Source organism: Melanostigma gelatinosum (genome assembly GCF_949748355.1).
Source record: "Melanostigma gelatinosum genome assembly, chromosome: 1".
NCBI classification, from domain to species: domain Eukaryota; kingdom Metazoa; phylum Chordata; class Actinopteri; order Perciformes; family Zoarcidae; genus Melanostigma; species Melanostigma gelatinosum.
In genome coordinates this window covers 10,226,636-10,296,520 of record NC_136634.1, presented here as the reverse complement: position 1 = coordinate 10,296,520, position 69,885 = coordinate 10,226,636, and the positions used below count along the sequence as shown (strand labels likewise).

Genomic DNA, 69,885 nt, shown 5'->3' with positions numbered 1-69,885 from the left:
TCATTTCACGGTTTATTCAGAACGGTCATTGAGAAGAGAAGTGTGATGTCTCCACTCGTGGGTGAAAAACCAAAGCCGTCAACTGATTGTATTTATATTTCAGTAGCATCTATAGCAACATGTTCATAGCTAGTTTTTAAAACTGATCCACGTGTCCTTGAGGTCCTAAGGAGCCCCCGTAGTGAGGACCAAGAAGAGATGGTGCAGTAGTGTGTAGGAGGAAATGATGAAACTACTCGGTGCCGGCAGTTAGGCGATCGCTGCGAAGGTGTTTCTACTTCAGCACATTATCGTCGTCCCGTGGCCGCGGGGTCCCGCAGCCAGCTCGTCTCACAATGGACGTTGTTGTCACTGACCGGGGGATGCGCCACCCTGAAACAGCCACAGTGATACTGGAATGTATGCAGAGAAACCAAGAAGTTTTACAGGCCTACTGGAATCTTAAATACTTCAGCCAAGGTGGATGTGGTTTAGCTGGCTTCCTTCATAATTGCTGGTGTAGGGTTGTCAGATTGGCGGTGGCGGTAGTGGGGAGGGGGGGGGGGGGGGGGTGTGCAGAGGCCTCTGCCAACATTCAGCAATAGAGGCATTCACTAACACTCTGATTTAATGAGTGCTGAAATGTGCAGTTACAAGGAAATGTGTTTTTTAAAGTGGGCTCAAAGATAAATCAAAACTGTTGGATGAGCTTTTTTTTTTAAAGTTTTAGAGGAATGTTCTTTCAGCAGAGAGACACAATGTAGAGGGGGCGATTTTTTGCGACAGGTTGTCATATTTTGTGTCGAAAATACGACTTTCCAATCGTGCTCTGCTGAGTGCAGCGTCCTTCGCCTCCTCCATAAAGGCTCAGACAGCCTCCTCCAGGCCTGCTGACTGTCTGGAGCCAAGACTGTGTAGAGTTCAAACAGCAGAGAGGAGTGGCTCCACTCCGCCTCTGTCTCTACCTCTTCCCTACAACTGGGGGCCATTATCCTGCTCCTTTGTGTCTCTGTTATGGGAAAAGGGCCCACATCACCACTGGGGAGGATCTGGCAGACAATTATATGGGGTGGCGAGGAGCTAAGACACATAGTGGGCAGATTACACAAGCCACCACAGAGGGGGTCTAATTAGACAGGGCTGGGGAGGGGCCAAGCGACAACACACATCTACATCTACTCAAGCTGCATCTATTGAGAGGCGCCTGCTCCGCTCCAGAGCTGGAATAGTTGTGGGCAGGAGGCCTTTGACTCTGAGCAAAATGAAGGAGAGAAAAAGAAAAGCCATGTAAGCAGCTTTTGTGCGCTCCATGAGCTCAGGAATGGTATCGATTAGCTGGCTGCAGCTCTCAATCGTTTTCTGGAGACGTCTGGAGAGTTTCTCTCAGCCCCGGAAAAATAACAGCCGCCATTTTGTTCCATTTTTTTCCCCGTTTCACCGAGCTGTAGTTGCAGCGCTGCATTGATTAGGAATGGATGTCAGAGAGAAAACAAACATAGTAGCTACTTTTCACAACAACACAAACACAACGCACTCTCTTTAAAGGATACAGAAATGCTACATGTGGATGTGTCTGCATTTGTGTTTCTGTGCAGAGGAGTCTCTCTGAGCTTTGTATGTGGACAACTGCTTTTTAAAGCTCTGAGTTTCAAAACCCTGTTATTATGGCTTCTGTCCTGCCAAAGCCTCAGTACATTCCTCTGACTGTAGATTCTTGTCTGTAAGCCTCTCCTAAAGCCTGCTTCTCCGTGTTCACAGTCGGCTACAAAGGATTGAGGTCTCTCTGATAATTACAATCAAGTTACTGAACTCACCTGCAAAAGCATCCCTTGGTTCAATGTGAGAATAGATGAATTCAATAATCTCAACCAAAAGAGATTTCAGCCTCTCCTGTTAGAACGAACAGTATGAAAGAGTTGGGAGGTCATTTAAGCCGGACAGATGTGGAACTACCGCAACTCGCTACTATTCCCTCCATTTGATGACCCTGTCCTGCACATCTGGCCCCAGTAAAAAAGAGTGAGGTAATAGCACCTTTTGAAACAAAAGGAGATTACACAGAGCGACCGAAATACTTCCTGTCCCCCCCCCCCCCCCCCCCCCCCCTCTCTCATGAACACCATCCTACGGAAGTCTTCTCACCTTGGCTGAGGGTGTTAATTACGGCTCCTTGCAGCTGCCATGCTCGCCACTTATTGGGCCTGCTGACACTTGCCAGCGCACAGGGGATCCACGCTCTCAGAGGGGATTATGGGTCGGCACGCAGAGCAAGCCAGGAAAGGGAGACTTTTCCTTTTGGGTGTTTTTCCACTTTAATAGGCTGAATGTAAGACGGACGGATGAGAAGCGACGTGACTGATGTGTCTGTGCTTTGGTGTGGGTTGCATGTGTCTTTGCCTGCACAGGTGTGTGTTGTGTCTATACAGCCATCACAAGCACTTCGGTATTGCTTTGCTGTGTGGATATATCTTGCTTCCTAAGTGACATTTTTGTTTTGTATCTCCCCGAACCTGCTACTGTGCTGCAGGCCTCTAACTTAGCCTGGAACAGACCACTGAGTAAGCATTTAGGTGGTTTTTCAGAGGCCAAAAGTAGCTTGGTCCTGATGCGCCTCCTCCTGATGCTCTCCCACCCTCCCTTTGGTAATTACAGGGTGCACGGGGGCCTCTCTGACGTACGAAAAGGATTTATTTTAGTGAGTTTCCACAGAGGTTAAAATAATGCCACAGTGTGAGCACACACACACACACACACACACCCTCACCCTCAGGCTCAATTCTGACAGCATTTATCAACAGCCTATTGCTGCCTCCCCTTGTCCAACTCAAATCATGAGAGCACAGCATCCAGTGATATTAAAGATGTTTTAGGGATGTTTGAATTATCTGGATTATCTGAATTAGCAAAAAATAAATCAGTTTCTCGTTGATTTACGTAACTTTAAGAAGTTCCCTGGTAAATGTTGTCAAATTGGCATTTGTTTGCATTCTGCTTCGAAAGAGCAAAAGGCTGAAGCTCCATCTTCACTGTAGCACATTCACCCTGACTTAACAGAGGCGTCTCTTTTTTAAGTGCACCCAAGCAAGTGACAAGTGACACCGCTCAGTTTCTCAAACTAAACCAGGATGTTTTTCCCCCATAAAATTAGAATTCCTCTTTCAGTTAACCCGTACCAAGGGACGAGACTTCATTCACTGCAGAAACAGCGAGAATTACATGATTTAATATTCCTTTTTGTTGGAGAGCCCACGTTTTCTTTCTTTTCTGTCTGCATGCGTTATTTCTCTGGTGAGAAGAAAAGATGTGTTTGCTGAGTTCTGTGTGATATTGTCTGAAAAAATGTCTGTCATTTCTACAGTCCTTTAATCGAGTTGCCTTATGGGCTATAATCAAGTCCTTCCAGCTCCTTCTATCTACATTGTGAGGCAATAGCACATGAGTGCAGTGTGCTGCAGTGGTGCTAGTTGTGGTTGTGCCTGCCTGTGGTTTTTTTTTTAAGTTACCGGTACTCTTTGAGTGAACCAATCACAAATCAGTTTTACACTTTCTGCTAAGTAATACAAAATACATTCACTTAACGCTGAGTCTCACATGTTGTGAGAAGTAATCCTATATATTAAAGTATGTCATACTCATTGGTTTTGCCAAGAACTCAACCACGTTTTTCCACAGGCCCAGTTCGTCCTTTTAGAAGTCTGACAGAGTTTCCTTTTTTTTTCCCGAGGGGCTGTAAAAGAGAAGACCAAGGAACGCTGCCCCCTTTTTTTCTACAGGGCTCCTAATATGTTCCATATTGTGAGTTTAAATGGGGTGGACTCAGGAAATGCAGTCACACTGCTTTGCCTTCCAAGCTTCCAGTCTGAGGTTTGGCCTGCAGTGCCGGTGGTTCTGTGGACTGGGGCTGATTGGGCGGTTGGAGCAGCCGAGGCGGTTAGGCTTAGCCATGTGGGCTTTCTTCCTCCTCTCCTCAGGAGCCGAGATGTCCACGTCGCTGGTTCTGTTTTGTTATGTTTTACCCGCCTGCCACAGAGACCCATCTCATGCAGACTGCACATAAATGGCTCTCACACACACTTTGTTTGCCCACTGCAACTTTCTCAAAGCTGCATCATTGTAGTTTATTTTGCAGAATTGCTTCAAGGAATAAATTAGGATTTTGTAAAAAAAAAAAAAAATGTTGTTTGTGCGGTATATATGAAGCTACAACCAGTTAGCTTAGCTCAGCATAAAGACTGGAAAGACTGCCTGAAGACTGTCTGAATTAATATAATCCACCTACCAGCACCTCTAAAGCTCACAAATTGGCATGTTGTAGCTCCTGAAGTGCATTCAGTATGAGGTGTGAATTCAAGAAGTTAAAGCTTGCAGCCAAGAAATAGTCCAGCATATAACCCCTCAAAAAATCACAATTGGTTTTTCCACTTCGTTTTTTGTACAGATTGAAAAAACAAAATGTAACGTGTTAGGCAGGTCTTGTTACCTTTGGACAGAGCCAGACCAGCTGTTTACCCCCGTTTCCAGTCTTTATGCTCAGCTAAGCTAATGGCTGCTAGCTGTAGCTTCATATTTAAGACACAGACATGAAAGTGGTAATCATTTTCTCATCCAAATAGCTGTAAGAAAACAAATAAGCATCTTTCGTCAAATGTGAAACTATTCCTTTCAATTTTTCATGATACATTAAACAGGAATTGCTAATGCTGACCGATTGATGCTTATTTTGTCCCCAGTGTGTTGTGAGATCTTCATTAAGCCGGTGCCAGCACTTTAAACCAACCCTTCAGTTGTTGGAGATGACTTTATGTAGCAGTTTAAGTACTCTGCTGGGCAGTGTGAGGCCCAGCTATGAGAGCGTATCTCTGAGAAGAGTGAAGATGAGTGAGGAGGCTCAAATTCCAGCACAGCGGTCAGGTTTCGCATTCCTGGGGCACACACCACCGCCTGTCTCCACACTGACATACCTGCTGAGTGTATGAGTGCCAGCGAGGGGCCAGGAATGTGTGTGTGTGTGTGTGTGCGCACACATGCACGTGATGGACTGTTTTTTTTTCTCGTTTAAACTAAATGTGTCAAAATGAACATATTGCATTCCATTGCAGATCATCAAACGTACACACAAACGTATCAAAGCCAACAAAGGAGTGAGCTGTTTCGTTGTGTGACGATAGAGGGGGGGGGGGGCACACAGATGTAGAGAGGAGTTGGCTCACCAAATCAAACCGAGCGCTCATTACTCCACGCACGCCATTCACAATCAGCTCAGAGGGTGGGTGGGAGTACAAAAGAGCATTAAAGGGCTCCTTCTAGTCTCATTTGAACAGAGCGGATGCCCTTGAAACTCAGAGAGGGGAAACCGCTGCAGCTTTTAGCTGTTCGTGGTGCCTGCTGGGCTGCTGTCCTGCAGCATTGTATTTCAATGCAAAAGCCTTGCTAAACAAAACTGACTTGTCTTTGTATTTTTTTTTGTCATTTTGTTGTGATTTTAATGGAAAGAGGGATATGAATACCAACCCAGCCGCATACAATGGTTTTCATTAACTTAACAATCGTGTTTATTTCACAGTCTCTGAACTGGGCCCCCTGAGGGAAAGGGAATCACTAATTAGATTTCAGTCTTGCTCTCTTTTTCACAAATGTACTTTACAAGACAGCTTTGGTATAAACCTCAGAGTTCAGAGCTTGTTTCTTCATCCTCAGGCTTTAGCTGTAAGGACACATTTTTTCAATAATCAAACTCCAAAAAAAAATACACTCAAGCTTAGATAAGTCCAACCCTACGTGAAGGTTTTATGGGCTATGACATCGTCTTGGATGTTAAAAGCAGAATTTATAAGGCTATCTCAATACAAAATTTATGTCAGGCTTGGCAACCCCAGAACAGTGAAACTTTACACTCAATACTCATCTCTTTGCCAATATAGTTGCAGTAGCCGAGGCGACATCTGGCCAGGAATTGTTGGCTCCTCTCCTCCATACTATGGATCAGCAACACAATACCTCTCAGCAGTAATTCATTAGTTGTTTCATGGTAACAGTATAGTAAATTTGTAGTGCGTTTGAATTTTTAACTCATTCTTTAGTTTGTCCAGGACGAGGGTTATCGAACAACAAATTAGACTGCATCAAACGTCACAGAAATACATAAACTGGGCACAGAGGATGGATGTTCGATCCCGATAGTCGATGCTTTAGTGGGGTCCCTTGAGAACAGAAGCATCCCCAGAGGGCTTTCCAGTCATCAAGAGCAGCCAGTGTTAATAACATGTCTTATTCCTCGAGGGCTGTGCAACATGATCTCCATTTGACATTCCTGGGCTTTTGTTTGTCTCCATTTCCACTGCGGTCCAGCCACTACTGCTTCACTCGTCCCGTGCCATCCCATATGAGGCTGTCTAACATCTTAATCTGCTGCTGTCTTTCATCTGGCTCCTGTTAAAGCCTTAACAGAAAGATTGTGAACGCTAACTACTGTCAGCACCTGGCTGTAAGAGAGCAGGGGAGAGGTGGAGAGAGAGAGGAGACAGACAGGAGGCAGACGGGGAATGGAGGACTTAGGAAAGTGTGGAGAGAGTGCACACTGACTCAGTGGTAGAAGGAGTATTCAGATCATTTAATCATATAAAACAGTCAAACAACATTTGACAATACTGCGTTACAAGAGCAGGTCCTCCATTGAAACTTGTGGGAACTTTTCTGAAATTACCTGGCTATTTAAATGAAATCATCTGAGGAGTTTGGGGGGGAAATCACTCTTTGCTTGAAGTTTTAACAACGAGTCATCTGGATGGGCTCACATGGCTAGGAACCAATGGTTGAATCTATTCAATGCACTGTATCATATAAGATTGTTGTGTGTTTCTATGTAAAATCTTAATCTGAGAAGCATCGAGTAACTACAACAGCTGTCAAATAAATATATTGGGGTTAAAAGTGCCATATTTATGTCTGTAATTTAGTGGAGTAGTACAAAGTAGAATAAAACAGATATATTCGGTATAAATACCTCAAATTGTACTGTTATCATAAGTCCAGTACTGTGCTGTACACATCTTCTGTTAGTCAGTGCTGCATGAGCCCCTACATGGATGTTTATGTTCCTCCTGCTGTAATTCATCATAAAGATTCATTTTCTGACAACTCTTCCCTCTGTGCTGCCATCTCTCCGGCTGCTACCTGTTAAGATGAAGGCGTGCCTGCTTTGTTATCTCTGCTGCTCTTGTCAGCTTGTTGCTGTGCAGGATGGCGTGGTTCGCACAGATTCCTCTGCAGATTTATGTGAACGCCCATCCCCTCGCCTGTGGCAGCAGGTACGCGTGGCGGCAGCCTGTCAGAGCTGACGGGTCTGATGATGTTCTTACAACCATTAACATGGCAAAGAATTGCTAACAAAAAGAGCCCCCAGCTACAAGAGCCAGGTCACCTGCAGTACAGTAGGCCCCGCTGTATCAGACAGCCGGGGATGCTGTTGTCGTTAGGATGTCTAACATGAAGCAGCACACAGACGAATGCAGTCACTGAGCACATCTCTCTCCACTGGCTCCACTCTAATTGATCCAGTCTTTTTTTTCTTTGGCCTGTATGAACAAAATGAAGCAATCTAGGGGAATTTATTTAAATGCTGTAATAACTGCCCTCAGGGCTTCTCAAAATCAGGATAATAGCAGGCGCCTTGCAAGCAGAAAGAAAAAGAAAATCCTCGTTACACTTGTTTCTGCTTTCTTCCTGAATGGCCGACATGCTGCAACTTGTCCCTTCAGCTTGGAAAGTGTTCAGACTTATCTGCTTTGCCGTCGTTCATTCCTCCTGCGCCCCAGAACAGGCTGCTGATTGAAGGAGGCCTGAATCAGTCTGAATTGTGTGTTTGTGAGAGATGTAATGAAATTGATATTTCTTTGTAATGTGTTTCATGTCCCACAGGGCTCTGGTGTGAATGATCAGTCCTTCTCCATGAATCCAAAGCTGCCGTCTTGAAATCGCATGCCAAGCTCTCACTGTCAGGTATAGGGTAAAACTAAGGGCAAGGTAAATATGGTCCTCAGTGTTGGTTTATTTTTGCTGGCATGCGCACGTTTTTGGGCACAACCAGGCATCTGCTAGTATTTCAGGTCTTTGGCACGTCCTCAGTCGGTGAGGTACAGTATCAGGGGATTTCTTCCCTCTGGCGATGGCTCCAGTCCAGGCTAAGAGGCCTGTCCATGTCTAAAGAGAGGCCCGCTGTGTCAATGTCAATGCTGCGTGAGAATACAAGAGAATAGGCAGGTGGTTGTTATAGCGGGACAAACTAGAGACTGAGGCTGATCGCACTTACTACATGAGGAGTCAAAAAGCTGTTTTATTTTGTTTTGACTGGACAAATATTTGTGTGTCCATTATGAGGTTACACCTACAGACATGGGTTTAGGAGACAGTCGGAGTTTGTTTTCATCCTTTTCATCTTTCCCTCGTGGCTCCCCCTCTTCCCGCCCTACTCAAACTCTCCCCTCTCAGCAGAGTTTTTAATATCAAAGTGCGCTGTCTGACAGGGGTAAGTCTCAAACAAGAGTTCTTTTGTTGGGTCTCCCTCCAACCGGCCAGGAACGACAAGAACTTGTCAACCCTTGTTCAGTTAGAAAGGAAGATGAAGAGAGGGGAAAAAGCGTCGGGACAGAATTGGCTCTTCTACAATGTACAAAAGAGATTATTTCGGCGTCTGGCATTGGGTATGAAACTGAATAACTTAATTTCAGCTTATTAAGAAGCAGACATACTGTAGATATGAAAACACCATTCATTTTTCAGATTCCCCTTATATTTAATATCATCACACATACTAGGGACACAATCTCTCTTTCTGTGTCTGTGAAGACGACTGTTGTGACTTTGCCAGCAAACAGAACGAAAACCGCAACCAAGAATATAATTATTTGTATCAAGTAATCAGTTTGCCTGGTATTTACCCGAATGTCTTGTCATCTGATACTGAGGTTATATATGTTAGCAGTGGTGGAGAGAAAAGTAAATTTACTCAAGTACAATTTTGAGAAACTATTTTTGACAATCAAGGTACTATGCTTGTGTTGCAGCCTGTCAATAGCTGGTAGAGCTGAAAGGCTCAGTGCTAATTAAACCACATTACGACCTGTGCACCCCTTTGAGATGATATACTGTGATTCCTGGCTCAAGCTAGTTACAATAAAAAATACAAAGATGGGGAGAATATTGCCAATAGTTTCGCCTTCTTCTAATGTTAACCGTAGCCATTAGCTGCCATGAGCTAGCCACAGCTGTGAGCCTCGAGCCTCTGGCTGTGGTTAGCAGAAGGCTAAACTATCAGCAACAATTTCTCTCGATCTCTGAAACACTTTGCCGATATCGTCAGGAGTCCGTCTTCCTTTGCAATGTCGGCAGTTTTTGCCAATGCCAAGAGCAACTTTTCCCGCAGGATATTTTGTCGTTGAATCAGGCTTCACCATCTGCAAGGACATGCATCTGAATCGATAGAACAGCCAATAGGAACGCCTTCTCTCTGAAATAACCTGTGAATGGAAGTCTCCTGACACGGGTTGGATTTAACCCTTAAAAGAGAGCCAAGAGGAGGCGCAGAAGTCTAGCTTTCTCTCAGACCACTAGAATTACAATATGATGAAAGGTATTTATGGATTTTTTGCCCAATGATGCCAAAAATAAACTGCCTACCCCAGCTTTAAGTGAAGGATCTGTTTAATTCCACCGTACCTCGTCCTACTTGTGAATTACAACATCCTCCAAAGGATTTGGTGCACTTGCTTTGGAACAAATGAAATGCCTTCACCTCATGTGATAGCGCAGTACTTTTATGCTTCTGTTTGCGATGTGAACAACCTCGTAGCGACTTTGATGAGCCGCCTGCAGATCGTCATGCTGATTTAAGAACTGATATTTAGTTTGTTCCCACAGATGAAATCACGGCTGTGAGGGTGATCATTTGATCTGGAGGATGAACAGTCTGTGCTGAATTGATGCATTCTTTGAAGTCACTCGCTATCTGATCATTGACCTGCCACGTCACCATACCGGAATGCATTGAGTTCATGTTAGCAACATGGGTCCTGTGAGAATTGAGATGAGCTGGATATCAGTGCTATTTTTGCTTGGAAATGACCTTTAAACCAACCAGGATTTGCGCTGAGCCATGATGTTCTTCCTCCCATGTTATGTGTAAACTTTGTTTGACCTCTGTCCACAAAGAACGTCCCTATGAGTTGTGGTTCAGGTTGTAGGTATGAAAATGTACGTTTACAGTGAGCTGTAATGTACACCAGGGGGGAAGGAGGAGGGAGCGCTTGTGGCTGGTGGCCAGCTGAGGCCCCAGATGTGCGGCGTTGTTTGGGCCTTGTCCTGTGTTGTAAGTGTGTAGTGTGGAGTCGGCTACCGGACACACACGGAGGGATCTGGGCAGCAGATGAGGGCTCGCTGTTCCCAGCGTGTAAGATAAACTGTTGGCTATTAAGGATTTACAATATGAAAATGTTAACAAAAAGAAATCATTGGTTCGTGAGAAATAAAAATGTGTGCGTTAAGAAAACATACAGTAAAACGATAATGTGGGAAATGAACTGCCCTTTATTTTTAAATGAGTAACATATTGATTTCAGCTTCCATTTGATAAGGTTTTAATAATATCATTCCATTTTCTACTGAATATCTTTGCCTGTGATTTCAAGGTATGATTGTTTCCTTAAGATGATCAGAAGATAGCTTTGCTGTAGAGAAATGTCATAACACCATGACCATAATAAAGTGTACAAGGGCAAGTAAATATATCATGTACCACCCACATTATTTTGAGTAGTGTTGAATTTAAGTCCAATATTCAATTTAGCTCTGTTTTAGGACTCTGCCAGCTCCCGAGGGAAATAACTTTCTCATTTGCAACTAAATTCTCCACCATGTTCACCATAGTCGCGAACTTTGTCCGTCTGCTGTTTGGTGCTGAGCAGACAGTATAAAGTGCTTTTTTTCTCATGTTCCTTCTAATGTCTCTTCGTCAGCAAAAATGAATTAATCTCTAGTTGTCTCCTTTGAAGTACTCGATCCTCTTTTGACATCTTGTAAAGTGCCCCTGGCCAAGGCTTTGATCCTGATTGTGTGTTCATATCTGTAATATTGTGACTAGTACACTGTTCTATGTCTCTCTTCCTTCATTCTTTTCAGGTTTTTGTTTTCTGTCTCCCACCACGTGAATCTGAGTTTGTCCTCTTGCCTCGGTTTTCCATTTTTCCATGCAGTCATGGACATGGCTACCTTTTCCCACACTGCATGTGAACAGAGAGAAGCAGCAGCGGAGGTAATGCGTGTCTACCTTCCCAACCAACTTGTTTGCGTTCCACCTTACACTATGCACGGAGAATGAGACCTTACTATTTTGAAACACTTCAGGGGGGGAAATACTCCATGTATTTTAAAAACATAAAAAAATGTTCCATATTTTCTTCATGGGCTTTTCAAGAATGGCCAACACTCCCCGAGGGCCACGTGTGGAGTCCATGAAGGGTTTGTTGGACGGGCACGGAGAACACACAGCTCGGGGAGGGAGTGGAAGTGTTCTGTCATGGTTGAACATGGACGTCTGGTGGTGATTAAAGACCATTTGTTTCTGTCAGAGCACAAAGCTTCAGCCTTCTCTCTGCATGATAGATGAATTAGTGGAAGTGAACTGGATACAAGGGGAAAAAAAGAGGGACACACTCATCAATGAAATACTTTGACACTGAGGCGTTCGGTGATTACCTGCACAGGAATGTGTTTCTGCGATCGGCCAGATGAAATTCAAGAGAAATCTGTTTTTCCTCCCTGTGTGTGTGTTCTGTGCTCTCACGGACCAAATTTTCCATTCCCATTTCAAGCCTTTGTAACCAAACGTGTCCCCTTTTCTCAGTCTACCCCCCTTGTTGTTTCCTTCCCTCTCACACACAAGCATGCACTCATGCACATACATAATAAACATACCAGTTGATGACCTGGCTAATGCTTGTTCCTTGTCTAAAGAGCAGAGATAAAGACAGAGAGGAAAGTGGCGAGTGGTGCCCCCCCTCCTCTCCTCTCCTCCTCCTCCTCCTCCCCTCCTGTCCTCCCCAAGGCGATCGGATGTTCTCAGCCGTTATAAGCAAGCAAAGCTAGCGGCCGGCAGACCGTCTGGCTCCAGAGCAGCCCGGGCACACAGACAATGCCAGACCTTCTGTCATGAGGTTTGCTTTCACTGAGGTCAGCTAAACAAGCCTCTAGGCCCTAAGCACAGCCATGTGCACACGCACACTTCCGTCCTCGTGCACACATGCACATCTGAACACACTCAAGATAACGTACTTCATTTCTTACCTATAGGCAACCATGTCACTCTCTTGTTTGTGTTGTCTGCGTCGGTATTTGCAGTGTCACTCTTACCTGCATTCGATGACCTCGCTCTCCTTCTCAAACTTAAGCCGCCATTTCTCTCGCACCTCCTCACTGTGCCAACATCGACAGCATTTTAATTAGCATTGTACATTATTTCACATTTAACACGACGTCACCAGCAACTGTCAGAGTGAGCTGCAGTGACTGATATTACACCGTGTGGCATGTATCAGATGTGAGAACATTTAGCTGGTATTGATGGTGTCCAGTCCACCCTATTAACATGTAGATGCCAACTATTTGAAACGCTGCATTCCTCTGACAGCTACAGTATAGTTACTTTACAAATTAAGATTTTACATACAAAAAAATAAAAAAAAGCAGTTTATAAAATACGATGCCCTGTTATATAATTATTTGCTTCAATTGCCACAAGCTACAACATAAATATGCTGCTTGCACAGTAATAACAGCAGAATTTATAATCCAATATGTGTAATCATACAACTCTGAGAGGGGTCACTTTTTTGCAAAAACAAAACAAAACTGCAGTTTAACTCATAGACCACAACAGACGTTTTTCAATTATCCATAATTATGGAATTGTTGTGCAGGATTACATACATTATTATCTGGTCACACAGTGCAAGTGAGTTGTGATTGCATGCAGATCAATTTTTATTCCTAAATTATTCTCCACATAAGTCTTTCTCAAATAATCCAAAACAATTAAGGTTATACATTTGTGATGAACCCCTTAACATCTTCTCTCATTGTGTGCATAACATTATATTGCAGTATCTATCATGTCTGACCGTGTCATTGATATCCTGTATCAGCTTGTTCCAGCTCTTCATGGACTTCATATGATGTTTTCACTTCGTGAAACATTTAAACCTAAGACTGTTTTTGTATGGGTGCACTGTTCCATCACATGAACATATTCTAGATGTTTTTATGGCAATTTCTATATATTTTCCGAAAATTCTGCCAGACAAATTTGGTATCTGTATAAACTTCCAGTAAAATTTAAATATAAAGTTAGGTGCAAGCAACTTTGTCTCAACTGTGTTTACAGCAGTACGCTCCTTCCTGTCAGAAGGGATAGCCGGACAGGAGAGGAGGGATGCTGGATGGATCTGGTCTTTTGTGTTTGGGGATGCGCCAATCTGCCTGCACTCAGGAGAGCAGAGTAACTTTTGTGAGTGAGTTATTCCAGCTGAGGCTTCTTTGTAGCCTGCTGCAGCTGTTTTTGATTTCACAGTCCATCCCCCTCCTCTCTCCAAGCCAGCATCTCCCCCTTCAAACTCCCTCCCTCCATTACCACCCCTATACTACTCACTGATACTCACTCACATTTACTCTCATGGTAGAATAGCGACACGCACCACAACAGGTGTTTACACTCGCTTGTCTGTCCACACAGGTTTCAGGGTGAGTCATGAGGGACGAGAGGAAATTAAGCATGAAGGATTACATTGTGTTTGAGACACTAGCAAGACCTGCAGAGTGTGTGGTGTATAAGGCGGTGCGAGTCCTCCGACAGGCTGATTCACCCTTGACAATTAGGGATACTGTACAAATAAACACTTGTATAAACACATGGTGACATGCACCTTTATAAAGGAAAGTTACAAAAAGCAGTGAAGCACACAAAGATGTTTGTAATGTCAAGGATCACACTCTAATATGAAGAGAACGTTTTATTTTATTTGAAGAAAAAAAACTGTTTGGGAATTTTGTAGTAAGTTAAAAGAATGTTTGGATTTGTCAGACTTAGAGTTTTTCTATCTCTTGTACTTTTTGGGCTTCCAACGTTTCTCCTCAGAGCAACAAAAAAAACTGTAGCAATTAAAAACGCATGAGTCTGACAGTGTGTATAGTTTATGAAGAACATACTGTGTGAACTTAAGACAAATTATTGGACCTAGAGGAACAAACAACCCTGTCATTTTAATTTGGGAAGTCTAGGGTGCCATTTCTGGTGAAGCAAATAACAACTTCATGCTCTAAAATGTTACCTTTTCATCCTCCCTCCCCTTTTAGTGCTCCCACCCTGCTTCCATCCTTCTCTCCTATGTCTCCTTCTCTTCCTTCTCACCCACCGCTGTTTTTATCACTCCGTCTTTCTCTCTGAATGAGCTGCCCTTGGATTACTGGGGCTTTTGGAGGTCTATCAGAAACATGTGTGGAGGGTTGGAGGAGGCTGATGGGAAGTCCTTCGTCAAGCGGCTCACCCTCATTTCTACCAAAGAGCCTAAGCCAGTGGGGAAGAAAACCTCTCAGCGAGTTCAAAGACAGAAACTTATTGGCTTTTTACAGGATAATATTTCCATTGAATGGATAAACAGGAAAAAACTTCTCACCCTAAAACCACTCTGTAAAATACAGGAGCCAGTTGGAAACCTGGATCATTCACCCCCCTCTCAGGCGCCCAGGCTTTTAGCCTCTAACTCTCCTGCCCTCTGTCTCTCTCTAAAAACTCTTTATGTGTTTGACTTCATATAATAACATCAGAGACATGACATGTTGGGATTATCATATATGATCATGGATGATCACACTAAAACAGTGCCAGTAAATGTCAATAACATAATCAGGATGTCCTCATAGATTGAGCTCCTCATAGATTGAGCAGTCTGCTGATTGTAAATGTCTCATCAGATCAATGTCAATATGTGACAATAGTGAGGCAGCCATTGAAGGAAAGGACCCTTTAAATTCACATTTTTGGAGATCATTCAAACACGTGTTACATTGCCACCTTGTGGATTTGTATTGTATTGACGACACAAACTTACAATAAGATTTTAGTGAACTATTTTCAAACTATTTTTCAAATTAACACTTCAAACATCCAAACATACACTAAAGCTGTGTGTTATTTGTGCATGCTTTATTTATTGGTGTGTTTGAGCACTGTGCAGTGGTGGAAGAAGTACTCAGATCCTTTACTGAAACCCAGCACAGCATTGTGAAATACTCCATTGTGAGTAAAAGTCATTCATTCAAAATCCTACTTGAGTAAAAGTACAGAAGTAGTATTTGAAGAAATGTATTTGCAATATCAAAGTGAAAGTGAGTGTTGTTTTGATCATATATGACATTATTAGAGGGTTAATACTGATGCATCAAGGTGTACACAGCATACTGTTGACACCGGTGGAGATGGAGCGATTTGTATCTACTTTATGTACAGTTTGGTAGTTTAGTCCAATGGTCCTATCTAGAGTCAGGTTTCTTCCAACGGGTCGCAGAATAAATGTTTTGTCTGTTACACAAATTCGTTTTTTATTTATTTTTCGGTAAGTTTTCTGTAGTCTCAGATTTGTTTTGGAAGATATTGGATGATTTTACCTTTTTTGGGTCTGGAACACCAGTTCTGGTGTAACAAATGTGACTGGTAGCTGTTTGTCAACATTGTTCTCGTAATATTTCTGCAAGTCGACATTTAAAGGAACTGCAGATTAAACATGTAGCAGAATAACTGCATTTGTATTTAGCCATTTCTGCTACAGTTGACAGTGTGCAAACAGTGAGGGTCATATGCAACAAAGACCAAAGGTCTCACCAAAGAACTCCATCACTTAGTCTATATGGTGTAAATTCATCAGTTACTGTGGGTGCATTAAAAGCATAAAGCCAAGTCTTTGTGCTAACTACAGTAAGGAGCAATCACAGAGGAATGCTGCTGAAACAGGAAAATGTCTCCCTTTCAGCTGAGCCTGCGCTGCCTGAGAATGGGCCAGAGAGGGAATGGAAAAATCCACGGCATTTAGGTAAAGCCATGTCATAAAGGCAGCACTAATGAGCCGGAGGTTTTAAGAGAGGGAGAGGAGGAGGAGGCAGGAGGAAATGGTTTACATATGGATTTGAAAGAGCACAGGCATCACAGCTATGTTGTGTATTTAATGAAGCAAAGTAATCCTGGCGCACATGTCTCCCTCCCTGCTGCTGCTGCTGCTGCTGCTGCTCGCCCACTTTTATTCGACACTCACTTCTGTTTTTGAAACTTTATACACACATTCATTTGTTGCAAAAAAGTAGGTTAGTGAATATTATGGAATGGTAATACACTTTGAAAGGATTGTATTAAGGCACGCTGTGATTGTGCTTTTGACATTTTCTTGGAATTAATAATGTTCCTTTCTTGTATATAATTAGACTGTATCTCACTTAGAACAAGTATCTCCCTTTCCTCAGCACTAAAACAAATATTTTGTGTGACTAAGCTGCTTCTTAAGCTTAGCAAAGAATGGATTGACCAGAGGCAATATGAAAATGCATAATAGATAAATAGGTGATTGCCGAGGACGACAACGAGACTAATTGTTTTCTTTTCCTGAGGCCACATTAAATCATCTTCTTAGCAACATTAAACTTCGATCCCATTACAAGGATAATAAGACTTAGTTACTGTAGTACCGAGATGAAGACAAAACCCAAAGAAAACATAGCTATTTCAAGCCCATTCAGAATAACCTTCAAAGTTTTAATCTTTTGGTGAAATTGCCAATCTCCTTAAATCAGATATATGACATTCATTACATTAAAAGACCATACCAGTGGATTTGATTTTAACAGGCAATTTACTGTAGGTCTCATATACCAACATCACACTTAAACATTTTGCAAATCTGTTCAAATCTTAGATTTTTTAATGTGCTTTTTCACGGTTGCAAACAATAAGAAGCATACATCGATCACAATGAACACAGCGAACGTTAAGTCTGCATTCAATTTTACTGTTGAAACTGTAGTACTTGTAAATCAATCGGCACTTAAGCTGCATTGACGTGTAAGGACAATGTAACATTAAGACAAAAGTGAATGCAGGCTTGTTGTTCACTGTGAAACATTGCGCAAATCCAAAACGTTTCACAAGTATGCCAACTGATTTTCATATCGTACAAAGTTGAATGAAAAGCTAAAGCTACCTGGAGTTGTAGAAACAACAGATAATAATATATAATACCTATATGTTTGTGATACAGAGGTATCCTCAGGGTCTTGCAGAAGAGCATTTGGACAGTAATTGAGTTTGGCTATGATGGAGACGTCACAATGTCTTGTGGCTGGAAAACTATGTTCTAAAGACAAGTTTGTCTTTGTTCTGTTTCGACTTTTTTTGTGGTTTCGAAATATTTCATTTTACGACCATGTATCAATCTTTTTAAAAGATACAAAATAAAAGTGTCTCACACAAATTATTTGAATTAAATTGACATATTTCTTGTAAAATTCACAGTGACTTTATAACCTGAAAGTCTTGATCTTTATTCTACACCCAGACAGGGGACAGATGTTCTCATAAAAGTGTCTTCTCAGGCACTTGATCAAGTGCCTGAAGTGTTGTTTTTGTGTAATTACGTTTTACTGGCACCCCCCTCTATGTCACAGACATTCTTCACGTTGACCACTGAATTAAAACTGAAGAGGTTGTGTGTGGGAGATTTTTTAAAGACACTATTTTATTTGACACATAATTAAGGCAGTTTGGTCTTAATCCCCCCTTCAGACGTCCCCTTTTATCCCCCACATCTGTGACTTCTATGCATCCGTTTTGAGTCTAGGAAACAGTCCAAATGCTCATTAAAAGAAAAGAAGTAAAGAAGACAAACAACTATTGCCTCAGCTGCTGCCTTTTATCCAAATCGTATTGTCATGTCACTGACCTCGCTACATCACACTCATTAAGGCCCAGTTGTTCGGGCCTGCAGATACACTGCCATGTTCTAACAAACCCCATGTGGATTGGATGGTGGGTGGACACAATGGGGTTGGCTGCAGCAAAGGACACAGATGATGCAAACAAGGTTTACCTAAACACAACAGCTGAGGGACAGGATGGGTCTCTCCTGTCATCGCCCAATCCTGAGGAATGTGTTCATCTACTTCCCTGAAGCGTGGCCTCGTGTCGCTAACGCAGGTCATTCTGCTCAGAAAGGACTGCCTGAAGGTTGGTCGCTTGTTGGAAGGTCACAATATCAGGAATATGTGTTGGAAGTGTAAAATGCATCTCTGCAACACAAATGCAGGATTGTATTAAGATGCATGTCAGTATGTACAGCACATTCCTTATGAAACAAATACTTCTGTCTAAATATTTCATTATATTTCTTGGAAGATCAGAAAAACATAGACGAGTACCCAATAAAAAGCAATAAGTTTGATGCATTTTCCTGCACTATTGAATATCCCAGAATCACTCATTTTAGTGAGGTTTCAAAAACACGAACCTGCCTTTGTATGTAATTGAAAAGAAAGTATTTCTAAAAATGTGTTTGCAAAGATTACAATTGTTAATAAACTTTTACGAGTGAAAACCCATTTTCAGGATACAGTAAGAGAGATCAGAAAGTTTGCAATTGCTCGCATACTAATACTAATGAGAACACATTACAGCGAGACACCAAAAATAGTGATGAGTCCAATAAGAGCTTTCCATTGCCTGCAGCTCTCTGAAATAAGCAAGTTTTAATGTTCAAGAGTAATGCTTAATTATCCATACATGGCCATTTACAAGCATATTGCCACAGGGCTCCGGTTTCACAACATTCCCCAATCTAATAGAAGATAGCATTATTGCGTGCAGTCAGAATTATTCACTGCATTACCCACGATTCATAGCATGTATTAACGCAAGCAATTTCATGCATATGGATACAGTGGGGCTTAGCAGGGGAGCTCCTGATTGCTCTGAAACTAATTTCACAATCATTAGTTTTGGTGGTGGTGTGAGTGACAGAGTGTATTTAGATCTCAGAAAATGACAAGTTCCACACGCTTTGGTGACGAAGTTGTAAAAATGAAAGTCTGCTCATTGTGAAGCTCTGTGTTTAAACTGCACAGTGACTGTCAGCTAAAAGGAATCTGCTTTGATTTCCAAAACTTTCTTTTCCAAATACAAAAAAAGTACAAACAAATGATAAATAGTGTTTATCACTTATGATATCAATGTCCACCCATAAAATAGTCACAGAGATACTTTGTAAATTAAGGGCCAAGTGCTTGAGGTTCAGGCCAAACAGAAAGCCATTTTAGCCTGGAGGTGAAGTTAATGAATCATGGCTAAGTGCTGCATTCCATCCATATGTAAGATGAAGAGATATATTTGCTAAGCCTCTGAATCAACGTAATGCTGTTATGGGCCATTGTTCACAATCAACTTGTAAATTGTGTTTATGCAATAGCATATAAATCAATGGCGCTGATTCAGAAATAAATTATAATCACAGTGAGTCCTATGCAACACACACACACACACACACACACAGGGAATGTCATTTTGCACATGATCCAAACCGAGACAATATCTATTAATTTTATAATAAGTCTTTTTCACATTTTGACTTGTCGTGGTGATAAAAGCAGAGGTGTCACTGATACCGTTATCGATTACTCTGTTCTAGTGTCCCAATAAACCAGTAGTTGTACTGGTTTCTTTGCAGATTCATATAATAAATATGATATGTTATTATAGATTAGGAGTAGAAATTAGCTCCACAAGCTGCAACAGTAAAGTGATGCATCAATAACGATACAATTTAATAATATAATATACATAATTCTGAAATGATCTATTCTGTTTAGTTCTGTTACTTTGAGTCTATTTGTATGCTTTAGCACTTTCACTACACTGTGGCATTGCTACTTTTACTGAAGCAAAAGATCTGACTACTTCTTCCACTGCAGGATGAATGGATGGACGGATGGATGGATAGATAGATAGACAGATAGGTAGGTAAAGTAGTAGGTATGTAGGTGGGTAAGTAGGAAGGAAGGAAGGAAGGAAGGAAGGAAGGAAATGCCATAAAGACTATTTGCCACAAAAAGTCCTTAAGACCCAGTCTGGTGTCTTGGTGCACGACTGTTAAATTGTGTAGTAATAGCGTTTAGCCACTAGGTGGGGATATGTTATCTATCTTGCTGATACTTGTATTTCAGCCAGTGTAACATCTTGTAAATGTTGTGAATTGATGTGATGAATCAAATATATATGCTACAAATGTATACTTGCAACTTTGCAAAATATATCAGGAATATTCTAAAGAATAATTGAGAACAACACTGCATGCTCACAGGATCTAAACGTTAATGGTATAAGGCTCTGTTCCACTTTCTAATAAGGCATAAGGCAACAACAATGAGGCGTGGTATTGGTTAATAAATAATTAACTAATGCTTTATAGATCCTTAAGAAGCCAATAATAAGGAAAACTTTTGGGATGCCAGGTTGTGAAAAATCCATTTGGTTAGTGATGACCATTATCTTGTAATAATACATTTGGAAATGTTGGTAATCTAACAATAAAATGTAATAATACATTGGTTCTTACCCTTTAATAAGCTGCCATGTCGGCATGTGTAAATGTTACTGTTATGTTGTCAATAAATGGCCTTTATTCCAGATGCTCTGACAATATTTCCCAGACGTTACGTGGTCTTGTGGTTCACTGGAGGGATTCTCCTGATAAAGCCATCAGCCACAACCAATATCTGCAGGTGAGAAGAGTAAGGGATCACACATGCAGGCACCTTTGAGACAAACGCAAGAGAAAAAGACAGGAGGACGTGAAAGTGTATCGCCTCCACGGGTCTGAAGCCAGAGGGAAGAGGTTTTTGAGGGTGCTTTGGTTCAGGCCAGGAGGGAGAAAGGAGGTCACTACTGCCCCAGATTTGGAGGTGCCACCGTCTGGGGAGAGATTGATGGCTGCGAGTAACAGATAACAGCTTGCAGTGTGAAGGCAGAGATTGCAGGGAGAACCTGACCCCACCCGTTTGGGGCTGTGCAGAACAGCCACGTCTGATTCTAACACACTGCAATTAGCTGCTGAGGAAATTACAGGTCTGTGGAGCTCCGATTTCTTTTTAAATCATACAATTCTGTAAGCTGTCATTTATCCTATAAAAATGGTGTTTAGCAGAGCTCTGATCACAACTAGATGAATACTTGCGTTCAAATTCTTAGTCATTTTAAAGCTTTATATAAGAATTCAGTGGTCTTATAACACTTGAAATGTCACTACAATTGGCCCATATGGACACAGAAAAGGCATATTTATTCTAATTGCTACTCCATCCTTGTCTAAGTATTGTTGTGACACCAGCCCAGCTGATCAGGCCCCTGCACCACATCCTGCCTGTTTCCCACGTAGCCCCTGAGTGGTCAATCACAATGCCATTGTTATCCATCAGATTGTCTGCAGTCATTACTTATTCACAGCCGTCGTGTCTTTTGTCCAAAATGATTCTTCACTCTTTCCATAAGACCTTCTCCTGCCTGCTGCGGCCCATCTGCCCCGGTGTCTGACACATACTCGCCCCCCATTTCTCTCTCTCTCTCTCTCTCTCTCTCTCTCTCACACACACACTCACACACACACACACACACACAAAGACATGCAGAAACTCTTCACACCAGCTGTCCAGCTCGGGTCCCCCGGCAGTAAAAGGTGCCGGCCCTGAAGCAGATCCTCAGAGTACACAAGAAAGAAAGCTCTCCAGCCTTATTCCTAACAAATACACTTTTACCATTGACATTTCAGCATCAATATGATGTAAACAGTATAATCAAGATAAACAACAAACCTCTACATGCTAAAGAGTCATATGCAACAACTTCGACCCTCCACTGTCATTTGACTGACAAACACAGCATTGTATTGGTCCATATGTATCAATATGTGTCAGCATTATCTTATCCTGAAGAAGCCAGATTAATATATTAAATGTGTTATGATATCAGTAAAGTACATTCAGTTGAATTTAATCATGTTTGACTGAAAATTTTGCTCCTTGGCTTCAGGCAACCTTATTTGTCAGTTATATTATCTTCTGACATTTTAGAGACACAATTATGAATTCATTAATCAAGAAAACAATCAGCAGATGAATCCATTATAAAATAATCGTGAGCTGCTGCCCCACTCCTAAGCCCTTCACTGTTCATCAATGAGTATTCCTATGAATAGGGCATACTTTTGGATACACACCAACTGACTGTTCAACAAAGAGTCAAAGTGTCCTTTAATATTGTTTTCAGGGGCCACTGCCAAGATAGCTATAATATTTATTTAAGGAGGAAGTAGGAGGCTATGCCAAATACTTGGTTAAAAATAGGTAGCAGTCATTGATGGAGGTTATAAATAGAGAGAAGTAAAGGGGGCTGCTTCTGGATGGGGATATTTATAGCAGAGGCACACTGCTGTTTACTGGAGGCAGCAGCCATGGGGTGCACTTATCAATAACATCATAAACCCCAAATAGGCTACAACTGAATGCAAAGTCACCTCCCTCATCCATTTCTGGAAAGATGCATCAGTGGTGAAATCAAATCACTTTCATGAGGGGATGAAAGGGATTACTCCTAAGGGGTTTTCTATTCATGAACACAGTAAATGCAAGTGTTGGATCACTTTTCAGTGATGGCATATCTCTGATTACAACATTTTTCTCTCTCCATATATTGCCTCTTGAGTTTGACACAAGTTAGTTGATGCATACAACAGGGTTTGAATCACTGATAGCCCGCCAGCATGAATAAACCTGTAAATGTAAACATAGGCCTACTGCATCTGAATTGATAATACAAGCAAATTACCAAAACCCAGTGGTGTAAATGTACTTTATCAGAAAGTGCTTTTATCACTGAATTATAGGTTAGTTGATTTACTGTTCAATTGTTTTACCTTGACTTTAAAACCCTGAAAAGCCTTGAAAATTAGCTGTGTTTACCCCCTATTTAACAATGTTTAAATTACTGGTGGTATTGTATTGTGTAGAAAAATAGAGATACGTCTTCTTGACACACCGATACAGGTGGAGGACAGACCAGCTGACTGAGGAGCAGGAGGGGGGGGGGGCAGAAAAACAGCCTGGCTGGCGGAGGAGCTGCTCCACTCCGGTCGGAGTTAACCTGCGACGCAAGCCGCTGCTGCTAAGTCCCCCAGGCAGGCAGCGACCAGCCACTCGTCTGTCTGGGAGTGTATCTAGCTAAGCTAACTAGCTAACTCAGTTGTTGTTATTATAGGAACGGCAAAACTGTAATGCTAGCAATTCTGGGAATTAAATCAGTGTACTGTAGCTAATTGTTAACTGCTGAACTGAATTTAAAAAAATGTCTATATTGCCGTTCACTCCTCCAATCGTGAAGAGGCTCCTTGGCTGGAAGAAGGGAGAGCAGAACGGGCAAGAGGAGAAATGGTGCGAGAAGGCTGTCAAGAGTCTGGTGAAGAAGTTGAAAAAGACGGGACAGCTGGAGGAGTTGGAAAAAGCCATCACAACACAGAATATCAACACGAAATGCTTAACCATACTCCGGTAACAACACAGCTAACTAGCTGCCTCGTAGTTAGCTAACGTTAGTTAAACTGCAAGCTAACGACAGCTAACGTTAGCCAAGTAGCTTGCTAGTTAATTGAGATAATAATAAAAACGTTTTGTTAGTGAAGCAATTTTCTCTGTTTGCTTGTCAACATTGACGGGTTCATTACCACATTCATTAATTGGGACATAAAAGGTGTGAGAGAGGGGGTTTAATTGCATTTATAGGTAGCTTTAGCTGCTACATTTAAGCTAACACAAACCTACATAGTAACATTAACAAGCAAATTTAACCTGCATTTCAGCTTAACGTTACATGTTTCATTATGTTGTGTAAATAGGTAACAGACAATTGGCTTAAATACCGAAAACGTTACATAGCAAACTGTCTTAAGGTAGTTTATTTAGTGTTTTTAATGTAAGTTAACAACATTGTAAGTAGGTTTGATGCGATTCTGCCCATCAACACATCGCGTTATATTGAAGTAGGTTGTGTCACATTGTGTTCGTTTGCACAGCTAGCATGCCGTTAACCTCTAACTACAATGTAAGCAACATAATTGTGTAGTCAGTGTTTCTCGAATGCCTGGGCAACTTTTAAAAGAATGTCTAAGCACGTTTCTCCTGCTGACATGGGAGACGCCTGCGGTACAGCCAGTGCTACATAAACAAGTATGTCCACAGTTCACACGTGTGATGAGTAGCAGAAGGGGTGGTTTGGCGAAGCAGTTTTCTGACTCACAGAGGATGTTTAGACTAGAGTGTGTGTGTACTCTGGGAGAGCTGGAATAAGGGCTCGGTTTGGGATTCCCCATGTGGGATACCCATCCCTCGAGACCAGTAACGTTACTGCTGTAGTCTATGAGGTCGAGTTTTGGGGGTGTGCTGCAGAACTGTGCACACATACTGTTGTATTCGCAGTGGTCTGGATGAGTCTCAAATGTTTTCACTTGGTTGGATGTTGAACCCAAATTTTTTGAGTGAATAAGGCAGGTACAGATCTTGGATCTGCTGGTAATAGTGTAGAAGAAGTGAGAATACACCCTCAGTGACTTCTTTAATTGTTAAGTATCCTTTAAAGTATTTCCCAAGGAATATTAAATCGGCAAATGAAACTGGGAGTCCCTCATCATGGTGTGTATAGAAGTCAGAGTGTGGGTGTTAACCTATATTAAAAACCTTTTCTCAATTCTTAAGAATTTGCTCCGGGCTCTATGGAGGGCGTGGGCCACTGTTTGGATTGTGGTTCAATCTCTGTGGGTTTAGAGACTGTAGGCTTACAGAATAACAGCTGTCAGTGTGTGTGTGTGTGGTATGCGTAGTGAAAATGCTAGCCTACCAGATCCCCCCTCTTACACAGTGTTGTTTTATCAATGATGTGTTGCACTGGGCAATACACACCTTGTTAATTCTGTAATGTCGTGGAAAGTGCTCGCTGACGTTGGCTCTGAGACCAAACTTCTCTCTCACTCAGGACCGTCACAGGATAAGAAGTACTGCGTTGGTGTTGAGATGCCGGTGAATCCCTGGCTGGCTGCTGTACAGTTGTTGTTTCCTCTGGTGAATAAGATTGTTGACTCAGTCCAGCTGGGTGTTAGAGTGGTCATCATGTCAGCGTGGCAAATTCGGGGGAGACGGGACATAGTCCAGGCCAATCTCGGCACAAGCACGGGAACGCTGACCTCAGCTGACCCAAAGAAAGAGACGAGCTCTATACAGGAGGCAATGCTGGGTGATGAGTCTCCACCCATCTCTTTTGTGTTGGTCACTGATGTAGTCTGAAAGCGTGCTGGTCTGTGCTGTGTGTTTGGATGTTGTTTTCAACTATCATAAGTATCACCCTGCTTCACTGGTACTGTGTGTATTTTCTCGGTCCCATTTAACTTCTTTGCATTTAGGTAGCTATGCCTTCTTTTTTAATTATGATGAAAACTCTGTCAAAGCCTGTTTATATATGAAAGTATCTAAAAGTGAAGAGGTTATCTATTCTTTTTTTTAAAGTTGAATCATGCCCAGTAAACATGCCAGTCTTGCCAAGTCTTAATTGTAATGTTGCCTTGAGATTTCGAGATGTCATCCGCCTAGTATTGTATGTTGTTATTAGAAATGATGATATTTGGGGTTGGTCACCTTGAAACTAGCACCAAGCTAGCTTTAACTTGTTTGTCTTGAAAGCCAAGTCCTCTGTGACGTACTTCACAGGAGGCCAAGCCATGGTAGAGAATGAGAAGCATATGTTGCTAGTCTGACAGCTCAACAATGAGCTTAACTGTTGTGGAGTTCAGAGGGGGGAAATGCCATCACCACACTTGACTCCATGTGAGGGGAGCGATCCAGGATCTGTTACAGTCCCAATATATATGCATTTTATAAGACCTTATACTTCACAGTGTAGATGTTATTTTTGGTCTCACAGCTCTCTTTTTATACAATCACAATTTTAACTTCATAGTTTGACTGTATACTGTAGTGTGATTAAATCCCCACTTTGCGTGTTTGATTCACAATAGACAACTTTTGCCTTTGACATCGCTTAGACCGAAGACATTGTAGCTAGCATTTTGTTTGTTTTCCTAAATGAGTATTTGGTGTTTTGGGGTCATGATGGTTCAGCCAGCTGATATTTCTCTAACCGGTGCTCCTGTGTGGGGAGGACTGAGCGATAGGTCGGCATAAAATACGTTCTTTCATGCTTAAATTATTTTTGAAACATTAAACGTTGAACCACATGGAACAAGGGAATCTGTTAAAGGTTGTATCTTATGATTCAAAAACATAATAGTCGGAGCGTAGAGCAGGGCAACACGGTGATTGATGAAATTGAATCTTCATGTACCACTTCCATCTTCTTGGTCGTGTCTTTCAGATCTTTAGATGGGCGTCTCCAGGTCTCCCACAGAAAAGGTCTTCCTCATGTCATCTACTGTCGCCTGTGGCGCTGGCCAGACCTGCAGTCCCACCATGAGCTGAGGGCAGTCGACCACTGTGAATATGCCTTCCACACCAAGAAGGATGAAGTCTGCGTCAACCCCTACCACTACCAGAGGGTGGAGACGCCAAGTGAGTGCCGTTAATTGCTACGTGATCCAAATAACTGTGTTTAGAATAATGCTTTTGCCGTACTTCATACAGGGCTGAACTGGTCCTTCATGAAAGTATCCGTGTGTCTCTTCAGTCTTGCCTCCTGTCCTGGTACCACGCCATACAGATATCCCTGCAGAGTTTCCATCGCTGGATGACTACAGTCCAGCCATCCCGGAGAACACCAACTTTCCCGCAGGCATTGAGCCCCAGAGTCACTATATTCCTGGTGAGAAACACTATTTCTGAACACAGAAGTAAAAAATCGGTCAACTTTTATTCTCACGATTGATTTTTTTAGTTTGGTTTAATTTGGAGAGAACTGTCTGGTTATTGTCGGATCATTTCAAACAAAGGGGAACTTGGCTGTATGAAAATGCTGGTTGAGTTGATATTTCTCCCGCTAATGTTCAAGATTGGCCTTAAATTTACGCACACAAAAAATAGCTGAAAAGCATTCATTACATCACAAAAACATGTCAAACCTTTTGAAATAATGAGACTAAGAGTGTGTTCTTAATCTTTGTCTGTGTTTGTACGTTATAGAAACTCCACCACCGGGGTATCTGAGTGAGGATGGTGAGACAAATGATCACCAGCTCAACCACAGCATGGACACAGGTGAGTCACATAAAAGCACACACAATTCTAGCCCATACTCTTCTCATCATCTGGATCATGAACCAAACTTCTGTCACCGCTCTGTTTCAGGTTCACCCAGCCTGTCACCCAATCCCGTGTCACCTGCAAACAATAGTCTTGGTAAGCAAAACCAAATAATATATAATGTGCACTTATCTGGTTGGGAGCAATGCCATTATGTAAGGTATAATGCTGCTTATAGCCTGGCCTTTACCCACCAAACTGGCATATGGTATCAAATTATATATTTCAGTCATTAATTAATTATTTTACTAATTGTAAATATAGACCGTGTCCGAACTTACTTCCTTGTTTACTCATTCACTCGCTCTCTGATAGGAGGATGGCTTTCCTGCTGCACTGTATTAGACATGTTATCTGTATAACTTCTCTCCTCTGTCTTTGCTCATGGACAGGAACAAGTCAGTAATCCAAAAATGACTGATGTCTTATTCAATTTTTGTATAGCCCAATATTACAAATTTGCCTCAGGGGTTTTTACAATCTGTACGACATCCTCTGTCCCTGGACCCTCGCATCGGATAAGGAAAAACTTCCCATTATTGATGGTGCTAATTTGACTTTAATCAAATTAGCATATCTTTGTGCGTCCGTGCATGTGAGCGTGTGCGAGACAGACAGACAGACAGACAGGAGCAATGGACTATGTCTGGGAGGGTTGGCCTCAGGGCAGTAACAGAGTAAGCGTGGTCTGAATGGAGTCTTTGGTCTGTCCCTGTGTGTGGAAAGGCCAGCAACAGACTGCTCTAGGTCATGCAATAATAATAATATCCGGTTGCCAGGTTATTCTATCTATGTGGAAAGCCACCGGGAGGTCATTGTTAAAAACATAAATACGTACGTCATGTCTTGGCCATTCCTGGCTGGGGTCGTGGGAAAGAGCTTTTGAGGAGAAATCAAAGGGGAACTTCATCAGCGGAGTGCATCTTCACAATCAAATGGTTATTTGACAACAAAGCAGTACCTGTTCCCTTGATTTCTTTAATGGTTTCCTCATGGACCTAACTGAAACTTGTATCTCAGCTAATGTGTCTCCGTCTAACCCCCACCCTGTGCTCACACAGACCTACAACCTGTGACGTACTGCGAGTCTGCTTTCTGGTGCTCGATCTCCTACTATGAGCTGAACCAGCGCGTAGGAGAGACCTTCCATGCCTCCCAGCCCTCCCTCACTGTGGATGGATTCACAGACCCATCCAACTCTGAGCGCTTCTGTTTGGGCTTGCTGTCCAACGTCAACCGCAACTCGGCAGTAGAGCTCACACGCAGACACATCGGTACTCGTTTTATTCCACAGGGACTTCACAAGCTCTGATCTAACTTGACCTTTTTATATTTGCACTCGCCAGAATCAGCAGGTAGCTGAGTGACAATCGTCTCCCTTTCCCCCCCCCCCCCCCCCCCCCCCCCTCTTCTCCAGGACGGGGCGTGAGGTTGTACTACATTGGAGGAGAGGTGTTCGCAGAGTGTCTCAGTGACAGCGCCATCTTTGTCCAGAGTCCTAACTGCAACCAGCGCTACGGCTGGCATCCCGCCACTGTCTGCAAAATACCTCCAGGTGAGCGCGAGAGGATGCACACAAATGCATGAAGCCATCAGGGGTAAAAATGACCAGCACACAACTGAGATCTAATGCTCCATCGACACTGAAATCTATTTAGTTCTCAATGCTCCTCCTCATCATCTTTTTTTTTTTTTTTTTTTTTTTTGCAGGCTGCAACCTGAAGATCTTCAACAACCAGGAGTTTGCTTCTCTGCTGGCCCAGTCGGTCAACCAGGGCTTTGAGGCCGTCTACCAGCTCACCAGAATGTGCACCATTCGCATGAGTTTTGTCAAGGGTTGGGGAGCCGAGTACAGGTAAATGAATACATTTCAAACTGATTAAGACACTTCAATTATATCAATGCATTATATTTGTTTCTGGCATGAACACAATTTGTGTTTAAGTGACAAAGGGTACAAGGCGTTGGAGGTCAACCAGTTAATGTTTAAAATGATTGTGCCAGTGTAAGTTACTAAGACAAATGTACCGGTATGTCATGTTGTGCTTGAGATGCCATGTTGGAGCCATTTTTCAGTGAGCTAATTTCCAGTACAAGCAAAGGCAGCAACAGAAGACGTCATTCTGCAGACACATAAAAACTGAAGCTGTTTACAGCCAAGACCAGACACGCTGTGTACTTTTCCCTTCTCGCAGCGATACTTTACCTTCTGCCTTGTTTTTTTTCATCACTTGTGTACAAAGCTCATCAATGGTTAAGCGTTCAATTAGCCGCTTGTATTTCAGCTTTCCAAGATGGTGCTGTTGCCATGGTCCCAGTCGGTTTAAAGTTATCAGTCAACATTTAATTTACCGTTGTGCTTCAGAATATGTGAGAGGGCTTTGATGTTTATGGTCAGGGTAATGTACGTCAGTTTTGGGGGTGGAAACAAATGAAGGGGTGTTGTGCAAAGACGGTAGCAGACTTGGAAAGGAGAAAGAGGGAGATTGGGGGAGGGTGTTGCTGTGAGTCGGCAATAGAGGGTTGAGTAACGGAGGAAGAATGCAGCTGGCATGCATTCGTGAGGGGGGACATGGAGTGGGAGGTGAACACATTTCGGACACCCTTTAGCAAAGGAGATTCCCACTGGTGTTACATTTCTGGCACCAAACACCTCGGTGGAAAACATCTTTGATAGAAACTTGAATGACTTCAGAAATAGCCTGTCGAGTTCGCTTCAGTGTTGGTGCTAATTCAACTAAGACAAGCAGGCCTGTATCTTTGCATTGACTACAATCGAGAGCGAAGTAATGACAAACTCTTCTCCTCTGTACCCTGCAGACGTCAGACAGTGACCAGCACCCCCTGCTGGATAGAACTGCATCTCAACGGCCCTTTGCAGTGGCTGGACAAGGTTCTCACACAGATGGGCTCTCCCAGCATCCACTGCTCCAGTGTGTCCTAGGAGCAGCACACGCTTCCCCTCCACACAAACACGTATCCACAAACCACATAGGAAACGTCGAGCATCCCTCAGTGATAATAAGGACGGAGACACTATTCATCAAATCAAAAGATCACTCTCCTCCCTCGTTGTCTGTCACATTTCCCCTCACATCGATAGCACTTTCCTCAGTACCACTTAGTGTCTCCATTTGATGGTTCATTTTAGGACTTTTACATTGTTTTGTTTTCATGTGTTCATCGGGCAGCCACAGGGTATTTGCAATAGGACGAACCACATTTTCTTCATTATTCATTCAGACATCATGACTATGCTCAGTTTTGTCATTGATGGAAATGTTTGTTTCCCAAGTTGAAGTTAAAGCAGTTTCAGCTTCGTCACCTTTAACATGTTTCAAAACATTTTAGATTCTATGAATTAGCTCAAACGTGCTGTCATCACTGGTGTTTCAGTGTCCCAGCACCACTCTGTGTGATCACTGAATTAGGCTTATTTATCAATTGAACCATGAATTAACATGAAAAAATGTCATTCTGAGTAGTGATTAAATAGAATATATTTAATTAATATCTTAAGTACAACGTACTTTGCCCATAAATGTCAATTATCTGATTGATCATGTAATTGGTATTTTATCTATTTTAAGCAAAATATAGACATTAGCACCCTTGTTTCTTGAAAAGAACCCTTGTATGAAAACTATTTTGCTCAGTGAAAGAGACATTTTCTAAGTTATTTTTGCATACTGTCCTGCATGGGAATATATTTTTTTTATTGCCTCGATATGATTGTACATAAATATTGATAGCTTGTGATTTCTCGTAGTCATGCAGTGCTTGAAACAGTGGACCCAACTGACCTGCATGAGTAGATTCACAGAAAGACGTGGCCGGCTTCAATGCAGGCTTTTCTGACGCGGGTCAACTTAAGTGTGACGCATAGAATTACTGCACCAGCTATTACTGTTATAGGGACAAAGAGTACGACGTATAGTGTGAGTGGTCATAGGGAACTGGTTGAATTCAGGCACCCGTGTGATTTCAGTGTGAAGGGTGCTCCATGGCAGTGGCTCTACCATCGATGGCTTAAAGGGTAAAAACGAGCAAGCCTCGTCACATATTATCAACTGGTAGCCAATCGTAGACTCTGCTCCTTGTGGGTAAATGATGCACTTCCAACTGACTGTGTTGATCAGTGCAATGCTTTAGTTCTAGTGGTAATTGCTTGTCTAGTAAATACTGTATATTACATGTACATTGCTACAGTATAAGGCATGTGTAATAAGCTTGCTGTCATTGTCGAAGCCACCCTGTTTATCCTGCACTTAAGACTAAGTCACCATGTAATTATTTAAAACGGTTACAAGGTGCCTAACTGAATTACTGTGTACTACAGTGTTGGGTATAGTTGCTAGTTCTGTATCAGTACTTGAGTTCCTTGATCTTAGTTTTCTGTTCCAAGTCTTATGTACATGTTCTTTTTTTCCATGTAGCCTAATATTTGCTCTCAAATGATCATTGTTTTGTTATGTGAACGTTTAAGGAATTGCAACTGAGTAAAATGATTTCAAGTCATTTTTTTTTAAACCATGGCTCATCAATACAGTGACAGGAAAAATAGAAATCCCTTTTACAGGAATGCAGTCCAATATTACTGTCCTGTAATTAATTCCGCCATTGTAAAGCTTACGTGGCTGTACTTTATGGTATTTGTTTTATTTCTGCTCCTCCACAAATGTAAAGGAGACAAAACACTTCAGCATAATGTCCGATACAGCACACGCCTGCTCCTTTTATTTATTGCAGATTCTCCATTACAGCATACAGGCGTGTATCTTTCTGGTCTGCATACTTTTCTTAATAAGCACTACATCACCTCCATGTAACAGTCTTGTGTTCACAATAACTGCACCACGCACGCACGCACACAGGAGCATTAAAAAAAAATAAATGAAATCACAAGTCTTTATGTTGATTCAACAGAATGTGCATTAAACGTCTTACAACTCTGACAGGGATAAGGCACATATCACTTTCAAATATATGTGACAATTGTACCGAAGGGACATAATTAAATTAAAGCCCACATAATTATGTTTCGTTTTTTCACCTGCAACACCATGTGTTGCGGTTCACTCGGGGCTCAGAGAGAGAGGGGGGGACCCAGGGGATCACTAATCTCCCCAATCAAAATGCTCAACGGCTTCTCACTAGACACCAGTATTGCAATCATTTCATTTTAAAAAATCAAAAGTTTCTAAATATGACTATGCCTACAGTACCATCTGTAAGCATCTCCACTTTCCAGGTGAAAGAAGCATGTCCAAGGGCGCCGGATCTTGTGGGAGCCCCAGGAAAAGGAGGAGGGCCAGGAGAAAAGAGACTTGAGTCACATGTGCTTTTAGCTTTCCTCTCCCGATGACAACCCGTCTATCTCATCATCGTCACCACCAATGGCCATCCAAAACGCTTTTGCTACCTGGAAATTAGATTTAGTGTAAATACTGGATACTAGACTTTAAACATGTTTTACCCACACAACGTATTGACTAACAAGGAGGCGAGGTTGTGAAGATAATGTTTGTGATGCACTGTATACAGGTCCTTGGTGTCTTGTAACCAGGGGTGAATACAGTCGCTTACCTTCTCTGCATGAACCTTTCTCTGCTCATGAGGTAATGAAGAAGCTTTGTCTGCAAGTTGAAAATCAAAAAAAAACAAAAACATCATAAATGTCATCAGCTGTAAAAGTAAGAAATGGCCAAAACAGTTTTTGCCGACAAAGTTGTGTGTTCCCTTTTCATTCCCCAATTACCTTTCATCTCTTTTAATTTGGTAAAGAGACGTTCAAAGTTATCCACATCTGCATCTCCAGCCGTGAGGTTGGCGAGTTCCTGAATGTCCAAATCAGTCATTGCATCTGAGGGAATGAACACAAGTGAGCATTAAATGTCACCTCCAATCATCAGGAGATTCATGTTTTGGGTGAACATACTTAATCTGTTATTGTTGGCAAAAAACAGATTTTTATCAAGGGTTGTTCACTTACCAACAACTGGGTCTCCCTGTGTGTTTGTGTTTGCACTACTCTCTGTATTGTTAGTCTCCTCACTAACACGTGAAGCCTCTACTGGCACGCTGGAAGACTGCCACAGAAAAGGAGCTATCGTTAGCATGCCTCGTCAAACACTGGCACATTTAAATGAAAATGGATTGATGATACACGAGAATGAAGTAACACATCAAAAAACAAAACTATAAATTAAATTACGATTTAAGTACCGGTAAGTGAAAATGATCACAACTGACCTGTGGATCTTGACAGCTGTGTGGGTTGTTGTGTCTGGCGGCAACCAAACTGCTCATCAGACCGAAACCCTGATTGTGCCCTATCAGATAGAGGTCTGTCACATACCATTCATGCACAGAGCTAAATGAAATAAGTCAGGGGAAAGTACAAGAGGTAACTGTATCAGTGATGCCATCTCACCATCCTTCATCTCCACACTTGTCCACACGTTGGCATTGAGAGCCTGGACAATTCTCTTTACTCCTGTGGATTCTGGAAAGTCATCTGATAAAGCAACAAAGACAGTGTGAATGAGTACAAAACAATGGATAATATAAAGAATGAAGATATAACTATACCGTGTCATTTGAATGTTTGCCGTCTGTAAAACTCACCATCCTCATCTGGCAACTCCTGTGGATTGAGCTCCACCAGCTCGAAGGCATGAGCCAAACACCACTGATGTGCTTCATGTCTGCTGACCCCTTGAAAACAAAATTGAATTTCAGACGCAATATAGTACCCTTCAATGTCTTATTCAAGTGCTTTGTGCAAGCTAACATACACCATTAAGAGCAGGGGGACTAACCATTTTCACTGACTCTTTCACACACCAGAATGAGCACCTCTGGAGCAAGATCTTCCACCACTGATATCCAAGGAAGTAGCTTTTCCAGACCATCCTTCTGCAAACACCATGCACATGCAATACACATCAATCACAGTGCATCACTGTTGAGACTCTTAAACCACAGCATATTCTTAGGTCACGTACCACCGTGCTGTCAAAATAAGCGATGAAAGCCTGCATGGACTGGGCAATCTCCGATGACATGTGAAAAGTGCTCGGCACAACGCATAGCCTGACGTCCGCTGTATAATATTTGTTGTTGATGGTCCATGGGTACCAGGCTACTGTTTCTTCTTGTTTGATCGGCTCAGGCAAAGTCTTCGAACTGAGGATCTCTGAGGCAAGAACATGTTTGTTATAAACTACGCATACAAAGAGAGACATTACGTCAGACTAAGTTAATCAACGCTAGCTGCTGAAATAAGAAGCACGTCGTTTTTATACCTGCCCCACAAAAACAATGCATCACTAACTAGCTTGACAACCTCGGACAGCGTAGTTGTCGACCTATATTAACAATATGCATGCGCTACCAAATGTCACCTGTTGTGCTAAGAGTAAGTTAGCTTTGTTCAGCGTTAGCCTGTTGGCCAAATCATGGACGTTGAGTTCAGCTAAACTTACGTTTTATCAGCTCTTCTTCTTTAAACCCACCGTCACAGCTCGTGATAAGCACACATGGCGTAGGCAGCTCCGTGTCCTCTTCTGTATTTGACATTTTTTATAATAAATAGGACAAGCTTCTTCACCTGCTAGCTTGACGTGACGTTGATGACCTTTCAACTCTGAGCCACTGCGACGGTCTCTTCCGGTGCAGCGTTAGCTAGTCTGAAGCTGAAGAAACAGCTGTTTGTAGGGCTCAGAGTTTATTTAATAACTCCTTTTGATACATTTATGTCAATTTACATTTGGTAATGTATTCTAATAATATAGATACTAAAATCTACTTTATGTATATGCATAGACTGTGTAAATACGTTAACATAGACATTCAATGCGCTTCCTGTACTGAACCCTTTCAGAGATAAGATATTTATGCCCTGAAAGATCTTTCAGGCAAATTGCAAAGCGTCTCCCCAAAAGCCCTACCAATAAATTACGAGTATATGTTAACGGTAATGGCTAGAGTAAGATTACATTAGTGACATGATTGGATTTTTCCCCTGGCTATTTTAACGAAAGTTTGCCAGTGGTGGTGTTGGGTTTAACCGCAGATGGACGTACTGTCTGACAGTTCATACTCAGGGTAAAGTTAACACCTTACGTTAGCTTCTCGTTGTCATGGTTGCGAGTACTGTGTGTTTCACGTTACTAGCTAACTGGTTAAAGGAGTTCAACTTAGCTATTTGATATTGTGACACATGTTTTCATATTATTATTTTATTTTGGATTATTATGAACTCAATATACCATGTCTGACGAACCTAAAAACGAAGATAAATTGGGAGCAGTTTTATTTCAGGTAATGTTGTCTACCTCAGCTAATAACCAATTTACTAGAGAATAATAGTTATAAGGTTAGCTAGGTTAGGCTAACTAGCTAGCTAGGTTTTGCGGATATGTTAGGGTAAACAAGTTGACTGATGTTTCATAAACTGTTAACGTTTCTATTTCTTTTAAACCTCATTATTTATTTATTTATTTATTGATTGGTTTATTTGAACGGGACAGTGCACATTAATAAAAAACATTTCTGCAAATGTGCCAGAGTTAGCCAAAAGGCTATTTGTCATGTAGTCCTATTACATTTTGATAAACTACCAATACGCAATAACAAGTGTTAAGCTTGGCTATTTTTAGGCCAGATGTCCACATTATGTAGGTTTACATCACAGAACCGTATTTTGCAGGTTCAAGAGGATTTGAGACAACTCAGATGTACTCTTGTCAGTGAGAGGGGGAACACACTGGACATTCAAAGCTTGGACGCTGCCATCTGCAAGACAGAGAGAAGCATCTGGGTGAGGATGCTTCATGCAGAATAAGCACTATATATATATATATATATATATATATATATATATATATATATATATATATATATATATATATATATATATATACATACATATGTGTGTATGTGTGTGTGTGTGTGTATATTCAACATATATTATATCTTCAATGTTACGTATCAGTGCTATATATATCTATATTATACATTATATAGACAGTTTGCTATACGTATTTAGTATTATACGTCTTTTTTACATTATTATATATTCTTATATACTACTACTATAGAAGCATGCAGATGATTATCTGAAAACAGTGAATACGCAGCTGCTGGTCCTTCCAAGAATTGAAGATTTGCAAAAGAAGAAACTGATTCCCAAATGGTAAGGAAGGAGAAGCTCACATGTGTTGTTTACTGTATACTCGTTTACAGTGGCACTTTCTTTTCTCCACCATCTCGTTATGAGAACTCTTAAGAAGTATCTTCAGAATTGCATACATTATAGTGATGTGTATTATGAGACTGAAATATGACTTCACACAGGCAACCTGCCCTGGAGAGTATCCAAGATGTGCGTCCACAAAGGAAAGACATTCCAGGGGAAAAGGTAGATTGTTATTAATTAATTGTGTTCAGAAACGGAAACTAATTTATTTACTTAGTAGTATAGAGTACAAGCTACAATATATACTGTACTTAGGTAAGTTAGAAATGCAACTATTCTATTGTATTACACATTAAGGCAGACAAGACAAACAGAAGTAGACGTGGTGTGGTAGAGCAGCACATGAGACGAAAATAAAACACATTATACTTTTCTGCTCAGCAGAAATATACATGCATGTATTGTTGATATTAACTAACTCAAGTTTTGAAACGTTTCCTTTATCTGTCTTGATCAGCACAAGTCAGCATTAACCAAGTGTTTGTTGAGTAATCCTACTCATCCGAACAACAGAGCTGTTATGCACCAGACATGTGGGATATCACTCCCTGATGTCCACAAGAGGAGGACAAATACAGTAAGTAATCTGACGATAAATCTAGATTAATATCATGTTAGCTGTAAATCTATCTATCTATCTATCTATCTATCTATCTATCTATCTATCTATCTATCTATCTATCTATCTATCTATCTATCTATCTATCTATCTATCTATCTATCTATCTATTTTGGTTTTCTTAGTTATGGAGCAGATTTCCTCATCATGCTTCAGTCTTACTGCTGGACTATAATCAACTATAATAACAAACTATAATCAGAATAATATCATGTCCTCCAGCTATTTGCTTTCCACAGTGAGCTTGATCTAGAGCAGAATTGATTCCTGTGTCTTGAGCCTTTGTTGATATTAATTGTAACATACAGCACATGCCTCAGGAAAGATTTGATTAGGAGGCATTACAAGAGGTTTTGCTGCAACTAAGATTAATTGGATATCATTGCTCCTTTCCCTGATGCTTACTACCTTAATCCCCATAACATACCCTTTATATGGAGTAAAGAGTGATGGCACAGGTCTGCATTAATAGATGCTTCAAGTAGCAGTGACATAAAGGTCACTTGGCTCAATGATGACAGCTAGCACTTGTCACAGCAAACAAATTAGTCTTTGCAAAGGTCGGCATTAGTTTTAGATATGTTTTGCACACTTTATTTTCCAATATGTTTTCGGTAATTTATACCTGACATGAGACATAACGGCCAAGACTGTCACTCTGATATAGGAGGGATGGAAGTGCTGGCTGCAGAAAGCGGAAAGCAGCAGATTGCAGCACATCAGCATTCTTCTAAAGAAACAGGCGCCTGATTGCTGTGCTATGGGCTACTGCTTTACAGCTGTCTCAGGACAGAAGTGGGTACCTGGTCCAGCATGCCAATAAGACAGCCGTAGCTTCCCCAACTGCTAACTACTGGCTCTCTGCCTGCTGCCTCATTCTGCAACTCAGGCCAGCTCTTCTCCACTCCCTACCCATGCCAGGAAATGAGCTTTTGCATTTTAGCAATTTCACAAAAAGGTGCCACCTTTTCCCAACCCCGTCTGAAACAGATGTGTGCCTTTGAGGGGATATTTTCCCAGCACCTGGCTAGTACCTGTGGTCTGTCAGAGAGCTCAGTGGTCTGAGGAGAACAAAGGAGAGGACATTAGGTGACAAGTCTGGAGGATCAGCACAGCACAAACTTTGTGTTTTATGAGTAATGATACATTTGAATCCGTTTATACTAAACTAGGCCATCAAATCAACTTCTGATTTTGTTACGATACAATACTATGTATTTAAATATTTAACTTTAGCAGAACAGAATTGCTTAAAGGTGAAGATAACCTTTAATCTTTCTGTCGGGTTGGATGGGTTACAGGACGGTATGGCTGTTTTATATTCCTAATGAATACAGAAAATATATTGTTTGTAAACATGTAGCTATCCCACTTCTCTCCTTTTAAAATTATTCTGTTAGAAAGTGATTTTTTTTCCTACATCACCAAGCTGGCAAGAGTCTGATTAATGGTTGGTTACCTCCGACACTTACAACAACGTCTCTCAAAAAGAAAGAAACTCTCATTCAATTTAAACACGCTCAAGCTCTCAACCTTTAACTGTTTCATTCAGTTAGATGAAGGTAGGGCCGGGCTTCCTAAGCTGTTGGCAACAACTTTTTAGGGCTGGACCAGGAGATACTGGTCCAGGGTCTGGTAGTATTGCTTTGATTTCATTATTCCAAGATGTACAACTTCTGATCTTATAAAATGTTCTGTTAAGGCAAAACATCGCAGAATAATCACTGGCCCTGTGGTGAGTCTTCCAGTCACAACGGGCCTGGCAATGCCTGAAGAAGACATGGGGACAGGTAAAACGACATTTTATCACCTCAGCACCAACACCACACCTCTATTGTAGACAAATGCTCATTGAGTGCACGTGTCAGGTCAGCTGTTGTTTGTCCAATATTTGTGGAATATTAACATTCTGTTTTCCAAATTATTTTATTTAATCTTGCCTAGTCTGAAACTTTCATGAACAAGGACAATGTTTTGGAAGTTGATCTTTTATTTTCTGTTTTCATCAGTGCCAAAAACAAGTTTGCTTCAAATGTCGATCCAGCACAAGGCTGCCTCTCTTCACTCCAGAGAGGATTTCTATTCTTCTAAGACAGGTCTGCTCAGTGACTCTGGTGTAGTAGGGACAGCTGCCACTTGATTTGACATTGATGACTGTTTGCCACTGATTGATTACTGATAGAGTTGAGCCTGTCTCTTTGTGACTTTTGGTCTGATAGGCTTGAAGTCCAGGTGTCACAAGCAGCTGAAATGGGAAACAGAACCTGGATCCACCTGCGAAAGAATAGACAGGGAATGCACACCCATCTGGACCACCAAGACTCCGCCTCCCTCCCCAACCTCCAGCAGCATGGACCAATGGGGTATGATGCAAGGCACCAACGGTCTTATCCCTAAAAACCCTCACGTAAAATCACTGTAATAGTTTTAAATATATGTTAAATTAAATCGAAAAAAAGATGGTGAACAAAGATAATATTTCAATTCATTTAACTGTATTATTAAAGTCTAGGTTTCCCTGTGTTCTGTAGAATCTACCTGTGCAAGTTCCAGTAAATATCAGCAACTACGACTTTACCATCTCAATGGGACGGACCAACCCAATGGCAACAGATATCTGTCACTTCAAGCAGAGCTTTAGCTTGTGCTGGAGCAGTGTGGTAGATGCTCTGGAGGCCCTGGAAAAGCTGCTCAGGGACTTTGCTGTGCCTCTAGCCAAAGTGAGCGGGGAACGGCTAGTGGAGTTAAGCCATGTTTGGGAAATTGGTTGGTTAAAGGCTCCTCCAGTGATCGGCCTCCTGTCAGTGCTTGAAAAACACGGAGGAGGTATCGGGTCTGGTCTTACGCCCAGGTCAGCGCTACAAGGGAGAGAGAGGCACGAGGCGGCCGCCAACCACATCCAGTCCTGCTGGAGGCGCTACTTAGCCCGGACAGCCTACCTGCACCACTGCCAGCGCAAGTGGGCGGTAGAAACCATCGCTGTCTCATGGTTGCTGCACACACAGAAGCGTCATGTCTGGACGGCCCTGCAGGCCCGGCGTTTCAGACAACTGGAGAATTTTCGCAGCAGAGCCCAGGTGATGTTGCTTATAGTCATTGTGTGATTTCTCTCTCTTACTTAATATTGCTTGCTTACCTTTTCAAAGCTCACTTTTGTTTCGAATTTTCCCCCCCAATTTCTCAAAATTAGACTTAAACTTTAATTTATGACTTCTAAATCAAATTGATTTAAGACAAATTCAAAATGTTGAAGTACATGGCACCACCACCTGAGGTATTATCATTTATTATTTCAATTAGATTATCTGCATAATATTTGAATGTAACTTTGAGCTTGTGTATTTTCCATTCAGTCAATAACGTCAGTGTTTTACAATACCAGTAGCATTTAAAATATGTGTTTGAGTAAATGACTGTAAAAGCAAGGACAGAAATGGGGCAATGCTTTGCCAATACAAATGCAGGGACATTCATCATGGTATGTAACTTCAATGTACTTTTGGTTTGAGTAACAGAAACACACAACATCAGAGGAGTTAGATGAACAGAGGGGGACAGCAGAAAGACAAAGTGGGACTGATGAACAATAGAGAACCTCAGAAATGAAGAGTGAGACGGATGAACAGTTGAGAAGAGCATTAATAATGAACGAGACAGATTAATAAAGTAAATACAAATGTAGAAACAGTGATTATGAGGGCTAGAGATCAATGGCAAAAGGGTACCCAATGCATTCAAATGGTGAACAGTACATAACAGTAACTAAATATATAATAACATGCTATAAATATTATAGATGGTTGAACTATTTAAATCAAAAAATTTATTTTTAGGTTTTGAAATCAAAACAGATTGTAAAAGACCAATTTACTCCATTCGATTACTGCAGAAATGTCTGACTTCTTTCTGCCATAGAACAACCTTCCAATCATAAGCTCAAAAGATAAAGATCTTCTTCTATTTAGCTCTTCGAGAGAGCAGTATGACAGCACAGTTTTTCGAGATGATGTTTTCCCCATTCAGCATAGATGTCATGTCTGTGCTGTCATCTGGGTTGAACATCTTTTTGACTGCTGGCACAATATTAATTAGTGCCTACAAGTTCATTCAGTTTTAACATCGCTGTGCGTGTATACATGCACTAAATGTATGTTCTCACTCTTTAAACATTCGTACCCTGGTAATTAAGCCTGCTAATCTTCCCCTGGCAGTAGCATCATGTACCTTCCTGATTGAATTAATTGAGAGAAGATAATTCTAAAGTAAACGCTTAATTTAATTAAGGTGGTATTTTATGCTTGGTTTGCTTCTGTTTGCCTTGATGTCTTTTTAGCTATGCAATGATGATTTGTGTGTGTGTGTGTGTGTGTGTGTGTGTGTGTGTGTGTGTGTGTGTGTGTGTGTGTGTGTGTGTGTGTGTAAGTATGTCAGTGTGTGAGTGTGTGTACGCATCCAAGCAGCCCGTCTCTGATCACTCCTTTTCTCCATCCCCAGCATCTGGCAGCCAACTGGAAACACATCCAGTCCTCCAAGAGGACCATTATCCACATCCCTTCATTAGGTAGCTTTCTCTGCCTGCTGCACACACACACACACACACACACACATCTGATCTAGCAGCAGCCACCCCCTGTCTCACCACTCTGCTGCCCCAGTCTGTGGCCCTGGTGGAGGCACTCTGTCTCGTTCAAATGACTCTCTGCAGGAAAGCACTCACAGGGTGATGACAGTCCCCATGCCAGGGAACTGAACAATTTAGTCTCTATCGCCATTTAATTTGCAGATTAAGCAAATGAAAAGCCATTTTGTTGAATATTTGCAAGAGGTCTTATTTTATTGCAGTGCAGAAACACACACACACACACACACACACACACACACACACACACACAAAAGAGGAAGAGGCTTTTGTGTTTTTTGCACTAGACAGAGTGCAAGCTATGATCCCTTCTTGTTCTAATTTCACCATGGCACTCACATTTAGACTGTAATCAGGCATGTGCATTGTAAATCATCGAGCGATTGTCTGAAATTATTAAGGCTAATTACTAGCAGATGGAATGCTTTATTTGCACTTGGGGTGGCTACAGAGAGTGCTGTGTGAGCAAGGATAATTAGAAAGTTGAACCCCATCGTTGTTAATTAGCATGAATCCAATCATTTAATTACCTTGATTCAGTTGAGATTTCTCTCTCAGGCAGAAATCCAGACAGACATAAAGTAAAATCCTGGCGGTACCAATGGATGTAGCACAGCGGAGACTGGACATGGTGCAACAGGATGCCCAGCACACTGCATCTGCTAGTTATTAGGCTAAATTAATCATCCGATTGCCAGACTGTGTGATTAGACGTAACTACCCCTCCCCCAAGTCTAGTTGGGCACACATGAGAGTAGCTGTACAGAGCTACACATTTTAATAAAGCCAGTTAGAGATGATATGAATCTCTCTTTGAAAGTCTTGTGCAGACTTTTGTGACCTTGTTCTGACAGGATACACTTGGAGCCAGCGCATGAAATTGAGGGGATACGACATCCTACAGAACATCCAAATAAGCCGACTGTGTGATATTAGAGGTGGGAGCTTTTCTTAAAACCTCACACACATTAACTTTCTCTGTCTGCTTTAATGTAAACACGTCTTTGTATGTTTTAAGATGAAAATGTGCAGGTGATCTACGTATGTCCACGGCATCTCGGAGAGGACCTTTTGCACTATTACACCAGCCTCCTGAAGTGTGATGGAGCCTCAAACGAGGATGACACCAGGCCCACTGCGGCCTCCTCCTCCTCCTCCTCCTCCTCCTCGGTCAGACGCTTCATCATCCTCACACCTGAGGCTGCAGATTATTTCCCGGTAAGATAAATCACGTTCACATTTTGTGAACACACAAACTTTGAAGAAGCAAACCTGACGATGCATTCCATTTTGCAGCAGGATCTTAGAATTTACTGGAGAGGAATCGATTGTATTGCGCTGTAGAGGCGCATCAAGCATCTGTAGTTTGTGAATTCTCCTCTAGAGGGTAATAGAGGAGGTTGTTATTGTACAGTTGTTTTAAACTCTGTGTTTAAAATGTTTTCCTTTTTACAGGTTTTGAAATGATACATCTTTGTTATTTCAATGTAAACACACTAGAGCTATATTAGGTTATACTTAATTAAAAAACATGTAATGGTCTCTAGCTTGTGTTCAGTAAATCATTCAATTCCATATTAATTGGTTTTATTATCAGTTTATTCTATCTAACTGCTGCATTTTCAAAAATTCTGAATAGTTTTGATCACCTCAATAGAATAAAATGGTGTTTTTGTATTGTCTTTTTACATCCAGCCATTCTGTCCATCTTTTTATATCCTTTGGCACTAGATTAAATGTGCAACGTGACGTGGTCTTCTTCATTTCTGTCTATTGATTTTCCTGCTGTTTTGTTGTTAAACTGTGCCAGACGTGTTGCTGAGATGAATCACTGCTACCGATGGCTGGCAGCGCATTCTGCCACTGACAGAAGGGATAATTCCATGTGGATCAAATAAATACAGATGTGAAGTAATTAGTTATATTCCCAAGGAGCTCATTGCTAGCACACATTAAAGATGTGAAGGATAGGGGAGGCCTCCCACAGGCAGCTTTTATCAATTCAACCTGCTCCAATACAGGAGAGGTTAAAACCCTGCTGGCTATTACAATAATAGATCTGTTGTGTGTACACAGTGATAAATCAGGTCAAGAAGCAACCCTTGGAAGGCACACTTAGAGCTCGTAGCTGCAGCAGAAATCCTTTTTCCCATCTTTTTCTTCCAGACCCGTAACATGTGCCTATCCACGCTGCTAAAGTACAGTCCACGCGCCCTGAAGCGCATCAAGCACCTGCTCCAGGGGAAGCAGGCCTATATAGGCAAGGCAAGGCAAGTTTATTTGTATAGCACATTTCAACAACAAGGTAATTCAAAGTGCCTCACATAAAACCATTAAAAGCATCAAAACATAAGGCAAAAGAAAAGGAGATTTAAAAACAATTAAAGAAACAGTGTAAGAAATAAAATTCAGTAGTAAAAAGTAAAGGAGATTTAAAACATACATTGAAACAATAATTGATGTCTCCCTGAGACATTACGCTGCACGCAATCAACCATACACTGCCGTAATTCTGCACTTACTCGCACACAAACAAAATATAGTGGGTTGGGTGGCCCATGTGGATGACCTGGCTGTGGCTGATGAGCTAGGAGTGCCAATCCTGGCTCCAGAACCGGCTGTTGCACAGCTCTACAGCACCAAATCTGGAGGGAAGAGGATCTTCGCCGAGGCAGAGGTTGATGTGCCTCCTGGTCAAGGAGACATCTACACGCTCAACCAGGTCAGAGATCAAAACACACATGCATTCACAGATTGCATTACAGCTTGAGGTATTTTGTCAGTGCCTGTGTTATTGTGTTTGTAATTCACATGTCTCTCTCTCTCTCTCTCTCTCGGTTTAGCTTCATGAAACACTGGCTAGACTCATGACTCAGAATATTGATGTGCACCGCTGGATCTTCAAGATGGACTCTGAACATGGAGGCCGTGTCACAGCATTCTGTGACACGTGCCATCTTAGCTGCTATAACTGGGCTCTGCAGGAATGCCACTGTCATGGTCCCGAGCTATGGAACACAGAAGGGATTCAGGTAAAGATGTCACTCAGAGGATTACGTCATTCGCTCCCTTTCATAAACTATAGAAGCACTTCTTAGAGGACCTTTTATACACTCAATTTTATGCAATTTGTTATTGAATTTGCTTGAATTTTGGTTTGTGTTCTTATTTATTTCCATTATTACTTCTCCCTAAATTTATGTTTTTTCTACTATTATGTCTTGTTTTTATGGCTCTCACCAAAGCACTGGTTTTAGAAAAGTGCAATACAAATAAACTTTATTGCTCTTATTATTACACTCATACCAATGAGGGATCGGCCATTTAAAGTTATCATGGTAACTAGATACTTAACAGATAACATTACAGTAACGGCTAGATATTAAAATGGAGATTGTGATCCTTGTTGTGATGAGACAGCTAAAAACGGGTGAGATTCACTTCTGTCATTGAACGAATAAAAGCTGATGTCACAGTGGGGTCAGAGAGATGCCATCATTTAGCCAGAGTGAGCGTTTTATCGGAACAGTCGCAATGCTGGTCCCTGTAGTACAGTATTTCGAGCATCGTCCCCAGAGTCGCAGAACATTAAATCGATAAAATATCTGTTTATACACACACAGCCAATATCCATTCTCTGAGGCACACGCATCAACTAGTGTCGATGTGTTGGGGAGAACAGCAGCCCGTGCAATGGTATTAATTCCCTAACTCACCTGGCAGTCACAATTACATCACAGTACAGACAGTTTGGTCAACAGAGCTCTTCTCTCTCTATACGTGTTCATATAAACTTTGTGCAGATTATTGTCACACAGATTCACAGCTAAATTAATTTGTGTTACAAAGGCCTTGAAAGTGTATTGAAGAACAAATGACTCTAAACACTTGAATTCTTTGATTGCAGCTGGTGTTGATGCTTTTATTTGCTTCTAGCATCACAACACTGAGCTTTCTGTCTCTGCCTGTCCATAACAGTCCCTGGTGAGGTGTGGGTCATTTGTAAAGAGAAGGTTTTAATACAAGTACCGTGTGTAGTGTTAGAAGTGTGACTTTGGAAAAATTCGATAGATTACATTTGCTTTCCACTCAAAAAATAAATTCAGATTTAATCGCAGACCTATTCAAACAAATAAAATACAGTTAATCATTTACAAACCATTCATTTGGTACAGATGCAATGTGTACAAGGCTTCTCAGCCCCTGGCTCTTATTTCTCATATGCTTACAAAGTAGCCTTTGATTTTCTGTCATGTGTTAATTACCGTATTTTGCCATTTAACTGGGAGCTTTGTGTAAACTAATTACAGGCTAATGATTGTGGGCTTGGAGCACAACGATTTTACTTTTTATTCCATTTGAAAGAACAGCAGTCATCTCAAGCTTCTTACGGCTCACTCTGTTTTGTTCCTATTAGCTCGTCCTTTGATTCATAGTGTATGTGCAGTGCGGGGCTGTAATTGTTGTGGCATTGGTGCTGTTAATTATGGCAGAGAGTGGCTGAGCCACAGCCAAGGTCCATAATGGTGGCTGAGGCAGCACAGGAGAGTAAATGGCGTTTGTTTCACCAGCTGGGGTCCCATGGAGAGGGAAGAGTGCCGAGGCCCCCAGTGTAGGCCAACGGCCTCGGGGCTTGTGGGCCATATGGACACAACACTTTAACTGGCCTTTATTCTACACCTTCCTCTTTTAATCAAAGCAAAGCCCACATCCTGTGCTCCTCATTGCATGATTCTTTCTGATGACATTGTTTTCCTCTAAAATGTATTCGCCCCTTAATGGATTGCATCGCCCCTCTGCTGTTGTACTTGTGTACATTGAAGATAGCAACGATGTTGTTGATTAGATAGAAACATGTGAATATTTGATATCCGTGTATCTCCTCGCCATTTTCTCCTCTCAGCAGAAACTGTAGACGGATGTTGAAACATGGCAGTATATTTTGAGGTACAACACTCATTAACTTGCCACTTTGCCGAAAAGAAGTAGACCTAATTGCAATGGCAGTGACAGCTGGTGAAACGGATAGATGGTGAATATGTACACGCATACAAAGCAATAAATGTTTAAAGCTATGTTTATGAAAAAAGTAACTGTTTAATTAATTATTAATGCAACACAAATTATCAAATGAATCATTTTAAATATTCATTCATAATTACCAAGATCATTGTTGACCAAAAAAATAACAAATAAGTAATGATTGAAGTGTATTTTATACAAACGCGTTACAGTTCAGTGGAATGTGTCACACCCTTTATAGTCCCTGGAAAAATAGAGCGTGGTTATTGTGTACTTATCCTCGGTCTGCACAGACTGTGTGCATACTTTTGTAATTATTGCTTGTTCTGAAGGGCTCAGCATGAAGAAGCTTGACTCACAAGATTGCCATGTGGTCTTTCAGAATAATACCAACAATCAGATCCCTTCTGGCTATGTAAAAGAAAGCCTAAAAGTGTACAACAACAAGAGGGAGGAGGGTTTCGCTTCCACAGACGTCTAGGTAGGAGATGGTGTGTTCCCCTGAATATTGTGAGGCCCACAGCCTCCAGCACAGTGATTCCGCCTTCAAAACGCCCCCAGGTCTCTTTTAGCATTTACACAGAGAGAGGTTAAAGACATGTAGATCTTCACCCATGCAACGCCTGAAGGGGGCCACACACACACATTTAAGCGCTCACCCAGCTTGCGCATGGATCATTAGGCACAAGAGGGTAAAAATTACACCTAATAGCGTCAACAGATGGAGTATTTCTTTTTGCCACGCTGTGTACAAAGAGATCATAAGCTACACCTTATTTAGGTAAAGTTTGCCAACGAAATGGGTCATTTGATAATCACTACCACTGAAGAGGCACAGGGACATTTTGTGCAGATGTTTTCTGTCTAAATATTGTGCAGTCTGTGATTGCATGGAAGAGTTTAAATATACAATGTTCTGCCTAAATTAACCTGAATTTAATTTTTCTGCATAAAAGGTTATAAGTGCTTTTGGGACATTTTGTTAAGCAGAGGAAATGTTTCTCCCCTTGTGCAAAGATGTTAGGGATGAGGAGAATGTCAACAAGCGAGTAACTTGATGTTTAATTTAGTATTACTAATTAAATTTGTCGTGGGTTGTCGTAGACTGAGGTTGTAGCTTAGATGGGACAATGCTACAGAAAATAAATATTCATACAAAATGTGTCACTACTCAGATTATATCCCTCTATTCCGGAGACGTACTGTCGCTTCTCAGTTGTTTCACCATGTAATGGAAAGATGAAATAGCAATCAAAGAGGCAGGTTAACATCTATTTTATTTATGACCAGATTGCTCGGCTTTATGTGGACACCAAGCAAAGCATGAATCCTATCACAGGGTACTGTACGCAGTTTAAGTCCAAATAATTTATTGCAAAATACCTTTTTTTTCCTTTTCTTCCTGTCCTGCTGTGTCTGTGAACTACATAGGCAAAGTCCTGGGGTGAGCTTGCTCTTCCGTTGAAAATGACAACCGTTGCTTTACACTTTTTGCCGCACCATTGTGTGCTTTATGGTTTGTATAGGGGGAATCACTGAGTAGCATTTGACCTCGCCTCTTACAGTACTTGAATATGATGATGGCTGTTACATGACTGGAATATCAACAGCGTAATCTCCAGTCCTGTCTCCAGTGAAGCCAGACAGCGTATACTCAAAACAAAGTAACGCTCCGGATGGAACAACAAAGACATTATTTTCCATTCAGACTTTGTCTTTCAGGGAGGTTTCACATATTTTATTGTGTATGACCAAATTAAATTCCTGTCTAATGGTCAAATGCAGACATTATTACATACAGAGCCCTGTATTTAAAAGACTCAGCACTTTGACTTGTCAGGCAGTCACCACATAGCATTCAATTTCAGTTTCATAACACAATATATAAAATTAGTCATTGCTACTTTGACTATCACAGCCTTGTCAGAGGAAACAGTGTACTTGAGTTGCCAAACTGTTTAAGAGACACCTAAAACAAAAGTTAGAAATGAACAGCATAATTAAGTGGTGAAACCATCATGGCATTTCCCAGTTACAGAAACAAGAGTGATATCGATCCCAGTCAAGCCCTGATTGATCCCAGATAGATGGGGTTAGCTTAGGCATTCATCAGCTGCCCAGTGGAGAGAGTTGTTATTGAGGGCAGGTGCTGTCTCTGTGGCTGTGAGTTAAAGCCATTAGACTCCTGAGGCCTTCTGATAATAGGCTGTCACTCACAGATAGACCCTCCCGCAGTATCCATCAGACACTCGCACAGAAATTGAAGCAGCCACCAAAGGTCTCGAGGATAACAAGCAGTCACTGGAGTCATCCGGATAACACAAGGGCGTTTCCAATAATGTAATCGACACCTAGAACGCTTTGATAATGGGACGAAATAAAGTAGCGAGGACTTGTATTTGACAAAACGTAATGTCCTTAGATCTGTCCCCAACTCATTTTCAGTAGATCCCTAATGAATGCACCTTAACTCTCTTTCCTGGTTAGATATTTAGATGAAGTCCCAGCATGGCTTGCTCGTTACGCCCAGCCTGCTAAAAGCTCCTGCTATCCCAACTGGGCCTGCTTCCTGAAGACCTTCCTCAGGCAAGGTCAGATACCTATAGTCAGGCTCTGAAGGCTTTTTACCTGTGAATACAACCTTTTGGAATATGCTAACAGTCATTTCCTGTGTCCTCCCTAGTTCCCAGATGTTGCTTACGTGACCTGACAAGTTTAATACATTTCATGTTACTTTTGTTGACTATTAAACAGAGAGGTTCAGATGCTGTATTATTTGTTGCTGTCTGTACTGTAGCCATTCCTCTGCTCTCACTGTGTGCTCAGGCGGTGTGGTGGAGGCCTACCCCCCTTCAGAAAGTGTCACCTGTCTGACGGTGGATCTGCTGCTGGAGCCCGGGGGTGAGGTGACCATGCTGTCCTGTGGAGACCAGCTTCAGGGCTCCTGTCAACTGGAAGCTATAGGCTCCACCGTTCCTCAGACCTCTGTACACCCAGAGACCTTGCAATCCCTCTGCATGCGTGTGGGCCAGGCCTGTCTACAGCGCCTTATCGTGGGTTGTGTCTCCGTGGACCTGGCTACCTTTCTGAACCGCAGCACCATGGAGCAAAAGGTGAGCTCATGCTACTACAATAGAAATGGTCTGGGCTGTTGCAGCATGCGGTGTCCAAGCTCTCTATTTCACCATATTGGTGGAAGACATACTTTTTAAAGCTGGGTCAGGGATCCAGAGGAGCAGATAGGTGTCTCCCCTACTGCTCCCCTGGGATTTGGAAAACAGGCAAGGCAAACAGTGGGCACAGTGACCGAATGTGTCACAAGGCCATTTAATAAACTGTCAGGTCTTATCGTGTCGATACACTGATTCCACCATTTAAGGCTTGCCCTTTCACCTCGCAGTGCCGAGAAATTCAGAGGCACCTATCTTTCAGACAATAGGTCATTCTAAAGTGATTTGGCAGCTTCACGGGGATGCCCTGTCAGTGTTCAACCCCCAGCTGCTTACCTGCAGTGGGCTGCTGAAATGTGTCTCGTTATTATAGCGAGGCACCATCGAAGCCTTATCTCATTTGTCAGGATTAAGTTTCGTTGAAACCTTCTTGATTTATGATATTGGAAATGGGCTGGTTTATGATGGTTTAACCTCTGCTCCTAACATGTGGCTACATTGACTGCTTATTGATCCAGAGCTGTAAAATGAAATGCTTTGTCTGTAAAATACTGAACCTGCAAAAGAGTGGAGAAAGCACTAGAGCTACTCTACAGTTTTAAAAAGGGTATATAAAAATGTGTTTTTTTCTTTCAGTAAAAATACACCAGATGGTAATGCACATTCCTCTTATTCAGGACATTTCAATAAATCTCTTCTGTTTTTTTGTCTTTACTGTTGAAGCTTTATTTTGGTTTGTATGCGTAATGTATTCTCAGTATAAAAAATGGATTTGGAGACACTAGCTAAGGGCATGCTTGCCACTAGAGGGTAGTCTCTTATGGATTAGATGTTAACACACAGTGTGAGCAAAGCAGTGTTCAGACAATGCAATTTGTATCACAAATACATACATTTATACATCTACATGTATAAAAATATATTTTTTAAATGTTTTATGGTAGTGTATTAGTATTACTGATTCCTTTAAGACTTAAAATACAGATTTATTTTGTCAGTAATCTTTACACGGACTGTGGATTTGATCACATTGTAATAATTTAAAAGTAAAAATATATATCTCACTGTATATCTTACATTTTAGGATTTCATTTCATCCCTAATTTGTAATTGTAGTGACACTAAAATGAGAAAATATACCACTTCTCCAATGTACCATATGAAGCGAACCTGCTCTTTTCTTTAACTCGATATAATGACAGCCTTCAAATTAATTTTCAGGTTCAATGTTGACCCAAAATTGAATGGGATTCACTGACAACATAATTAAGACCAGGCTATAAACAGCATGTGCTTCAATAGAGGCAGGAACATTAAAAGACAGATTCTTAACCATCTCCCCGCACACAGAGCAGACAGGGGAGAGCCACATGGGCAAACCTGTCTGGATTTAAACATCAATTTAGATTCAAACCTGTTGCTAAAAGCTGCCTACTTTATTTGATGGGAAGAAGTGGGTCACATATGTTTGCCCTTGCAGTCTTTCCTCACATTGTGGAACGGTGGGGCCCCAGCTGCAGCATCAGGGTTTTTAATGAAAATGCAAGGCAATAGAAAACAGGTACAATCCAGGCTTACATTTCCCACGGCTTTGTTAGGAGTGACAATGAGACATTTGAGTAAGATTTTAGTGAGTGGAATGAATGGCGCGGTGGAGTGTGTCCGTCACTCAGGCCCAGGTATAAACCTGATGCAGACTAGTGTCTGTCCAGTGGTAGCTGAAGGTGAGTGCGGAACCGACTGCTGCACTTTCGCTAAACAGGAACAACACAGCCTGCAAGTGTTTAGATACTAAAATTATTTATTTATTATTTCTTCAAGTGATTCATTGGAAATATTTGTTTGTATTTGTACAGCCCCTTTAAAATGAATGTTTAACTGAATTACCTGAAATTAGCTACTAATCAATTATTCTACAGCAACAATCATAATAATTTATGAATCATTTTTATTATTTTTCAATCACAAAAATGCCAAATTCATCAGGTTACAGCTCATCAGAAGTGAATATTTGCAAATTGTCTTAGTCTTCTTCTTAAAACTGCATATTTTGGGGTTTTGGACTGTCGGTTGGACGAAACAAGACATTGGAAGAAAATGGAACCTTGGAAAATGTGAAAGCATTTTCCTCTATTCTCTGACTTTTCATTGAAAACATGGTTAATAGAGAAACTAATTGTGAGATGAATCAATGATGAAATGAGTTGCATCCCTGTGAACTGTGAACGATGACTCACAACATATTTGAATTCAATAAAACATGTAATGTGGCGTATAAGAGAATCACTGTACACGGTGAGATATGCGTGTGTTAGTGGAGATGAAATGCTCAGGTTTCAGAGACTGTAGGGTTCACACATGCAGCGATTTGCATTCAGTGGCAGCAGCGTTTACTTTGACAAATAGGAACAGCAAAGGGAGGCAGCCGACTGCCACTTAGTTATTAACAACTCCTTCACTGGTGATTTATTTGCCACTTTTGAAGAGAGGGCATAGCTATTAGGTTATTATTGGGAAAATTAGCCCTGTTTAAGCAGAAGGCTACGACCATACCTGACCCCTTAATATACTTATAATGATGCCATTTACTATACATATCTGAACTTAGCTTCTCATCAGACCTGTGCCAAACAAACTAGCCCAAGGCAGACTGAGTGCAAATACGCAGGGAAAGATCTACTTTGTGCACGTGTCGTTCCACAGCTGAATTACCTAAATCTGTCGAGCACACACCATTAACCGTGTTTTCCTTTCCCCTGCCTCTCAACATGGATAACACTGTAGAGATTGAAAGGTACTGACCCCCCTCTCTTTATAAGGATTGCTGGGTGAAATACTTTGATGTTCCATTTTTGTGATTAAATTGGAATTTAGGTTTATAGTGTCTGTTTGTCTCTGCTGTGACACGGAGTTCACGATGTCTTGTTTGCAGGTGTGGGCTATTGATCTGGACCTCACATACAGTGACCAGCTGGCCATGACCCAGATGCTTCTGATGATGACTGGAGGAACGCTGAATTGCCGCACAGGCTGTTTAGAAGTGCCAATGCCAATCCGAGAAAAATGCTGTGACCATCAGATTGCAGCCAAAGTACCATTTTATATTTGCTTATAACGACATTTTTGATAATGTAACATTTTTTCTAAAGGTCGATTTTAAATGCTATATATTTGAAGTTGTATGCTTTAGCAGTGTCCTCAACGAGAAAGAAAGCACCCGTTCTAAAGCAAGCTGAGACTGTAGAGGATAGTATTGTACCACTACAGTAATCACAAAGATAGATCAGTGGTTTCCTCTTCATCTTTGTTAAATACAACTAAATAATGTAATTACGCACTGAGCTCAATTGGTGTTTAGGTGCGGAATTCATTATCATTTTGATAGATGGGCCTAAATAATCAACACATAAATAATTCATAACATTTTCATTATGCATGTGTATGCATGCTTGAACACCTCATCAACCTGGTGCCAGGCCTTAAACAATAGAGTCCTTTTATTAGCAGTATGCCTGAGTTTACGCTTGTTAATCTGCGACTTGTATTATTTTATCAAACATTCATTTAGTCGGTAGCCTGGTGCTTCAGTACAGCAGTTGAGCCACCGCAGTGGTTAATGGCTTTACCAGTGGCCATCATTAGGGGCCTGCATATTACAAACACAATTAAATCCCTGTTGGACACTTTTATTGTTGTGTGAGGGTCCTGTGTTTGACAACTGCAAGCACACACCCATCACAGCGAGTTATGGGCTATATCTCCTGAGCTCACAGAGGCTTAGGCCTGCTCTTTTGTCTCCCAAAGGTGCTTGAATAGCAGGAACATTTTTATCCTCTTGAGCCCTGCCACTTTTAAGTAATCAACCTCTCGAGTGTTACTTATGACACTCACATGCTCAGAACCCCTCTATTATGGTGATGTGTATTGTGCGTTGAGTAGTCCTTTTGTGCATTTGGTAGTGCTTTTGTCTCAAATTGAATGCAAAGATTTGCAGTCCCAAAACTGTGGTTTCTTTGATTGGCATCGTACAATTAAGCTCATCTTGTATTTGGCATGTCTTCTAAACATTAATTGTTCCTCCCCGCAGTTAATTAAGAAAGGCCCAACAGTTTACCACATGTTCCCCACACTCATCATGTTTACTAATCACACACACTCCCCAACCTCAACAGTGACCCTAAGGACATGTGTATGGGGTTCAGCCATACTTCACCCATTTTACACACACCACCTATTATACTTTAGCTCCAAATGTAAATACATGAAATGATTTTGTCTTGTTATAGATACAGGAAGACGAATGGCAACAATCATACTTCATTTTTGTCTCTTTCTTGTTTTCTTTCTTTTTTCTTTTTTTTCACAGCCTCCTGTGGTTAATCGTTATGCAGTTATTGGGAGCCGCTTGTTTCACTCTAACCTCTCCATGCTGTACCATAATGTGTTATTTATGTTGTGCAGGGCTCATGGCACAGGATTTAACATAAAGGTAAAAACCTTTATATCATCTACATCTTGTCCATTTTTCTGCTTAGTATATGATTGATTTAAAGGGTAACTATGCCAATTTTACACCTCAAAGTCTGTTTAAAGGTCTTGGGGAGTTCTGCTGCAAATGGGAAAAGAGGGAGCTGCACAAAGTCTCAATAGTTGCCTCGAGTGATGTCACTTGAGTCAGTGTCGAGTGGGTGTAAAGACTACAAGTTTGAAAATGCAAAAACAATTCTGGGTGTGTGCTGTCAGAAAGAAAACCTCTTTATCCGGCTCCTCATCTCTGCTTGAGGCTAGCAGGTCAAGGCTAAATTTGATGCTGACAGCACAACACATAGAACTGACGGTCAAGTTGCATTGTGGGTAAAGCAGGATCCAGGTTTTAACAAGGAAGAAGGATTTATGGAATATAAAAGAGGATTTCTGCGGGTTCTGCCCTATCGATATTGATTTTAATCTAGACTATGTGACGACGGAGCTTTTCTTTTCACTGTGTGTTTGTGATTCTTCATTTTCAGAGGAAGCAAGGAACCGTTTTTGCTGTTTACGACAGCAGTGAGTGTCGCACCCTTGGAATGATGTGAGTAATCCGTATTGCATCAAAGCCATATGTATACGGTGTTAATCGCCAGGAGAAGGAATTCTGAGCACATTTAAGTTTGTTTTTCCTCTCTGTTCAAATACACGAGCACATGAAAACAACAGTAAGGTGGATGAGAGACTTCTCCAGAGTGAGAGTAAAGGCAATTATTTTAGAGGATTAAGATGCCACCTCTGGCTTTGTAACTGATGCAAACTCTACAAGTTGTTACGCAGAGGGTTATTTAACTTATTTATCACTCAAATCCTTTAGCTGTAACAGTTAAATCAAGCTGTGCTCATCCCCCTAAAGAGTGAAGATGTTGTCTGCTGAGAGTTTCATTTAACCACCACCGTCAGATGAACACGGTGATTGTTTCTTAGCTGGCAACATGGGGAACGTTAGTAAACTCGTTTGTTTGGGGTGTCGTTAACAGAACAGTCTCTGAGGATCTCCAGGGAGCTCTGGTGACCTTTGCTCGGAATCTGTCAGTCATTCATCAGGAAATATCGCCCCCTAAAATGCAAGGAGAAACCAATTTTAAGGTACCGTGTTAATGACTTAACGATCCCTCCTCATCTATATCATGGAACTTGCATCTTCACTTCAGCTCTGGTCAGCTTGAATGATTTTGCTGAAGTGAATGTTGTGTATTTTCAAATGAAAGATTGTTGTCGTGTGGAATAATAATGATGAGTAGTAATTTATTTTATCTTATTATTTTGGAGGTGCTGATCAAGAACATAGAAGATGTTCTGCAGATGACTGTTCAGAACAAGACGCGAGCTGCGGAGGATAAACCGGTTGCGTAAGACAGCTGCTTCAGTAATAAACTCGCCTTACACTTGCGGAGTTAAGCCATCACGTCTTTGCCACCTTTAATGTGAAATTACACTGTGAATATGAAAACCCTGGAGATGAATTAACGTTGATCAAACACAGAGAGCTGAATAAATTCCTGAAAAGAAACATCAGAATCGGTCATGAACCTTTCTAATAAATGTTTTAGAAATGCGTTTTAACTGCTTGAATATGGTTGACTATTGAGAAATGCTTATAGAGACATACAGTAAACTATCCACAAGGTAGAGTAGGCTTCATGTATGAATGTATCAAATATTCATTCATTCAAATTATATAAAGCCTTTTTATTTTGTCTTGGAAATTGCAGATTAATCATGCTTAAACTAGTGTGCCATCAAATGAATATGTAGTGTTTATGGACTGCATATTATTTTGTTTATAGATGACATAGATCAGTATGTTGAGTATATTATTTAGTGTTATTGTTTTGTGAGATGTTCTTTAATTCATTTGTCTGTGAACTGATGACCACACACTACTTTGGTCGGTTTATGAGAACGTCATTTGTACTCGCTGTAACTTGATTTACAAAAGACTACTTCTGTTCGTTGGCAATCTGTAATATGTATCTGAAATAAACATATAAGTTGAATATTTATTTGTCAGAAATATTTAGTTGTTGATATTTAAAAAAGGATACGCTAACTTACAAGTGTTCATAATTATTCATTATTTTGTGATTGTTTTCTGACTCATGCTTCCCATTTGACTAGTAAATGAGCTAAAAGAGTGCAAATAGGTATTTTATAAATAAATATACACATTGGCAGCAAGTATGTTGTGTTTTTTATTTCCTCCAAGCCCTGATGACGTGACATAGTTCAGTGGTATGTTATTTTTTCATATCCATATATATATATATATATATATATATATATATATATATGTTGTTTTCAGCAGTAAATTTGTGAATTGTAAAAGTCTGGGATTTTAAATCTGTAATTTGTTTTGAGATGAATTTATGTTAATGTTTGCATTCACACACAAGACGTGTTTAAACATCACTGTTCACCCATCCAGATTTCTCTTTTGTACAACGTATCTACATTATGTATCATTTAATGTGTACGTGTGTGTATGCAAGCACACCATCTTGACTCAACATGTTGCTTTTGTGTGGCCCATATTCAGTATTAATTGTGGCTGACATGGAGACAGTTTAGTTTAGTTGTGGTGCTTTGCCGACTGCTGTCCGTGGTGCTGATCTAAAGCAGACCACTAAACCTTGGAAATAGTTCAGCAGGTTCTTCCGTGTCTCTGAGTGGATGTAGTTTGCACTTAAATGAGGATTTGCTGGTGGTGTTCATGTGATCAGGAGACCAACAAAAACATTAAAAAACCATTACACGTGGGGTCAGTGGTGGTAAAAGTTGCAACGTGTTTATTTGGTTATGGTAGTTGATAACTAAACATATACTAATCTTAATAAATATTGTAAATATAAAAAGAAGACAGAATGTGAATAGGAGCGTGTAAAAAAAGACAACAAATCATTCATTACATTCACACATTGAAATGAGTTGAGAATCATTTCTAAAATGATAAACTATACGCTAAATTGGATTCTCAGCTGTTTTGCTGGATAGGGTGTCTTGCTGTGAGTAAAGTGCGGGCTGAGAGGTCACACAGGACTCATGACTAATTTCCGGTGAACAGGTGAGTACATGTATATGAATGAAATGCAGGTTTGTAGTCGCTCACGCCGTTGAAGAGGAACAATTGCGCAGCGCTGTGTTTCCAGCCCGGATGACTTTAGCAGGAGCACCAGGTCAGAGCAAACAGCAAACACTAGAGCACGTTAAACAGAGAGGCTCTCTTCACAAGTCTCTCAGCTTGTTAAAACAAATCGTGTGTGTTCATGTTTATCCGGGCGTGTATCTCTGTGTAGCGGACTAGCATTAGCAGAATAGCCGTGGTTTAGCGTACAAACAGGGACTGTCTTGTGTGCTAACTTTAGCTCACGTTAGTTGCTCGTGTAAATTGCCCTGCGCCCTTTTCCCCACTGCTGCTACGGACGTGCATATACAGCATGTTTTGCTGTTGTACATCAGCTGATTTTAAATGTCTGTAGGCATCCTCTGTGGCTGGTCAGAGCTCTGTCTGTGAGTAGTTTGCATGCAGTCCAGGTGATTTAACAAAAAAAAAGGTGAATAATTCCACTTCTCACGCAAGTCATGAAGGATTTTTTGAGGAAGGTACACGGCGTCTTTGTGAAGATCGCCCTGTTTCCGAGCACATTTGGCAGCACAGGCCCGCGGGCAGCTGCCTCAGAGCTGCTGACCTGCCACCTGCTGCAGCGTAAACTCCCGCCGTGGACGTCCTACTGTGTCCGCTACAGCTCCGTTCACAATGACCAGTTCGGACTGTCCAACTTTAATTGGCGAGTCCAGGGATCCAACTACCAAATACTGAGAACAGGCTGCTTCCCCTTTATAAAGTATCACTGCACCAAAGCGCCTCCAGAGAACCTGGACTTTGAGGACACATTTTTCACCATATTGAAAGTTCTTAATCTGGGTCAGTAATTATATTTAATGCACTTCCTTGTTCCTATAAAAGCCAGAGAATATCTTTAAACACTACTATATAATCACTGTTACTATATAATCACTGTCCTCTTACTGCAGGCATCCCCTGTTTGGCCTATGGCATTGGTTGCTGGATGGTGGTGGGAGCTACAGAAACGGTGCAGACAAGTGTTGGACCTGTGACAGTCTATTTTGCCTACAAAGAAGACGAAGGCGCACAGTACTAAACCATGAATAAAACAGTTTTTTTGTATTTTCGAAAGACTCTTGACTGCCAAGCTGCTGTACTTCTAACAGTTCAACTGTTCTGGTGGACAGATTGACTGAAGGGTCGTCTTATGCCACTCGTGCGCTTATTGTGTGATTGCACAGGTTCATTTGTGTTTGATTATTTAAGATTTAAGAGTTGCAGTGGAGGAGTCCATAATGCATGTTATTACACAACGACACACAATACTTACCGTGTTTGTCCGGAAAGCTGACTTTCTATTAACATTTAATGGAATGTTTGGGTTTCCTCAAAGAATGGACTGTTTGACACCACATGCTTTCCTGGATGGTTCCAAGGCGAACGTTGCACATGTCTTCAGAGCCGATGAATTGTAAAAGTATTTTTTGCAACAAATATTAAAGGGTGTAAAATGACTGACTTACTGGCTGTGATGGTTTTCCTGCCACATGGACTTAACACCTGTGTGGGTCATAAGAGTCAGCCAGCTTCTCAAATAAGATCATTTTATTCATAACTCAAGTCTTGAATATTAAAGTGATACCAACTGTAATCATGTATTTGATTTGTTGTGATCATATCTTTTTGCTTCACTTTGTGGAACAGGATTTTAAATAACCCTGGCTCATTTATTTAAAGGTAAATTAGTGGTCACTATGCATGCAACAGATAGTCAATAGTGTTAGAGAAAAACCAGTGACAAGATAGGTCTGATAAAATAGGTTTTAATTACCAAAGTGTGGCCTCTGTTTCGAGACATCTGCATCCCTTCCTTCGGGCCTTCACTGGCCTTTGATTTCTAGTAATGTGCTTTGCTGACAGGGCACACTTACTTCTGCTGCAGAGTCCTGCTCCCTCTGAGAGGCAGGTTGACAAACTGCCATATTGATTTCCTCACTCCACAGCATCTCCTACTAATAGCATTTATCAGGGACCTCAATTTTCTGTCCTTGGCCTCTTCATTTTTTAGCAACAATGAAACCGAACACATCATTTCTTGTTGTACATGTAAATCAATGCACCTTTTGACCTGCTGCCCATGATGCGCCGCCTCTTCGCGAGTGTCCTGTTTTGTAAATCGTGCTCGTCTTATGCGAGGGCGTTGAATCAAAAAAATAATAATTTAAATATCCAAATATGTTGAATGTTCCTTCCTCGTGGTCTTATGGTGGGAGACATTCATTTTTAGGCCAACACGTATACTAGCACCACCATCACCTCCTTTTCCAAAAAAAAGAAAGAAAACTGCTTAGCTTTGCTGAATTACGCACACTAATAACTGAATGAGGTATTAAACAGATATTTAATGTCCCTGGATGAACAGTAATTTGCATATTTTTATTCTAAACAATGTAACTGTTGTGTAAAATAATTTCAACCCTCATGCAGAATTCATGCACAAAATCCTCTTAAAACAGCGTGATGACACCACACTGTCTCTTAATCATACTAATTGCCTCGAACACGGAACATTTAGACACACTTATGGAAATCTGATCCATAGTATCAGGCTGCACTTAAATCCCCCCCCTCCCCCCTCCCTCCTTTCATTTCCAACCTTTCATCAGGGCTGAAGATGTGCATGGGGAATGCTCAGGCAACCATGTCTTAATTACTCATTGACCCTTTGACCCACGAGCTGCATTGATACCACCGTACAGCCAGACACGCTTGCGTGGGGTTGCATCGGACTGCAGCTTTGTGCGCTGCTTTTACAGGATGACGTGAGTCAGTGAAATCTAAACTGTGGAGCATGTGAGTACATTGTATTTGTTTTCAGGGCTTCACCTTTGAGTCACTCTAAACTGCAGGGGAGGGCACCCCTTCAGCTCCGGCAGAGGCTTTGCATTACACATCGAACCTCAGTCAACACAAGTGCAGGTTTAGGGTATCTGGACTGCAAATGAGCTGCTGTAAAGTAACAAAATATATCCGCATTTGGTGCGAGATTGATGCCTTTTAATAGCCGTGGTTTTTAGTCCTGTATTGAAGGGTCTAAATTACCCAACACACATCTAATCTGGTAATGAACAAAGAATGAATGCCTGTTTGGCAAGTTTAATTGCATGCGAAAGCTGGTAATAAGTTGTGTCAAGGTGAAATCTTTAAATACTTGTCCTGTTTAGAATTTAGGTAAGTAAAGCAAAACAAGTGCTGAAATTGAGTGTAGTGTTGCTGTAAATTGTTAATGTTCAGCAGTGAAATTGCTAATCAACTTGCAGAGAGTTGTAATTATCTTCTAATTAGCAAATAAATTCTCAGTTTCTTCAAAGCAAAAAAAATATATATAAACGGCACAAACCATGTTCATCTTCTCGCAATGGTTGATGCAGACGATTCTTAAATCAATTATTTAGCAGGAAAGTCACAGCAGCTCTTTCTCTGTCATATAGATGTATGGCTTGGCAGAAACAATTATTGTGTGAACAAACCCCTGCAGCTAATATTGGTGAGGTTATCATTATTAAGCCTCTGGATCGGCCACCAGCATCGTCTCATGCGCGTGCTCTACCAGAGCCATCACTCAGATCACTTTAAGGACCACACGTGGAATTACATCTTAATGCAGAGGTGTCAGCCAACATTGTCACACTATTCACAGTGAAATGGCACTTTTTGAATTACAATGTGACAGCGGTGTCATGAAGCTCATTACTTTTCTCCTAGAAACCTCTCCAGTTGCATATATGCACACTTTGATCAGCTTTGAAAGGGTAGTGCTTAATCAGAGTGAGAGACCTCTACATTTTGATTTGTTCTCGTTAAAAGATGTTTTAATTGGTTAATAATTGTTGTCATTGACACTTGAACCACTATTTTTTCTTTCTCTTTTGGATCAGTGATAGTGGAAGCTGTAACAAATATATTATGGTGTGTTTATGACGAGAGGCACCATGATCATTTTCTTTATATCCCTCTCTTCTTTATCTTCATGATATTTTGTAGGTGTGTGTGTGTGTGTGTGTGTGTGTGTGTGCGTTGGGGGAAGGGGAAGTGTTGAAACGCTGTGCCTGCTGTGCCAATGAGCGCTGCCAAAGCTACTGTCAGTGGGTGGCTGAAATGTCTGTCAGTTATCTATTCTGGCTTTTCTGGCTCAAGATCACTCCCAGCTGACATTACAACTAAGTTGCAGTAAATACAAATTCTGGACAAATTCTGTCAAGGTTGCTCATATTCTACTTCACATTTAAAGCATGATAAACATGCTAATTTTGTATTCTCCGAGTGGATCCAAATTGATATAGTTTAATAAATCATTGTCATTGCTTAGTTGATGCCCTTGAGCTTGTGCACTTAACTTCATGCCCAAATCCATTTTTTCTTCCAGTTCAAGTTGATTATTGTTGTGTTTTTCTTTCTTGTTGATGATATGGCTTCATGTTCACTTCATTCATACTCAATGCTTACTCTGTTGACATTAAGAGAGGAATGGATTTTAATAGTTTTTCAAAGACTTATCGGGAGAGTTAAATGAACTATCCATTTTTATTATATATTATGCAGTATTTAAAGTTTCAGCTCATTAAAAAACAGACGCCCTCCACATCCCCCAGGCTGTCTTTTACCCCCCACCAGCATGCAGTCAGGCTCCTCTAGCCACGGGCTCTGCTTGATCTGTTTTTCCGAAGTCAAAATTGAAATACTCAGAAATATTTATTTATTTGCTTGTGCCTTTTTATTTCACTAAAGAACAGCCTAATGCCTTTGTAGCTTAAACAAGCGGCGTCGGTGGATCAGAAAAAGGGCATTGTGCATGGTTTTGTTTGATTGATATGATTTGTTATACTAAATGTATGTTTTATCATTTGGTTCACGATAAAATATCTTGTATGAAAAATGACTGCATGTGCCTAAATGTTGCACCAGAGCAGGCCCTTGTGTTATTTGATTGCCCTGCTTCTTAAGCACAATAAGGAGCAACCTACACAGCAACTCGATGCCAGACTGGGGATTTACATTAAATACACTGATACTGATGCTGCATACAAACATAGAAATGGAATAAATCAATTTTGTTCTGGGAAATGCTTCACATACTTTTTGATGCAGCGTGATCTCCAATCTTTCTGCAAATGAGCTGCAGCCCCTTGTAATGGTTTCTGCTCCTCGTGGGAGGCCGGTGTCTCAGAAAAGCTGCTGATTGAGGGAGAAATGTAATACAGGTGTAAAGCAGACTTGATAGGGGTCTTACACAAGGGTTATGCATTTTAACAGCGATATACATACTGTTACATATTTATCAGAGAATATGGGATTTGCTGGGTTGACTCTTTCTGGCCTGCAGAGATTTGTAAGTTTCTGCTGGAGTGTTGTTAATTCTGGCGGAGAGGATGGCTATTATGTTGAATTAATAGGAATTAAGGGTTTAAATTGGTTAAGTAAGCACTTCATTAATCGTGAGTGGATTGCTGCGTGTGAGAGGTTTATAGGTGCTGTAGTGCTTAGATGAGAAAAAGGAGGGAGTTGAGAATTAAAAAGCTGGTTGGTGCTCGGAAGATGGAGACAAGAACTCCCCAAGAACAAAACATAATGTAGAGCTGAAACAATTGGTTGATTAAGTGGTTAGTCAATTGACAGACAAATAACTTGCAACTATTTTGATAAAGGATGAATCATTTCAGTCATTTTGTGAAAAAGAAAGTGAAAACAAAATGCTACAATTTCTCAGTTTCTAGCTTCTCAAATGGGAAATTGCTGCTTCACATTTGAAGATGTCACCTCGGGCTCTGGGAAATTGTGATTTCATTTTTTGAAAGTTTCAAAACGATGAATTAGGTATTCAAGCAAATATCCGCAAGGTTCATCGATAATTAAATAAGCGTTCGTTGCAGCCATATTATAATCTACTCTACATGTTATGGCAAATGCTCATTAATGTGTCCATTTTCTTATTTTCTAACTTTGGTACGCAATGTGAAAATATACCTCCAAAAAGGTTCTTTTAAAGTCCTTGCTGACTGGATATCTGCAGCACAACATGCTGTTGTTGCATTGTACGTATAAGGTACACTTCTGTACCTCAGGGTCTTCAGTTTTACTGCAAGACACAGACTGAAAATTAGCTTTAAGGCTCCCTTCGAATGCTGAAACCTTTAAGCACAGGCGATCGTTCAAGAATGTAATCTTTTGCCCTCGGTCTGGACACGGCAAGAGCTGCTGTAAGTGAAGTTATTGGTCAGTTGGAAGCGTCTGCCTCACTTGATGTGGCTCCCCCAGCAGAGGTGGACTAATTGAGGTGTGTTTTTATCTGGGCTTGCTAATGATGATGAGGGTGCTGGAGAAGTAGACTGTCCCCTTAGGCTGAGGAATAGCATGACTTAGCCAACCTTCTGTACTTATTGTCCAACAAAGGGGGAATTCACTTAATGCAGTGCTTCAGAAAAGTGGATAATTGTGGCCACAATCAATAAAGTAACAGAGCGGAAAATGAACGGTTTGCGCAGTGTAGCTGTGTTGTAGATATTTGACGAAAATCGAAAGGAGCGAGGTTCTTGTATTTGTTTCAGCCAAGTCATCAAATGAGAAGTCGATCCCAGTTTATTCACACAATATACATATGCAAGCAGGTCAAAGCTATACATGTTTACTCTGTATGTGTGTGTGTGAGTGTGTGTGAAGCTGTGACTCCAACCACGTGTGTGTTTGTGTATATATGATTGAGGGGGTAGGTTTGGTTGGATGAGCCACATTGTTCCTGTGCGGCCTAGTGACATCGCTGGAGGGCAGAGAGGGATGGAACCTGAGAGGGGTGACAGTGATAAATAGCCCTTTTAATAACAGCTGCCCCACTTGGCCAGCTAGTCCCAGTCAGTGTCCTCTGTGTATTTATGCCTATGTTTATTTATGCATCCATAGCATGCAGGAAATAAACCACCGCAGGGGTACAATCATTCTTTTTTTTTTGTGGTGGTGGGGGGGGGGGGGGGGGGGATTGACTCGGTTTAACTTTGGGATGGGGGTAAGCGAGCTCGTCTTAAACCGAGCAGATATTCATTCAACCCTCAGGTTGATCTGTTGGTATGTCTATGCTGAAATATACATATATCTGAGAGAGGAGTCTCGCTATGGTATTAACGCATTGTCAAAAGTCTGGAAAAACAAGAAGGCATTCCGCTTTAATGGGCATGTCACAGTTTGGGATATCTCACCACAGTGGTAGCAATGCCACTGAATTCCATAGAAAAGAAGATTTGTATGCATTAATGAATCCTGCGATTTATTTTCCCCAGTTTCTGAGGACAGAGTCAATCTAACTCTACCATGTAGATAAGAACCTGGATATGCTTCTACTTTGTACTAGATTGGCCTGTCTGATGCTCTGTGCAGCCTTCAATCTGCATGGCTTTTACATTTTTGGTTCATTGTTGCTGTGTGACTGAAGTCAAAAAACCTTTTGTCTGCTGAAATATGACCTCAGGCCCAGGTCTGTGAATAGGGAGAGGGGAGGCTGTAGATCAGAAGTGTCAAAGCTTCTTCCCGGAGGGCAATGCCGGCGCTGTTCGCACTCAAACCAGTTCCCTCCCTTTAATTGGTTCAATTAGTTAAGCATCCATATACATTATCGTGTATGCATTTTTCATGACTCTTCTTAACGCTCTGTTTGAACAGAACATCTTCCGGCTATGATTTGCCATTTGGATGAATGTCAAGGAGACTAAATGATTGCACTAATTGAGTAATTAAAAGCAGATGTTGGAGCAAGAGCCAACAGCATACACTTTAAACACTTTGCCCTCCAGAAAGCCGACAGTGTTTTTGACACCCCTGTTATGTATGGTTATCCCAGAGGTGCCTCTGTAATAGTTACAGTTTCACCCTTGTGATTATTCAGTTGAAGTCTTTGCTATTGAACCAAAATGGTGTTTTTATGCTATTTTGACCATGGGAAATGGTCTGGAAAGGAAAAGCCCATCATGCAGCCTAATGGCCAGACTCAGTGGTGCACAGATTCAACACAAACTCTACACGGGCAAAGCACGGCATCTCCGCACTCGCCCTATCACTCTTACCCCCCGCTGTCCTCTGGTGGGACACGAGTGGCCTGTACGAGACTCTTTTGAGGAAGATGCCGTTATGTTGACGGTAATTAACATTGGAAATGTGCCAGTAATGAGAACCAGGGTGCCATCAAGTCGCAAAGGAACAGGGTGTATTTCAATGGTTTTGACAGCTGTGGTGATTGGAGCGTTGCTGGAAGGCTTCACAAAGTGCAGATCAATAAGTAACAATTTTCCTATTAAAGAAAAATTACACATTCCACTAAGAATAGCTTGTGGCTATTTCACTTCACACCAGCTAAGGAGGAATATCTTGTTGAAGGACGGTTTGTGTAATTGTGTCTTTTCCGAGGTGTGATTTGCTTTTCTTTCATTCTTGTATTCGGCAATAACTTAAATGAAAAGATCCTGATCCTAGCAGAAAGGAACTTGAACTTGGATTACTTGGTATTTAGTACAATTATTTTACCTGGTTGTAGTTTTCATTTTTTTTTTTTTTCATGAATGCTCTGAAGTCACACAACCCACAATCCTTCAGTCTAATCCAACAGCTGGTGCCTGAACATGACTGACTGTGGGTTTATGTTATGGTCCTCGTGAATGCCGCCACTATCTCATCTATTGTACGTACATTTTTACCAAAACATTTCTCATCTGATTTGATTACCTGACTATCCTACGGTTTACGTTTGAAATGGACAGCAGCTAATTGACAGACATATCTAACAAGCCAACTTACTGTTGTGTCGTCGCTTCAATATGAGAAAATAGAGCAAAGTTTTGCATTATCAATTACACTTTTTTAATTATTAGAGCTGAAACATCTTATTCCATCTTCTAAGATGCAAAGATCTGTTGATTTGCTGTGTTTTAAATCATTTAAAATTGAATATCTTTCAACTGATTTGTCAGTTGATTAATTGGTAATGAGAATATTTGCTTCTCACAGCCCCGTTAAATAAAATAGTTTCCACATTGCAATAGGAGAAGAAAAGTACCTCAAATCCAATGATAGAATGTCCTGTATATGTTGAAATAGATCTTGAGTGAACGTTTAATGCCAGCTCAAAGGGATTACCTACACATTTGAAAATGAGTGGTCCTAATAACAGATTTCAGAATTTATTTCGTCATTTTAATTTAGTAGTTTATTTGGTGACCTGGTATTTTTACACTCCCCTCTGTGGGACAAGACAAAGCAAATAGTGATATCACATATGTTCAAGGACTTCTGAGACAGAACACTCATCAGAGCATTGTCACTTTAACCTTGACTGTCTTCCCATTTTGGCTGTTTCACCTGTAAAACAGAAAATCTCATAAAGAGAAGCTAATAATTACCTACTTCATACAGATGCAGTCCAGATATTTAAAAGCAGTGGAGGGAGTTGATGACAAATCTTGTTTTAATAAATCTCTAGGCCACTAGCGTGGCTAATGAACTTAGTAATTACTCAACACTGGTTGGAAGAGTTTAGCCCGGGTGAGATGAAAGCAATGGCTGCTGGGAGCCACGTGAATGGCACAACAGGCAACAATCAACACAGTGTCTGCACAACAATCAATCAAAGCTGTCGGGCCCTTAACAGTCAGAGTAATTTGCTGGTGTTTCAGAAATGAGTACACCTTGTAGAATGTAGCTATAAGATCACTTTTCCAAACACCTTACAGCACAATACTTTTAAACCAATGAGATTTTGTCACATGATTTATGACACATATCGTGCACATATAGAATTATTTATTATTTTTAGATAAACAAGTGTTTCATGAGCTCAAATGACTCCTCTTAAGCCTGGAGTCACCTCCTCTTACAACACAATGTTCTGTGTGGTTGAATGTTAACATTTCAGTGCAGTTTAGTGGCTCAGTGTTCGCTGTTTTTCACTTCAGGTCAGTCACACATTTGATGTCATGAGTATAAGACCATGTTACATTTTGGTTGGTCAGATGCACAAGAAAGGAGATATGTTTGTGAGTTTACACACCCACACTTGCTTTTTATATATTTATATATATTTTATATCTAAAATATGTCTCTCTCTATCTGTCTGTCTGTCTATCGGACACACTATTGAACATCTAAATACAAATTGTCGTGTTTTACTGAACATTTGTTAAACCACAGTGATGTTTAAATACGAGTCAGAGCGGGGTGGTGAGTACTACTGGACTATTCACAGATGCTCCTTTCTGCAGAGCTCTAAATCATGTTTCTTAATTCCCAGAGCCACATCTCAATCATACTCCTTGCTAATTTGAGAGTCACCCTCATTTCATTTTAAACGATTCATTTTTGGCAAATTTGTAAATGGCCCCGATGTGTTCTACAATTTAGTCAATTACTGTTTCAGCCAGCAGGACTCCGGGGACCAGGAACATACATCGCCTGGAGGTACCATCTCAATAATTGTTTCAGAAAAGTTGGGAATGGATTGCTAATGCTCTGTTCCACTTATTGAAATGTCAATTGGAGCCAAGACCCTTTTACTTCTCTCCTCAGTCTCTCTCAGTACACTGTGGCTGCCTCACCTTTCCTTCCCTGGCTGAGTCCTAAGCATGACTAGAAGGATACAACTGCACTTTCATAACATTCAATCCAAAACAGTATTCATTCTCGTGATTATTGTTCTCACAGAGATTAATTCCAAGGAACTCAACAGAGCAGTAATCGTTTAGCTTCTTTAAATGTAATCCATGACTTTCAGTTTCCCTGTCATTTGTAAAATACAAGTGTAGCAGATCATTTGAACCCTACTGTACACTGAAATGGTAATTAATTATTAATTAGCTGGATAAAATTAAGAGATTAGAGAAATTAGGTCTTAATGGGTACTAATTAAGAAAATAATCCTTCTTTATGGAGCCAAACAGCATGACCTGCAGACCCCAATTAATGAAGTTATTATTAGCGGTTTGGCTATCTGGATCTTGTTCAATTGAAGGCAAAATATGTTAAACACTGTAAAAATGTGCTTCTGTTTGTTTTGCCACAAGGTCCCACATCCATCCTCTGAGCCAATTAACCTGTGAGGAGCCTGTTTAATTAGAGCAGGGAAGTGATCTACACATGATGCTGTGGGGAAGCCCTTTAGGTGAGCACAGTATTTAGCCGTTGTCTGCTGCCTTTGTTCCCTCATGTGTGCAGCCAAACACGAGGACCTACATAGTGAATTGTTCAAGTAGAGTCATCTCAGTCATCCACACAGTAGGATGCAGGTCCTGCTTTAAACATCAATCCGAAGGGCAGCTTTAAACATACTTCCTTCCACAGTGTATATTAAAGTCATTGTTAATAACGGAGAATAAAAGCGTGTGCTACTGTGGGTCAGCTGCATGAGTCTGCTCTGATTACTGGATGGGTAATTCTGTACTTCTGTGCGTAAGACCTTCAGCTCTATAATTAACTTTTTGCTGCGCCCATCAGGCTCCATTCCACACTTGATGTGTCCATATAGTGACTGTTACATGCAACCAGCTTGCCATCCAGTATGTATTAAGCTGTCAGAGTGGGCAGCTCTCCCAAGCCGCCTGTCTTCACTGAACAACCCAGCCTATTAACTTCTGTTGACTGTGACACACATGTCCCTCCAAAATGAGCGGTTCCGTATTGATTTTTCCTGAGAGCTGCTCACTTCCCCCTTTTCATGCCGCCAAGGGTGAGATCTTTATCCTGACTGATTGTATATGTTCATTGTATCAGAGTAGTGTTGTGCGTTTGCCATTTCAGACCCATGAACCCTCTTCTGCTCTCCCCCTCCTGTGTATCACGGCTACTTGCATGCAGCCAAGTCTCGATGAGACAATTAAAAGGCCTGACTCCCCCGTGTCCCCTGGATCACGGCGGTCAAATGGAGCTCTAGACCTTCCACACGGCCCTCAGCCTCCCTGCAGCTTAATACAGCACACGACATGAGACATGACAGCCAGCTCTTCTCCCCCCACTAACACACCGACTCCCAATCAATGAACCTGAATAGAAGGGTGCCATATCCTCTCAGTGTCGTGCTCTCTAACTGCTACAGCCAAAATGAACTCTGACAGCATGTATCGACGTCATATCAAGCTCCACCATTGA

The 69,885-nt window shown here is 41.2% G+C and overlaps 4 protein-coding genes across 6 annotated transcripts; 3 read left to right on the top strand and 1 right to left on the bottom strand.

The window, feature by feature from the left end:
• The first annotated feature begins 23,335 nt into the window (after positions 1-23,335).
• Positions 23,336-32,018, top strand: smad3b (SMAD family member 3b). Of its 2 annotated transcripts, none has more exons than XM_079271224.1 (9): positions 23,336-23,655; positions 26,525-26,718; positions 26,867-26,968; positions 27,286-27,360; positions 27,451-27,501; positions 28,467-28,679; positions 28,823-28,960; positions 29,116-29,260; positions 30,226-32,018. In XM_079271224.1, exons 1-9 carry the CDS (start codon positions 23,453-23,455, stop codon positions 30,347-30,349), a joined length of 1,245 nt encoding a protein of 414 aa, XP_079127350.1. In that variant the 5' UTR covers positions 23,336-23,452; the 3' UTR covers positions 30,350-32,018. The 2 variants fall into 2 exon arrangements, with proteins under 2 accessions (XP_079127350.1, XP_079127349.1); XM_079271223.1 differs by having other exon boundaries at positions 26,834-26,968.
• On the bottom strand, positions 32,015-35,044 carry aagab (alpha and gamma adaptin binding protein). Of its 2 annotated transcripts, none has more exons than XM_079271244.1 (10): positions 34,893-35,044; positions 34,413-34,603; positions 34,227-34,323; positions 34,033-34,122; positions 33,839-33,922; positions 33,658-33,737; positions 33,398-33,494; positions 33,164-33,268; positions 32,992-33,041; positions 32,015-32,827 (listed from the first exon to the last, which is right to left on the bottom strand). In XM_079271244.1, the coding sequence occupies exons 1-10, from the start codon at positions 34,984-34,986 to the stop codon at positions 32,750-32,752; spliced, it is 966 nt and encodes a 321-aa protein (XP_079127370.1). In that variant the 5' UTR covers positions 34,987-35,044; the 3' UTR covers positions 32,015-32,749. The 2 variants fall into 2 exon arrangements, with proteins under 2 accessions (XP_079127370.1, XP_079127369.1); XM_079271243.1 differs by having other exon boundaries at positions 32,992-33,057; positions 33,165-33,268.
• Positions 35,045-37,213: 2,169 nt separating this feature from the next.
• iqch (IQ motif containing H) lies at positions 37,214-56,000 on the top strand (the record flags this gene model as incomplete). Its single annotated transcript, XM_079271188.1, is given in 20 exon segments — positions 37,214-37,244; positions 38,989-39,076; positions 39,296-39,391; positions 39,506-39,693; positions 39,818-40,099; positions 40,101-40,161; positions 40,164-40,363; positions 41,781-41,847; positions 42,780-42,863; positions 42,944-43,143; positions 44,092-44,185; positions 44,469-44,647; positions 44,769-44,982; positions 49,443-49,538; positions 49,774-50,060; positions 53,050-53,208; positions 54,484-54,606; positions 55,127-55,188; positions 55,625-55,733; positions 55,917-56,000. Coding segments are annotated over 19 exon segments (2,610 nt in total). The 5' UTR covers positions 37,214-37,244; positions 38,989-39,051.
• A 1,836-nt stretch (positions 56,001-57,836) lies between these two features.
• cUnh15orf61 (chromosome Un C15orf61 homolog) lies at positions 57,837-59,225 on the top strand. Its single transcript, XM_079271275.1, has 2 exons — positions 57,837-58,569; positions 58,680-59,225. The coding sequence occupies exons 1-2, from the start codon at positions 58,227-58,229 to the stop codon at positions 58,805-58,807; spliced, it is 471 nt and encodes a 156-aa protein (XP_079127401.1). The 5' UTR covers positions 57,837-58,226; the 3' UTR covers positions 58,808-59,225.
• Positions 59,226-69,885: the final 10,660 nt, after the last annotated feature.

Coding starts and splice junctions, on each gene's coding strand:
- cUnh15orf61 (XM_079271275.1), top strand. CDS start 58,227: ATGAAGGATTTTTTGAGGAAGGTACACGGCGTCTTTGTGAAGATCGCC. Junction 58,570..58,679: donor ATTGAAAGTTCTTAATCTGG/GTCAGTAATTAT, acceptor CTCTTACTGCAG/GCATCCCCTGTTTGGCCTAT.
- smad3b (XM_079271223.1), top strand. CDS start 23,453: ATGTCTATATTGCCGTTCACTCCTCCAATCGTGAAGAGGCTCCTTGGC. Junction 28,680..28,822: donor GCTCACACGCAGACACATCG/GTACTCGTTTTA, acceptor CCTCTTCTCCAG/GACGGGGCGTGAGGTTGTAC. Junction 28,961..29,115: donor TGTCTGCAAAATACCTCCAG/GTGAGCGCGAGA, acceptor TTTTTTTTGCAG/GCTGCAACCTGAAGATCTTC.
- aagab (XM_079271243.1), bottom strand. CDS start 34,986: ATGTCAAATACAGAAGAGGACACGGAGCTGCCTACGCCATGTGTGCTT. Junction 34,324..34,412: donor CTTATTTTGACAGCACGGTG/GTACGTGACCTA, acceptor TGGTGTTTGCAG/AAGGATGGTCTGGAAAAGCT. Junction 33,738..33,838: donor AAGTGTGGAGATGAAGGATG/GTGAGATGGCAT, acceptor TCTATCTGATAG/GGCACAATCAGGGTTTCGGT.